The sequence below is a fragment of the Styela clava genome, chromosome 1 (assembly GCF_964204865.1).
Source record: "Styela clava chromosome 1, kaStyClav1.hap1.2, whole genome shotgun sequence".
Classification (NCBI taxonomy): Eukaryota; Metazoa; Chordata; class Ascidiacea; order Stolidobranchia; family Styelidae; genus Styela; species Styela clava.
This window is the reverse complement of record NC_135250.1, coordinates 25,604,970-25,665,427: the sequence shown is the minus strand read 5'-3', so window position 1 is coordinate 25,665,427 and position 60,458 is coordinate 25,604,970. Positions and strand designations below refer to the sequence as shown.

At 34.4% G+C, this 60,458-nt stretch overlaps 1 protein-coding gene and 1 long non-coding RNA gene across 4 annotated transcripts; both read left to right on the top strand.

The window, feature by feature from the left end:
- Positions 1-28,240: 28,240 nt before the first annotated feature.
- Positions 28,241-58,666, top strand: LOC120335095 (uncharacterized). 3 transcript variants are annotated; one of them, XM_078112696.1, is made up of 15 exons: positions 28,241-28,395; positions 28,618-28,774; positions 29,902-30,021; positions 51,384-51,499; positions 52,235-52,501; positions 52,575-52,677; positions 52,974-53,088; positions 53,266-53,448; positions 53,774-53,978; positions 54,221-54,332; positions 54,613-54,741; positions 55,264-55,422; positions 55,659-55,768; positions 56,017-56,187; positions 56,690-58,666. In XM_078112696.1, exons 1-15 carry the CDS (start codon positions 28,329-28,331, stop codon positions 57,016-57,018), a joined length of 2,343 nt encoding a protein of 780 aa, XP_077968822.1. In that variant the 5' UTR covers positions 28,241-28,328; the 3' UTR covers positions 57,019-58,666. The 3 variants fall into 3 exon arrangements, with proteins under 3 accessions (XP_077968822.1, XP_077968831.1, XP_077968826.1); XM_078112705.1 differs by lacking the exons at positions 51,384-51,499; positions 52,235-52,501; positions 52,575-52,677; ... (1 more) ...; positions 53,266-53,448; positions 53,774-53,978 and adding exons at positions 30,444-30,559; positions 31,295-31,561; positions 31,635-31,737; ... (1 more) ...; positions 32,330-32,512; positions 32,838-33,042; XM_078112700.1 differs by lacking the exons at positions 51,384-51,499; positions 52,235-52,501; positions 52,575-52,677; ... (7 more) ...; positions 56,017-56,187; positions 56,690-58,666 and adding exons at positions 30,444-30,559; positions 31,295-31,561; positions 31,635-31,737; ... (7 more) ...; positions 37,905-38,075; positions 38,580-40,472.
- On the top strand, positions 49,530-51,021 carry LOC144422858 (uncharacterized). Its single transcript, XR_013475405.1, has 3 exons — positions 49,530-49,681; positions 49,946-50,102; positions 50,843-51,021. It is a non-coding gene; the product is annotated as an uncharacterized LOC144422858 (long non-coding RNA).
- Positions 58,667-60,458: the final 1,792 nt, after the last annotated feature.

Here is a 60,458-nt window from a genome sequence, read left to right as displayed (position 1 = left end):
AACAATGTGAATTGCACAGCTTTTCAGCCAAACTGTGAAATCTCAAAAGACAATTTGATGCGAGCATTGCAGAAAGGGATATGCATCGAAACTTGAGAGAGATCCCAAGAATTCATTAGTTAGGTCGAGGACAAGGACAATAACATCGACACGAATATTCAATTTAGTTACAGCAGGTGGTCAATAAATTGCCGTTGCAACAAATTGTCAGTTAATATATCACAACTTTGTTTGGTGTCTGATTACTGGGGGTTCGCGTTGATTGTTTCGTGACTCGGGGGGTACAAAAAAAAGATTGAGAACCCCTATATCGGAATCGATAAGAACTAATCACAAGTCAAGCTTCCAAAATTTCGCACAACTTATCAATATAATATTGTTTTCTTTCGTTTATCCGTGGAAGATATTCTGCAAGCTTGTCCCGAAGACCAGCATATTTTGTCTTGTCTCTCAAAGCCCAATATAGTAAGTGCTCAGCGACATATCGTCCATTTTTAATGTCATTATAATTTGATATTGCCGTTCTAACATATATCCGCCGTATCCGTCGGTTTTGAATTTTTGTCTTCAAGCGTTTTTCGCAATCAAAGCAGCAATTATCTGTAGGTTGCATTTCTTTGTCGAACTCAAATACCGCTTGATGAACGTCCAGGTATGTTATGTAATTTTCTCTATCCTGTTTTGAGAGAAAATTGTTGTTCACTCGAAGTGTTTTCCATGCATATTTTATTCCATTCAAACATTCGTCAAATCTCGCGTATTGGCTAATATAGACGCATAATCCAAGTCTCCGGAGATTTTTTCTCATGTTTTCTGTCACCTCTCTCTGGTCAGTTACTCTTTCCAGTATTGCTATCGAAGCTTCATTGAGTTTGCAAGAGGATTTGTTAAATTCTAGTACGAATGTACTATTATCATCATTTTTAAGTTTTGTAGCAAAATAAATTCCGTATAGAGAAATACCGATGGAAACGCCCAAAAGCAACAAGAAGATTATTGCAAAGGGATAGATTTTAATATGCAGGTCTGCAGAGCACAGAAATAAGCTGGTTCCAACAACCGTAGCTTCTCTTTCGGAAAGAATGCATTCAAATGCATTGGATGTGTATGGGCAGTAAAAAATTACGAAAAGTAAGTCAAGAATAAATGCAATGAGCGATACAATACCAGCCAGAGTGCATCTTCTCAGATAATACGTCTTGATATTATCTCTCGCTCTTTGCGGCCTATCAAAGTTTCTAAAGGTTACTAGATAGCAGATATTCCGTAACATCTCCACCCTGTTATCGACCTTGTTGGTGACTTGAGGGATAGTAACAGCTTTTTCAACTTCGTCTTTGCTCACATTTTGCTTACCTAATTCGTTGTCAATTCGTTTTACGTCTGAAAACATCGTTGTTATTTCAGAGGACAGCATCCAGATGGCAAAGCAAAGGTATAAAATAACAGAGGTCGCCAATGACAAGACTCCAAAAAGATCTATCATGACACCTCGTTGCGATTGACAAAACTCATTGGATAAAGTAGATTGTTCGAAAGTCAAATTTGCAAATGCATTTTTCGGCGCACACTTTGTCGAGGATGCCGTTGTCTCGATAAACACCAGAAGGAATGAAGTAATCAACATGCCTCGCATATTATATTCCTTTATTTTTTCCCACCATGGCTTGAAAGGAGACTCATCCAATAGTTCAGGTTCCACAATATCGGCTGGACCGATGGCTGACATTTTTCTAAAGCAAGCGTAGACTATGAACCACGTTTCACCTCAGAAGCAGTCCCAAGTACCGATATTGGGCGGCGCCCGATGCACCCCTCTGTGCTGATAAGAAAGTTGTGTGTAGAAATATTTAATCCGTTTTTAAAAAGACATGCAAAGTTTTATGCTAGATATCTGTATAATATAGACACCAGAGGTATATTTATTGTGATATTTTTAATTTCTTTTAAAAAACTGCCAAGAGGCAAACACTAACATTGTCTACTCTTGTATCCTGGACTGAACATTAATACTTAGTTCATTTTGCCAATATATATTTTTTATGTGTGTGTTCTCGTTTATATTGGGGTGACCATATCTGAAAAACAAAATCACTGACAAAATTTTAATGATCCACGTGGAACAATTTTCAACCAAAACACTTATACTTTGGTATAAATTTGCAAGGTATCCAAAGGCACAAACTGTCGTCGCTTTCTCGTGCAGAATAGAATAAATACAGAACAAACCAAAAAGAGCAAAATTGTTGCATTTTACTAAATCAAATGTAGGTTGTTTCTGTGAACAATAACATTTATAAAATACAAATAGCAAATACAAACAAGAACAATACAAATAGAGTTATTACACGATAAACTACAACGTAAATACAAGAATTAAAGGCAGAGCGATTTACAAACAATACTTGTAGGATTACGCACATTTTCCCGAAGATCTTATCTTCTTCAACAAGCTCTTCCTCGACTTTGAAACACACAAAGAATTACCCTTCAGAAGTTTTGTTATCTTTTACGTTATATTACAAGGAACAATGTGAAATATCTCTCTCTCGAAAAATCAATTTCATGGATGCGCAATATTGATTGTAGTAGGGATTCACTGTATTCAAAAATTCTTGACTTAAAAGGACTTTTTAATATTTCTCTCTAACGCAAACTTGATCATAGAATCCCTGACATGTCCGGGAAAATCTGACGTATGGCAATCCTAATTTATATCGCATTCACGTTATTTTCAGATGAATATAAAATTTATTTTAGGAGTTTAAGTTAAGCAAATGTAACAATGTGAGCAATATCGGTAGTATTCACCGATTTTTTAAAATGTCAAAAATTAAAATTCTTCGCTTACAGTTTATTTTGATAATAGTTTTAGTAATCAATTCAGTTGAATTTCTCATTATGTAAGAATTCTGCTGTAGGGTATATTACTGTATTTTTATGTATATATATATAAGGTTTACTTCATGGGATCTATCTATATCTATCTTTCAATACCGTCGTGTTTCGTTCATCTTTTGTATCGTTCGTAATAGCGAAAAAAGATTTGGCAACTGTAATTGTGTGTTGTTATCTATCTATTGCTTGGGTAGACTCTGATATACTCAAAAATATGCCCGTTTTCTGAGTTGAGTTCTATTTAGGACTCCCATCTCGATACTTCATTTTACAGGGTGGTCATACAATTACGCACGAAGGTAATTGTCACAATCTATTATGACGCTGATGTACGCTAGTAGGTGAATAATTTTAATACGGAAATGTTATAATGATGAATTAGAGGAGACTGTATATCAAGCAGAGTCGAGGTCGAATGAATCCAAGGTTTTTATTTCAGTGCAAACGGGGATTCGCCGATTTTTCACTGGTCTTATGGCAAAATTCATATGGTGTTTATCATTAAAATCAGTAATTTTAAAACGCTCCTCCCCAATCGGTCGAATTAGATGTTAGAACCTTGGGTGTTGCTGCTCGAAAACCAGTTTTAGTTCCCCTTGGCTTCCCTTCCCCAGTAATGTAAATATCATTTTTCCCTAGTTTTTAGCATGAATTTTTCTATGTACTGATTGAAAAAAAACTTGATTTGAATTGTATTTTTGAAAGTATAATATTCACCTTGGTGTACGACTTTATGGCCTGTATATAGAATGAAATTATTTGTATTTGAGTAGAATGAGGAATAACTGTTGAGAAGTTAGATGAATGGATAGATTTGATTTTATACTTCTTTATAATAACGAGATGTTAGTTTAAAAAAAAAAAAAAAAAAATAGGATATTAATATCAGTCAGTTTTGTCAAAAACTAGATAAACTATTTCAAATTCACTGAATCAGAAGTGTGATATTACGTTTTGCTACAGGCGGTACGGCCGTCGAAGAGATCGAGTTTTTTTTATAATTTATGTTTGACAACACCTAAAACGTACTACTGTGGTGCTGTCTTATGAAAAACCTAAAAATGGGACTTTTCTTTTCACTGATAATATTATTTTCCGCTTTGAAGACATGGAGCATTTTTTACAACTTTCATGCGGTTTATTAGTGCGTTGATCTATTTTTTATTCGCAATTAAAAGACACATTTGCTGCTTTGACTGGCGTACCGCCAGAACAATATGACTCTTGAACTAAAAGTTACTATTTCAGCCATTACTTCTTGGGATATCGCAATTAAGACTGAAGCGGCAGTCACGAAGAGTTATAAAAATAGGCAAGTACGTCAACGACACCTAGAAGTCATCTAACTCCGTGTAAATAATTAGTAATGGCGCCATGGTTATTCTTGTATTTTGCAGCTAACACATACACCGGCACGGCGATGTTTTATATTTGACGACCGATTCGTGGCTTTCGTGCACATCTTTTCTAAATATTTTGGACTTGCACTCACAAAAATATATTGGGGAAATAATTTATCTTCATATATAAATGTTTGAAAATGGGATAGATTAATTGTTGGTAGTAACAAAAATACTCAAAAGACTTATATTATAGACTTAAAAGAAAGGTGTTATTCTACTGATGGTGAACATTTATTGTCGCTCGCTATGTCATAAGATATCAGTAGTGAAAAATATCAATTATCAAAAAAAATTGAGCAAATCCCAATATATTGCCACCCCGTGCAAATGATAGCACACTTTTCTACGCTTAAAACTTTTGGAGCCGTTTTCAATTTCACAAGTCTGTTTTTGCAAATCACGATATTTTCATCATATTGTGTCTCCTAACCTAACTCCAAACAGATTTCGACACTATCAACCTCTTCGACACAATTAACTTTCATATCTGGGGTTGGCTATTTTTTATCTACTACTTTGAAATATACAGTAGGTAATTAAAAAAATACATTTCGTAATAAAGGCCACAATATGAACAACGGGTTCAAAAACAATCTATACGTCTACTTCGTCCTAAATAACCTGATGCAACTGAGCAATGTTATTGGAAACTCATATATCTCGAAACTAGCCGAATGTGATTCATGGTTATCTGGTAGTCTTACGTACATTCATTATTGATATTTGAAGAACAAGGAAATACTCATGCATATTACATATTGCAACTGTGAAGAAAATGCTTTTTTATTTGCATAAACCAGTAGGAGGTAGTATTGTCAAGCATTGCTCAAGCTCATCAACAGTGTCATGGCATATGACCGTTTATCTATTGAATTCAATCAGAAAATCCTATTCCGACAGTTTGTGTTTAAAAAAGAGCTCACGTGAGTAAAAATACATAATGTTTTCTGTCGTTTCGCTGCGTTTCATCTTTTGCCGATTTGACCAGTGCTGTTCTTATTTTAGCCAAGCTACAGCCACGTTCTCTTTTCTTGTTCGCTGACTGATGAACATATGACCAGTCAGTTTTAGGGGTTGCTACGACAGCTGTCAAAACTGATGTTAACAAACTAGGCAGGAATTATGGATTTATTGGGGCCCAATAAAATGTGAAATAAATAAAAATTTTGCATTGTGAGAATTTTTAATTCGTTGCGTACACGAAAACACTAAATTTCTGTGTGATCCAGCTAAAATAGAATTTACATATTTATATATCCGGAGAAGAGGAGAACCGATAAGGCGTTATTAAGATGTATGTTTTTTTAATTAACTACTGTATATTTTCAAAGCAGTAGATAATCAATTACCCCGCTCCAGACACAAAACTTACTTGGAGTTAGGTTATGAGACACAATATGAAGAAAATACCGTTATTTGGAAAAACAGACTTTAGAAATGGAAAGCGGCTCAAAAAATATTAAGCGCAGAAAAAGGTGCTATCATTTGCGCTGGTTGGCATTATGTTGGGGATTGCTCAATATTTTTTGATAATTTATATTTTTCACAACTGATATCTTATGACATAGCGAGCGACAGGAAATGTTCACCATCAGTAGAATAACATATTTCTTTTAACTAAAAGTTGTTTGAGAATATTTTGCTACTACCAACAATTAATCTATCTCATTTTCAAACATTTATATATATATATATATATATATATATATATAAATTATGTCATCTGTATATTTTTGTGAGTGCAAGTCCAAAATATTTAGAAAAGATGTGCACGAATCTCGGTCGTCAAAAATAAAATATCGCCGTGCCGGTGTATGTGTTAGCTGCAGTTCTAGGTGTCGTTGACGTGCTTGCCTATTTTTATAACTCTTTGTGACTTCCACTTTTGTCGTAATTGCGATATCAAAAGAAGTATTGTGTGCACCAGGTGCCACCAAATCTCAGTACTTGAGACTGCTTCTGATCCAAATGGCAAAGCACAAGTATAAAATAATTAAGGTCGCTAATGACAAGACTCCCAAAAGATCTATTATGACACCTCGTTGCGATTGACAGAACTCATTCGATAAAGTAGATTGTTCGATAGTCAAATTTGCAAGTGCGTACTTCGGTGCACACTTTTCAACTTCATCTCTTTAGGCTTCACGGCGGAGACACCGCCCTGAACACACTATAAAAAGACTTTTGCAGAAATAGACGTCATGTTGTTGTTGAAATGTTGTTCAAATTTTGATTTCATGTACCAGCCCTGGCTTGTTAATGAGTTGTAAAACATCAATTTATAAACTTTTGTAAAAAATGGAAGATGACATGATATATTTAGTTATGGGATATCAGGGCGCAGTGTTTAATGTACAAGTTCGCTCAGAGAAAGTTTGAAACCTTATTAAATGTCGTAAGAATATCGGATTTGCAAGTGAAATTGTGACTAGAAAATTCAATTATTTCGAATATTAAGCGTCCACATACGCCAGATTTCGTTCTGAATCGCTGTTTGTGTTGACTTTGTTTGAATCAAAATTCGATTTCGGTCTCAGGATATTTTGATAATATTAGCTCCAGTTCTCATTTCTTTACGACCGATACAAAATTTTCCAAGCTATTATTGAAATATAGGATAAGTTTCTTTTCGTTGATGTCCACTGCAATATCTCCATTCTCTACTACTCAAACTCTATAAGATAAGAAAGTTATACTAACTCTAACAAGTTTTGAAGTAATATCTAGTAAATTGATAATTTAAGTGTTGCAGTTCTTTTGAGTTATGAATTTAAAAATTACGAACAACCTAACTTTTCTGTATCTTTTGCAGAAATGTATCCAATAAATAACGATTCCCTTACTATTCTATTATGTTTATATTCTATAAAATATTTTGGTAATATTTCTAAAAAATTTACCGCGCAATAGAATTTCAATTCCTAATGTCACCAACACGTTTTTTTTTCACTTATTCCTAAATTACCTCTGTCTTACAATTATCATTTTTATAGGTATCGTTTCTGATTGGTGGTATGTCGCCATTCTGAAAACTTCACTTTTCGAGGCATTTGCCAATTGTCTTTTCTTAAATAGAATGTAGAACTTACCTTCCGTGTGGTTCTCGGTCAAGGTTATGGAAATAGTAGCTACCAACTTGCGAGGAAAATTTCGCACCTTCGCCTTTTTTTAAAGAAGTTTGCTGAAAACAAAGTCATGCTCTCATAAATTGATGAGCTTTATGTCTAAGTGGAGTTACAGACGACCACTGAAATGCTAAGAGCCGTTTCATATTAAAGTCTATTTTGGCAAATATCCTTTTATAGTGTGTTCAGGGTGGCGTCTCCGTTTCGAAGCCTAAAGAGGTGAAGTTTTTGAATTCCGATACGCATTCGAAATGAACTGAATTTTATGAAAAATCATCACCTGGATGTGCACTCGTCTATTTTACAGCGTTTATTTTTGTACCAGATTTGATTTATTCTATTGGAAATTTCTATTTACATGTGCCATATTTGTATCATAGATTAACTGCTCGATTTATACAAGAATCATTCTCGTCAAATAAATACCTGAATTAACCGCCAACATTTACGGAGTCAAAATGTTTGTGCCATGGATAAACTGCTTGATTTATCCTAGATTCATGCTTGTTCAGGTTAATTTAATCTCATTTGATGATTTTCTTTATGAGCCGCAGATCTCATTTCCTGGTATGGAGGTTGCTTCTTGCGTTTGGTATTTTGATAGCGGCTTATTGAAACTAAATATCAGTGGGAGGTTTGATCAAAGTATTTTTCTAAAAACTAGGCAAACAATAACAGTCTCTATTTGATAAATTGTAAAAAAGTTGTATATATTTGAAATTATTTAAAAAATTTTGATATTGTATTGACTGTAGCCGAAGAAACCTCATATGTAATGTTGAATTATATTAAAATATCTCCCCTCAGACGTAGAGGATAGCTGATCGGCGTTAGGTATAGGCAGAGTTATTGGTCATCCGAGTCTAAAGTCAAATTCAAGCAAATTTCAAAGTTCGTGTCCACCATTGGGTCAATGCATTACCGATTCTATTTCGAGTTACCAGTCGATTCAGAGTATTGACACAAATATTTCAATTTTATATTTTGTGTTAGTTCAACGTAATTTTAAAAATCAATTAGATTTAATCAGGTATTGACAACATTTATCTTGGCACCAGCGTGAACTATTATGTGGGCCAAAACACGCTTTTAGTGACCCGGGGCTTGTTATTGGTCAATCAGCTGCCAATCAAGTCACGCTAGTATGATTTTGGGGTTCAGAAGCCTTTGAGTTTCCAGGGCCAGAAAGCGTTTGGCCGAGCTCTAGGAATTTTTCCAAGTACTTTTGGCGGTGTGGGCTACGCCCCCACGCCCTCTGTGGTGAGAAAACTCGTGCAAAGCCACGCCCACTTAGGTTGCGCACCTAAAAATAAAGCTATTGAGAAATAAAATACGAGGTAAGGCTAAAAAGAAACGGGACGACGTCACAGATTGCGCAACACGATTAACCATCGGTAATCAACACTTTTGCAGTGTGGCGTATTATGTGTTCTTTGTTTAACAGCTGTTTTGATACAATATCGCAATTATTTTTGCTTTTCAGGATCCATAAGGGAATGTGATAAACTTCTTGTTGAAAAAAAATGCTGTGCGAGGTCTGATTGAGTTTTTTGGCGATAGGGGGTTCAATTAAAGAATGACGACCAAGCAAAGAATTAACATTAAATTTTGTGTCAAACTTGGAAAAACGGCGACTGAGACTTTGCGTATGTTGCGTGATGTTTATGGAGATTCTTCCATGTCCAGAACAAGAGTTTTTGAATGGCACAAGCGATTTGTGGAAGGCTGGGAAGATGTGGAGGATGATCCGAGGTCAGGGAGGCCTCGCACTTCCACTACTGATACCAACATCGAAAAGGTTTGGCAGTTGGTTCGCAGTGACCGTCGCTTAACAATTCGCGTCATTGCCAACGAAACAGGGATGGACAAAGGACCGGTCCGCACCATTTTGGTTGACACTTTGGGAATGCGAAAGGTGTGTGCCAAAATGATGCCAAGGCTCTTGAGTTGACTGAGGAGCAGAAAGCTCAACGATTGAATGTGCCGAGTTGACATGCATTTTTCCAAGTTCGACACAAAATTTAATGTTAATTCTTATGGTTGGAAAAATTAGTTTAATGCGTTTTTCAAGATTTTTTTCTCCTACCCCCCAGTCATGGTCAAGTGATTTTGGCTTATTGCAGGCCTCTGAGAGGTCTTATCAATATTCTAAAGGCATGGGTATGATTAGAAAAATCATTCGAATCAGTTTTGGGTGGAATTTTTTTCTCCCACCCCTTAGTCATGGTCTAGTGATTTTGGCTTATTCTGGGCCTCTGAAAGGACTTAAAAAGAATCTGAAGGCATGGGCATGACTAGAAAAATTATTTGAATCAGTTTTAGGTGGATTTTTTTTCTCTCACATCTCAGTCACGCTTCAGTGATTTTAGGTCATATCACGAGAACGATTATAGATAGGGGTGTTATATTTGGGCTATACAAGATAAATGAAGTGAAGTTCATGACGAAAATGACAATTCATGACAATTTCGTCACGGTTGAGTGAACACGGACCCTAAAGTTGATAGAAATCGACTTCCATTGAGAATGATCAGTTTATGACGTGGTATTTAAACTGATTAATGAATTAAAATGGCTGGGGCCAGCGCGCCGGACGCATTTCCGCCATTTGTCTGGCTCAACGACCCTGGTGCATCTATCAAACTCATTATAAAACATTTGCTTTTTTATACTCAAATCTTTTTTTTACATTTCCCATCGCGGGTAGCGTAGCGACCGTCCCCTGGATGTAAATAGGCAAACAAAATTAGTAATCTCCATATTCAGATATGGTACATATACTTATAGAGCGCCCTTTTTTGAGCTAATATTGCAACAAGCAAGTGAATTTTGACCTTATTATATTAATCGACGTATTGAATCGTATTTCTCCGACATTTTTCAAATACTCGCTTAAATTCATCTTCGAGTTAGCTAACAAGCCAGCCAATTTTGTTTAGACGTTAGAGTATTTAGAGTTGTTGAAAAAAGAGTGACTTTTTATTCTCTACTAGAATTTTCCCTATCTAAATATGATTTGACTTCAAGACTTCAAAAAAATGAGAATATTTAATATCAATCAATATAAAAAGAGTCTAATATAAGCATCTTGAACATCGTCACGGCTCCACGAGTTCGTGTATTAGCAATATTTTCCGGAGTCGGTCGGTTGTCGATACCGCAGTCGAAAATTTACATGTACCAAAATGGAATCAACCAATAATTTAACTCAGTCATTGTCTATTGCGATATACACGTCGCATTTGCTTAGCAATAGGCGCGGATGCGTGGTAATTTCCGCTTTATAGATTTTATAAAGAGAATACACATACATCTATTGGAAAACACTAAGTCATCATGGGCAATTTTCAGTTTTAATCACTTTAAAATTGTAGATGAACTAACTGGTGTTGTTTTTCTCTTCGCATCATAAATTATGCTGCTTCAGATGAGTTATCTCACTGCGCTTGTTGTCGCTACTTAGTGGGGCTGCTGACGAATAGCTGATTTACTTAACAAATAGCCTGCTGGTTGAAGCGGACTATAAAGCAAAGCCTACAAATTAGTTGTGGGTCCGGAAATTCCTGCTGTCAGTTACTTAGAATATAACACCTTAAGAAAACAACGAAGACTTGAAAAAATGTCTGTGGGTCTGTCAGATATTTTTGGTTCAGATATTCTGGATGAGTCTCGATTTAAACCTTGGTGGGAGAAGATCAGAGAATACGCAATGAGGGGATTGATGATGACGTCATTCCTCGCGCTATCTGTGGAGTTGACTGCAAAGCAAACCCAATGTTCGCCGAGATATCCGACGCCAAACTATACGATGAGTTCAACACAGTCAAAGGTTGCAAATGAAGTGTGTTACCATCAACAAGATCCCAAGATGAGATTTGCAGGAATCATTGCAATTTCTACTGCTACATTTTTATACATGTGTTTTTCGCTTTGGCTTTTATCTCCAAATGTAATATCAACATTCTCAACGGTAAAACGCATTGACGACACACTGACCAATGAAAACTTCGCATCCAAAGAGGTAGAGGAAATAATCTCAACACCCATAATAGCCGAAAAAGGTTTGAGGAAATTGATCATGGACGCTCTGCAGAATCGAAGAGATGAGCTTGAGGGAAAATATCCAAATTCAATTTTAAGAAAGCCAGACACCGTACCGGAAGTATCTTCAACTGATGCTATAAAGCGTAAACACATTATCCATGGTTTATTTAGCGATAAATACCAGGCATTCACAAATCAGACACCAATTTGTTGTTGGTATTTGATGAGAAATATTGTCTCTACAGTGGTTGGAATTACTCTTATTGTTTTAGACGTGTTCGCAATTTTACTTTATGAAAATTCATCAAGCTTGTTTTATTGTCACCTCACAGGTCAAGGGGCCGTTGTTATAGGAACGACAGATTTTGTTTGCTCGACCGATCTACCGACAAGGCTGTATCCCTATGCCATCACATACGCGATATTCACAGCTGTGCTATGCATTGTGGGAATATTTGCCTCTATTTGGACTTTATATTTGCGGCGGACCATTGTATTGTTGAAGGAATGCGCTAATCGAAACACAGCTATGGACAATTACATTATTCAAAATTTCAGCTACTATTCTCGTTATCTTCATATGTCCACACATACTTTGTTAAAACTGGGTCAAAAAGGAAGTTTACTCGACAAAATGAATGATGATTATATCGCGGCTATTGTATTTGGCGACAGCGATTTTGTTGATAGATATTTAATGGTTTACGAAAAGGGGAAAGAAAATGTTGATATTAAGCTTGAATCACTGAATGCCCTCGTGAAATTGTGGATTGAAAAATATGTTTGGGATACATCTGTACTAGGTTTAATTAAACGGGGAATAAAGCGTATACAGGATGAGTTGAAAGTCAAGTCAAATCAATTTTCAGCCAATGCCTACTTGAAATATGAACTTAAACTTCTAAATCAAAACGTTGAATCTACTCTGAAAGGTATTAAAAACGGCGAGGGAGTTTCTTTGAAATCAATCAGTTCAATCCGACAACTTGTGGAAACTTTAAACAAAAGAATTGAAAAATTGAAATACCCGAAAAACAACAATGCCATTTGCGATGGAAAGGCGATGTTAGAAAGAGCTCTGATTCATATCAGCGATAACGAAGGTCAAAGTCCAAATGGAGATTCTTCCAACATAACACAGGATGAGGAGATTCAAAAAGTTGCCAATGTTGTCCAAAATTGTCGTCGTACGACGGGAGTTAAAAACGTTTCTTCCAAATCAAATTTCCAAAATCCTGTTCCTACGAGTGGCAATAGTCTGGGTCCGAATGAAGGACGCCCAGCTATAATACCGGTTCAGGAAATTGCCAATAATTTAGTGAAAACTCTTGTAACGAATTCAAGTAATCAGGATTCCAGCTTGCTGAAAATCTTGGAGAAATATCATAAATAACGACCCTAATATTTAGAAAGCGGTTGCTTACTTTGTACAGGTAGTTTTAATTAATGAAATATCCCCGTTTATATGCTGCGTGTATAATCCATTGTCAGAGCAATTTGAGCAGAACAATGATTTTCAATTTTATTCGTTTGCATTCCTTTTTCAGCTCTTTTTGGAGAAATATCTATACTCGAGATATTGTATGTATACTCCATTTTACATATTCGAAAACTTAGCCAACGCAATTTATATATTTTTCATGTGTCATATTCACTGTTTCATTTCTAGCAAGTCAATATAATTTGCCACTACTTTTTGAACGTTTGGGCCGAGATCTTTTATCTTGTGACGCCAACAATGTTAGGTCCTAGGTTTCAACAACTAGGCATGGTCAAATTCCTAGGCTTCAATTGCATGGTCAAATATGAGGCCTCACGGCCTCACTTACACGGTGTCGCTGACACGATGACTCTGGTAGTCTTTCGCGGCCCCGCGTCAATTGCGGAAATATTGTGTGCCTTTCTATTTCAATTGATCTTTTTGTTAGCATTTTTTTTTTCTTATTACTTGTGTCGCTACAATATTTCATGCACGACGGAAATAAAATATCTGAATCTATCTGAATCTGAATCCAATAGTCTTCGACGTTTTGCGTAGACCGAAGTTACTTTTTCACTCATTTTTAAATTAACCCAATAATTTTTATATATACGGCATTTTGAAATATTGTTATAATCTTAAAATCTTCAACAATATGCTTCACTCTCTGACATTATCGTTGTATATACGGAATACAGTTAGTTTGGTATTGCATGTCTATTGTACAAATTGATCAACGTAATTGCGGGTGTGAAAGCAGGATATTATATTGGTGTGGATTCGTAGTTAATTTATGAAGAGTCCAGGCAGTTGACTCGGAATTTTGTACTGGAGAAATCAAATTTTAATAAAAACATAATGCGATGTCAGTCCGTGGTACCGGTACTGAGCTGGGCGCTGGGGTGCGGTAAAAACTTTTTTTTGGATACCCTACAGTGACTTTTGGGGGTTGTGAAATGTTGTTAGCCTTTTATTATCTTTCTTCTGATCTCAACCATTATCAAATCTGAATACCTCACGTCGCAGGACCTGGGTTACGGGCACACTTCATCAACCAATTCTGCATGAACATGAATTGCTAAGTAAATTATGTCAAAAATGTAAACGGGTATCACGTGATGTTGGTCAAGATGTGATTTTGGTTTATTTATTATACAACTACATATTTTCTGAATTCCTTTTTTTTTAATCTTATACTTTATGCATATCGAAGTTAGAGTCCTGCTTCAGATAACAATTAAACAATCAGGCAATCATTCATTAAACCAATTATTGGCAATTCAACACAAGAGTCCTGCTTTAGAAAACTAATCGATAAAGTATGTTTCGAACTTGCCGTAAACGACGACCAAAATCCGCACATTTCCTCCCAAAAATGTTTTTTTTGTATTCAATATATGTTTCCCACATTAGAAATTTTTTAAATCTCGATATGTTTGTATTTTAACGCTAGAATCCTGATAAAGAAAAATACTCCTGCTCTAATAGAATATTCGAAAAAGTATGTTTTAAACTTGACGTAAACGACGACCAAAATACGCACATTCCACCCCAAAATCATTCTTGTTTATTTATAACATTTTTCAAACGTTGAAATTCGTTTATATTTTAATGTACTTTTTTTTTATTTTAACGCAAATTTTGCCAAAAACAAGGTCAAACACACTGTTAGGAAGCGATCTCTGGTAACAGATTACGGCGACTAAGATGCTAAGAGCTGTTTCATATTAAAGGTCAAAAAAGTACATTCGTGGAAGGTATTTTCGTAAAAGGTTTTTGAGTAAATGTCATCAATCAGTCTTAATCAGACTCGACAAGCAATTTGATGGTGAAGTCGTAGATGTAAATGGGCAAATATGCTAATATAAAAATTTTAATCGGAAATAATAAGCTCTTTGTGGTCTAGGGTAGCGTTATTATTTTCGATTTTCAATAGACCAAGTATGTACATGCCATTTGCCATGAACGAGTCTATGCACAAACAGCCACCGCTATATGTATTGCTACCATATATTATGTCCGATTCCATCATGGTTGAGTCGGACGCTTTAACCACAAGCTAGGTCGCATAGAATTCTAAATGAACAATCCCACTAACCATGGATTTGGCAATGGGTCCATATATAGTTTATGCCTTCCGACATTATTCACTAAACCAGGGGTCGGCAACCTTTTGTCGCTCGCGGTCCAAAATTAAGGTTGCAAGTCATTGGCGGGCCGCACATATTTTTCGAAAGTTGTAAAACCGAACGGATCATACTTTTTATAATAAAAACAAGCAGTGAAACATCTCTCAAATAGAATATAAATTTATTTCCTCATTGCATCTCATAAAATTATATTTGAATATTTTCAGCGCCATTGAACCCTTTGCACTTTGCATCAACTTTTCTGCGTTTTGTTGCCATTTGCTCAAATGTAATTAAATTATATGCTCATTACACGAGTAATTGTGAATTATACAATTGTTAGGTTATAATATAATTTAGTCTAATAAATGTATTCGTCTAAACGGATGTTTTGTTACTATGATTTAGTGGAGCGTCGCGGGCCGGATTATAGTGCTCCGCGGGCCGGATCCAGCCCGCGGGCCGTAGGTTGCCTACCCCTGCACTACACAATGTCAATTACCCGCTAAATACTACACGTGGCATTCATCGGATAGTTTATTAAATGGGCTTCGAGAAAACTGTTTGTTCTCATACTTATTCGCTTTGATTTTAATTAGACACTGAAATTGATTTTTGTAAAAAAAAACATCAAAATGGATATACACTCGCCTACTAGATAAACTGCTCGATTCATCCTAGATCCATGCTTGTTCGGGTTAACTTAATCTCAAGTGATGATTGCCATTATAATCCGCTAACTTCTGATATGAAGGTTTCTCCCTGAGTTTGGTATTTTGACAGCGGCCTATTGAAACCAAACTTCCGTGAGAAGTTTCGATCAAACTATTTTCTTGAACTCAAACAAACAATAACTGTCACTTTTTGATAATTTGTAATAAAGTTGCATTTGAAATGATTCAAAAAATTTTGATATAGTTTTGACTGTTGAAGCCGAAAAAACTTCATATGTAATGTTGAATTATAATAAAAATATCTCCCCTAAGACGTAGAGAATATCTCGTCGGCGTTAGGTATAGGCCAAGACAGTTCATTCGAGTCTCAAGTCAAATTCAAGCAAATTTTAAAGTTCAATTTCAAGGTTGATTAACTGCATTGCCGAGTTTGTTTCGGGGTACAAGTCGATTCTGAGTCAAGGTCGTATTGACACAACGACTTGAAATTTCAATTTTGCATTATTTCAACGCAATTCTGAAAATCACATAAAGATTTATTCGTCTATTGACAACACTCACCTAGCACCAGCCTGGATTATCTCGAGCCAATGCTGCAACAGGAAATGAATTTTCGACCCTATTATATTTATCGACATAATGAATCCGCCCGATTTCGAGTAATTTAGGTTAGTCTTCTATAATTATACTTATTTAAATATGATTTGATAATTTTTAAGGCTTTCAAAAATGAAGTTACTCTAATATATAGACATTGTCAGGGCTCTGAAGTTGGATACCGGTGTACTAGAAATATTTTACGGAGTCTGCTGTCGACGCCGGAGTCGAGACTTACGAGTTGAAGGCACATAGATATATAATAATGTGTATATTGTATTTCTAGTTCAGTGGTTGGGAGTCGCAATTTATGTTAACCGTTAAAGATTAAGTAAAGTAATGATCTCAGAAGAGGGAGAGAGAGAGAGAGAGAGAGAGAGAGAGAGGGAGAGAAACAATGTTAAAAAGGACAATAGTACATATTTTCATGAAAACACAGTGCAGTGGATATTTAAACATTGGATCGTGATGGAGGCCCTCGACCATTTTATTTACTAAGAGTTGTCTATCACACTACCACGCCGTTTAGCAATGCCTGTGGTTGCGTGGTTACCTCCCTATTTTTATACTCTAGACTAGATAATACACATTAATCTATTAGGTAACACTGAGTAATCTTTGGCCATTTTCAGTTTTAATCATTTGAAAAGCGTAAAAAACTAAATGGTGCTATTTGTCTCCTTGCATCATGAATTAAGCTCCTTCAGATGAGTTATCTCAGTGCGCTTGTTGTTGCTACTTAGTGGGGCTGCTGAAGAATAGCTGATTTACTGAACGAATAGCCTACTGGTTGAAGCGGACTATAAAGCAAAGCAAACAAATTAGTTGTGGGTCTAGAAATTTCCACTGTCAGTTACTTTGAATATAACACCCTGAGAAAACAACGAAGACTTGAAAAAATGTCTGTGGGTTTGTCAGATATTTTTGGTTCAGATATTCTGGATGAGTCTCGATTTGAACCTTGGTGGGAGAAGATCAGAGAATACGCAATGAGGGGATTGATGGTGTCGTCATTCCTCGCGCTATCTGTGGAGTTGACTGCAAAGCAAACCCAATGTTCGCCGAGATATCCGACGCCAAACGATGAGTTCAACACAGTCACAGGTTGCAAATGAAGTGTGTTACCATCAACAAGATTCCAAGATGAGATTTGCAGGAATCATTCGAATTTCGACTGCTACATTTTTATACATGTGTTTTTTGCTTTGGCTTTTATCTCTAAATGTAATATCAATATTTTCAACGGTAAAACGCATTGACGACACACTGACCAATGAAAACTTCGCATCCAAAGAGGTAGAAGAAATAATCTCAACACCCATAATCGCCGAAAAAGGTTTGAGGAAATTGATCATGGACGCTCTGCAGAATCGCAGAGATGAGCTTGAGGGAAAATATCCAAATTCAATTTTAAGAAAGCCAGACACCGTATCGGAAGTATCTTCAATTGATGCTATAAAGCGTAAACACATCATCCATGGTTTATTTAGCGATAAATACCAGGCATTCACCAATCAGACACCAATTTGTTGTTGGTATTTGATGAGAAATATTGTCTCTACAGTGGTTGGAATTACTCCTATTGTTTTAGACGTGTTCATAACTTTACTTTATGAAAATTCATCAAGCTTGTTTTATTATCACCTCACAGGTCAAGAGACCGTTGTTATAGGAACAACAGAATTGGTTTGCTCGACCGATCTACCGACAAGACTGTATGCCTATGCCATCACATATGCGATATTCAATGCTGTGCTATGCATCGTGGGAATATTCGACTCTATTTGGACTTTGTATTTGCGGTTGACCATTGTATTGTTGAAGGAATGCGCAAATCGAAACACAGCTATGGACAATTACATTATTCAAAATTTCAGCTACTATTCTCGTTATCTTTATAAGTCCACATATACTTTGTTAAAACTGAATCGAAAGAAAAGGTTTCTCGACAAAATGAATGAAAACTATATTACAGCTAATGTATTTGGCGACTTCGATTTTGTTGATAGATATTCAATGGTTTACCAAAATGGCAGCGAAAATGTCAGAAACTGGTTGAAATCAGAAAATGACAAGGTCAATCGATGGATTGGTTATCTCCGAGGTAATTCTTTACTGCCAAATGCGCAAGTAAATGGGGTACAAATTGCTCCTGTCATGCAAGCTCCTAATCAGGTTCCGAATTCAAATTTAACATCGGCTCAAAAACTGCCAATAGTTTAGTAACAACTCTTGCAACAAATGCCAGTAATTTGGATTCCAGCTTGCTGAAAATCCTAAAACAACTATGATGAAAAAAAAAAAACTTTAACAATTAGAAAGCGATCGTTTACTTTCCGTAAATATTTACCATTTATCTATCGCGTATGTGGGCACAGTTAAAAATTAGTTTTTAAAACAACCAAGATTCATAATAGCTTTTGTTTTTTTATGCAACGATGATCTTCATCGTCCGGAAATTTAGCAGCACAATGTTTACTATTTTATTCTCTTTCTGCGGAGGATCCTGCTATAGCCTGCATATGAAGTATGGCTACTATAGCCTTACGCATTTAGAGTATTTTCTTTCAATCAATCAGCCTACTTATCTTTCATTCAATTTCAATATCTTGATGCATCGTAAGACACAACCGAAAACGTCATTTTTGAAAAAACCTCTGCTCGGAATTTGTCGTTTGTGTCGATTTCGTAATTTGACCCATTCTTTAATTTCCATTTTTTTATTAAATGTTTTTTTTCGGATTTGAATATCAAATATATATTACTTAATACAATTCAATCCCGTAAATTATTTGGATTCCATCCCATTTTGAACCATAAATCTGTTGCCTGAAACATTTTGAATCTGGTAGTTACAGGAATTATGGCCGAATTAATTTCATCACTCTGTATTAATTCTTACATTTTGTTTTTAAATTTTATATACATACATTTCCTTTTTGTGCCATTATTTTTTAATGTCTCATCTGGAAAATCTTTGTTACAATACCTGTGTTTCCTGACCAAATATATCATTCCGTTAGGGTGCAATTATGTTCTATCAACGAAAAAGTGTTTTGAGGATGTATTAGGAAATATATATTTTGTTTTCATGATAAATGATATTTTTCTGATTTATTTATAAATGCTTCAATTGTTTCATTCATGATATTTGTAATTATTCGGATTATTAAAACTCTGTATATACCAATGGAGTGGAGTACAAATATATTTTGTTACATAAAATTGTTAGCGGAACCCCTTATAGCTCTGTCGCCGATTCCATATTCCGGCTTCACAAAGATTTTGACTCCGCCTCTTGGATAACACCATTTTAGCCTGGATTTTAGAAAACTGGCGTTTTTGAGCCTTTTTTCGAAACTGATTCAAAGTTCATTAGCTTCAGAATATCTGATACTCCAGCAAATGTCTCACTTGTCGAAGTTATATAAAAGCATAATTTCATCTATCTCGGTTGGGGTACTCCCGAAGTACGTGATCAAAGATGGCGGACACCGGAACGTAGTATGTGTATCAGGATATGGTTAGGCCATAGTTCCAGGTACAAATACTACGGAAGTCACTTGGCTAGTCCTTAAACTCGTAATATAAATAAGATACGGATAATTGGAATAAAATTACGGCCCAACCCCTAACCTGGCACACATACTACATTCCAGTGTCCGTCATCTTGATTCACATACTTCGGGAGTAACTCGGTTGGTTTGTTTAGAACGGTGGTTACATTATTACGAGACCGGGAGGGTGGGATCGTGTGAAGATATTTAGGGTCGTTGAACTTCCGCTGAATTTGCAATACTGCTCACGCAAGTCGCTGGGATTTGAAATCTCAAAAGTGAAATTCATGACTAAAACCTGAAGTCCATGTTAAACTTCCACTCGTTACACACTATAAGTTAAGTGAAGAATATTCATATTCTACGGTTCAAACTCTTTCAAATGAACAACTCAACTCTATCTAACACATTAACAAGACGTAAAAGATTTGAAAATTTTAGTCACGCACACAGTTTGCAAAATTTTCACAAAAATGTTGGCCTGATTAAAGTAGACTCAATTACGCTGTACCCTTTGCAGGAAGCGAATCAATAAATACTCGTTCTCATAATGTTTGCGCCAAAGTTGGTGCAGCAAGCAGTTGTTCAAATATCTTTTTGAGTTAACTCATAATATAAGAGCAAACCAAATGACTTGTTTTTAAAATAATGATATTCCAGACTTAGAGTAAACGTTTTGTTATGGTTAAAATTACTTAATTACTTACGCGGTCGATTTCATATTTTTCTGATTTTTTTTATATTTCCTCACGGGAGCCACAGAATTGTAGAATCAAACAACGACCCTATTTCTGAAGGCTAAACGTTGTATGAACTTAAAATCATCTATTGAGAAATGTCAGCTAACTTCAATTTAACCCTTACTTGCTCCCTGGTTTTGAACGGTTAAAAAATTCAGTGTATCAAATATGTAAGCCCTTGTATAGAACAAATTTGGACTGCAGTGTTAGCTGAAGGGCATCATACTATAACACCAAGAACACAGATAAAATTTCCGATTCTTACATTGTTACCCGAGTGTTATTGAGACAGGGAAGGTGAGATGACTGTTAAAAATGATCCTTTAAGTTGAATGGTTTACACGGTAAGTCAAATTTGTCAGTCTATTTGAATAAGCTATATTAAGGGATTTCAAGGTATTTGGAAGTAGATATAAGGTCATAAATGCTAAGATTTGGGACACCTTCATGGAAAGATGTAATATATTCTATCAAAGCAATCCAAATTGATAAAACGATGATTATGTGTTTTTATTAAAATAGTCAACTTTTTTATAGTATAGGCAAACGATTTTGGCTTCGCGATAAAATTGAATCAAGTATTTGTGTTCTGTTAGTTGAACGTTCGGATGCAAAATGAAGAATTTAGTTGGATTTATCATTTTACTCTACATATTTGTAACACCGCCTTCGTTCGTCGTTGCGGACCAACAACAACAAGAACAAGTTTGTCAAAAGATATGTTCATTGTTTTGACGACAGAAAGCTCAGTGACGTCACCATTTAACCAATCAACTCAAGGAAGACCAGGAAAGCGGGGTCCACCAGGGGTCAAAGGTGACAGGGGAGTAATTGGACCAAAAGGAACCGTGGATTACAATCTAGTCAATGATATGCTGGAAGCAAAAGTTGTGAATGGTAAAGTCAAATCATGACTTTTGTGAAATGAACAAAATTTTTACAAAGTTTTTACTATGAAATATCAATAGCATTTCTCGATCAGTAACCTCGATCATTTGATTTGAAATGCGTCCAATTAGCCATCGTCTTTCACATATGCGTTTTTTGTTTCATTTCTCTTCCAACAAATTATCAAAACATCAGAGCTAACTTATTCGAAAATATATCCATGTTGCAAAAAATAACCTATTAATCCCGAGGGCGAGTTGATTGTTCAATGTCGGGTATGGGATTAGTTAGTCAGTATTTGTTTCAGATGCATGGACTTGATTATGTTTACAGAGTTGTATTACATTTGGTGCATTACAATATAATGTGGAAAAAAAATAATAAAAATTTATTTTTATATTATAGCAACTACAACGCTCAGTGCCAGGATCGATAAAATGGAACAAAAATTTGAAAGTGCGTTGGCAAGATTGAGCGACACAATTATGAAAATAGAACAAAAGACTTTAGGTTTGTTGGTTTTCAGTTTCGACCAAAAACGAGAGAGCCGAAAGACACGAAAATTAGACACGAAATTCAAAACAAAGTACTTTTTGTACAATAAATACTGTTACCGATAGCCAATAAAATCTGATAAATAAAAGTGATAACCTTCTAGCGAAATATACAACCTTTGGGCGCTGGAAATTTTCAAAGCAATTTGTCCAGTAGCGGATGAGAAAAGCGATTTTCCCATAGGGTAACAACATGAAGTAAATGACTAAAACCAACACAATATTAACAACACATTCCATATGACCATTTCGTGTCCAATTTGTTAATAATTGATAACATTTCTATAATTATAGTTGACATCAATATTAGGGATCCTTGAGTCATTGACTCGACTTGGACACGAGTCAACCAGACTCGCAGTGACTCGGGGCATCTAAAATTTCAAATTCTGGTCGACACAAAGTCCATTTTGCCCATTGAAATAGACAATGTGTCGACCAGGTTTCCAATTTTTCAGATGAGTTATTTTTCGCGAACACGCTCCAAAAGTATGTGGATCAATATGGAAGTAACTGATTTTGTTCACCTTCTTTACATCAAACTATGTTAACAGATGAAAGCCTTTGAGCTGGGGGTATATTCACTTAACTAATATAAACAGTCTCCGAACTTGTGATATAAATAAAATAAGGAAAATCGGAATAAAATCATGGTCTAATCCTAACCTGGTACACATAGTACGGGAGTACCCAAAAGCTTGTGCAGGTGTGACTATAACAAGACTGTGTTTGTGCGAGAATGTAGTTTGGCAAAAATAATTCATTTTTAAAAGATATCTTGCTAGAATAAATCTTTAATTTGACAAAAACTACTTTATAACCAGCAAAATTTCTTTCGGCTACATAAATACGACACTACACTTTTTTGGAAAATATTTACTGCGCCAAAATTTATTACATACTAATTTATCCAGGTCTAATATCGTCACTAACATGTGATTCATTGCCTGTTCCCATCACGTAATCACTATTTTATTTCGCGCTGCCCAAATCACCGAAGATTTATTTATGAGGTCTTAGATTTATTATAACTTTATCTGTACCTTGCAAGCGGGTGATTTTAAGATAAGAGCATAATGTTTCCTAATGACAGTAGAGTCGTGCTTTAGATTCAGCTCTTCTGGCCTAATTGGTTAAATCTTAGATGCCGTAGACTTGAGTTACCCACTGAATTCTATTGGTACCAACCCTACAATACCAATGTAGTTAGATTACATTCAAAATTGCATTGAAAATCAAAAATATTTTCTACCTTTTGCATCGTTTAAAGCACAAATGTAGGAACATATGGTCTAAAACAGTTACTATTATTTTTTTTTCAGAACACTGTCCAACGCTCTTATACAACGGGAAATGCTTTCAAGCCATTTTGCATAAAATTCGAGATGTGGAATACCCAGACGCTAAAAAATGGTGAAACTCCAAACGTTGGGAGCTAGCAAATATCTACTCAATGGAACACTACAACTTAGTACTTGAATACTTACGCAAAGAATCGAGAACTGTTGTTGTATGGCTTGGAATGACCTACAACACAAGAGTAAGTATGACTAACAAATTTCGTTACTTCTTGTCTATAGTGTTTAAATCCAGAACAGGGCTACTCAACTATTTTTACCAAAGATCCACATACTAAACTTCAAAATTATTTGGGTCCGGTATTTTCAGAAATTATATTCGGCATCCGTAAACGCGCACTTTCTCGACCAGATAATGATACCAGATAATCAAGATTGTTTACTATGGTGTTATCGTTCTTTTCACATATATATATAAAAAACAATAAAAGTCATTTTGTAAAATGAAACTTTAAATGTGGGGCTAATGATTCAAAATGAAGAATTAAGTGCGGTCCGAATCAAATACTCGAAAGGTCCGGATTCGGACCGCGTTCCGCTAGTTGAGTAGCCCTGGTCTAAAACAAACCCAATATCTTAGTAAAACATTTTTATTTTTCAGACTAAAAAAGTGATGCTCTCCAACGGAGCCAGAGCACCCACTTTACCTTGGCACTTCGATTTTCCTCGTACTATCCTACAAAACACCTTGATAGCGTTAGCCTCCCAATTGGACCAAAAGTCAAGAATGCAAGGTTTGCACAATGCTGGTCTAGTATGGAAAAGAAATGGACCTTTGTGTGAATATTAGGTAACTTATGGAAACACAAGTATAGGCAACTTGTTACACAAACTTATATTATACAGACTGAGTTTATTCAAATATATTTTAATCTATATATATACGCAAGATTAAACCCATTAGGCTAATTATAAAAATTCTTCACTATTAAGATATATATGTGTGTGTGTAAAACTATTTTTATTATCAACTGCGATCAGAAAATTTGCGATATTAGCACCCACTTTATCATGCATTGGACACAAAGTAGACTTCAGATGGGTTTGTTATTGTGTTGTTGTTGTTGTTGTTAGAATTTATTTTACTGTTGTTACGAATAAAATCTTTTTTTTCTTCAACTACTAGGCCAATTGCATTGAAATATTCAGTGGTTTCCAGTGGTTCGCTAAAAGTTTATAACTTTTATTTATTTTAAAAATTTCTGTGGGCTTTGAGGGATTCGTTTTTGTGTGCGATGACGTCGTCAAAATAAACAATCGTGCAACCTTGTGGTGGTTTCGCGATCTGGTGGTCAGGCGGTCCCGGTAGTATAATGTGACAGAGTGCATACTCATACTACTTCGTTTTGGTCTTCGTTCCCATATATTTGATCATCGCATTCTGATTTTAATTATTGCGTTTAATGTGAACGCTTCAAAAAGGGACATTTCACCTGTAATGATACTTATACTAATGATAGGTGAAATATGAATAGGGTGAAACATCCCTGTTGTGAAATCGTAATATATATATATTACGAACTAATGGAGTACATATTGGAAGTTTTTTATTCGAACGTTTTGTGGATCGATGACTCCCATAATCAATTATGAAACCAAAAAAACTTTTATTCAAATGTCAGAATGATATTTCTTTCTTATATTGCTCAATAGAATGTTTCATTATCTAATATTATATATCATACACATTTATACAAATTAAAATACTGTGGGTTTGGTATTGCGTGCTATTGTGTAAATTCCTGGTCATTTTGTAAGATACCAATATAGGTCGGCACTTCGAATCAAATATTCGAGTTGAATCGAACAGTGAATTATTCGAATCAATTCGAACCAAAACCTCGCATTGCCGCCATCTTGATTTTGTTCTGTTCGCCATAGTTTGAGACAAAAACACACCAATTTTTTTTTATTGAAGCTACATTTTTAAAATTTAATCTTGACATCGGAATCTTTTCGTCCCAGTGAGTTATTGATAAACCTGCCGGTGGCGATAGCGATGTCTAAATTTTTATTTTTGAGGTAGTTTACGAGATAATTGGAATAAATTGTGAAAAAACTAGAAATTCCTCAACGATCAGCGCGTTTTTTATTGCCGTCATGAAAACGAAACATCAATCTGGGCTTTTGGCAAAACGCACAATACTAGGGTGACAGTATAAACCACGTGAGAAATTTTGACTAGACTGGCCCAGTAGTTTAGACGCTACAGAAAAACAGACAGAACGACCCTTTATAAGGGTCTCCTAGAGCGGAAATCTAAGACAATGTTTCTTATTGTGTGTGAGTACTTAGCGAACTGTACGAGTGATGGATTTTGTGTTTCCAGGAATTCATGTGTTAAGAGGAACCATTTCATAAAATAGTCACATACAATCTCCTAAGTATTCGCGATCCGATTCGGAAAAAAATATTCAATTCGATTCTGGAAACCAGGTATTCGAAAATATCTAGCCCTAGATGTCACTCTCGTTTGTTCCAAATAAAAATCTTGACATAAATTAGAGCTCGTCATTAAAAGCGCATCCCACACAGAAAAACTGTCAATATTAGTCATAAAGTTGTATGTTTTGTATTTTTATTCAACTTACGTCTTTGTTTGCAGTCAGAAACCCTGCGATGTCGGCACCCATTTCACACTTTGTTTTAATTAGACGTTGAATGTAAGCGGTTTCATTGGGGACATTGTACAATGGGGTGAAAAATCGTATTGTGGATAAACGAAGCACATATTTGTAAAAATTTCATTCGGACGTTGCGTGGATCTATGACTACTGCAAAAATAAGTTTCATGCTCACCAAAACCACAAAGAATGCGAATGGTGGCCAAATTCCACTCAATACCTAAATAAATAAAAAAAACTTTTGCGCATTGTGCGCTTAGGTTGAAATATTAAAACCTAATACGCGGTGTCGTGTAAATATTACAATTGAATTATAATATTATATTAAATATTATGAAAGCGTTACAACAGTCGAAGTCTCAACGTTGTTATTTTTTTTTACGAATGAACGATTTAACCTCCGAGCCTAAGTGACCGATTGTAAAGAGATTTTTGGAGATAAAAAGCGCAAAAAAATTACATAATTTGAATACGAACCAAGCAAAAGCTAATTCTTTACTAGCTTGCTCAATGACTATTGTTTCCGCAATAGAGTTCAATTAGGTGTTCAATTACGTGCAATAAAGCAAGGTCGTCTGGCAGTTGGTTAAATGCGGCATCGTTTTTTAGAACAATATGCTGTATTTTATCAAATATTCAAACACAATAACCTAATGAAGATATGTTCGATCTGTTTCTACATTCTTCTATTCAAACTTCCGAGAGGTTTAGATAAAAGGAATTACTTAGATGAGGAGTGTACAACCTTTATTACAGGAGGGCTAGGTAAAAGTAACTGGGTGAAGCCGCGGGCCGCATTTTTATTGAACATAGTCTTTCTGGTAGCTTCCGACACCAAGAATTGTTTCTTTTTGTTATTGATCGTACGGCAGTGTTAGGTGGTCCTTGCAGAAATGGTGAGTTAAAACGCATTAATTTTTAATAAACTGCTATCCAAATTTATTATCACACCGACTTTAAACGAATTCAGTGAGAAATACGTTTTTATAACATTGTGTAGTTCGCAACAGGATATTACTCGCTAGTTTTGCTAAGATGACTGCTATAGGCTACTACGCAATGAGATTGAAATTGCTCGCACTTTCCAGATTACCTAAACCAAAAACTCGTTTTTTTTGGGCGGAACATTGGCACTTCTCCGCGGGCCGCACATTTTTTCTTGCGGGCCGCATTTGGCCCGCGGGCCGTAGTTTGCACACCCCTGACTTAGGGGCCAATATTGCAAACTTTTTTATCTTAAAAAAATGTAAGATAAACTTAATTGTGGATAGTACGTTATCAGACATTTACGTTTTGAAATTAACGTTATCATGAATTGTTGAACATGTCGAAGATAAGTGTGATGCGATGTAGGATGTGTGCAAGCTGATGAAAGACGGAAGAAAACAGTTTCTACTTGGTTATGTTACTTGGTTTCATAACATCCGCGTATGATAACGATGACGAGCACATTCCCAGTGCTGTATTGGCTTTGATATAGAGGCAATGCTTTCGTATGGCATTGTGCTATCCCATAAGCTATAACTAATGAATACACACACAATCCATTATGACCGAGGAACGGTTTCCAGAAGTCAATTATATGCGAAAGTGATAGACTGACTCAGAGTATAGTTGAACCACTCATAAGAAAGACGTAATAATTTACGTGTATTTTTTATGATTGTATGTAGAGCAGGTTTCGAGAAAAGTTGGTAATTTAATAATAGTAACAGTTTGTAGTAGTGGAATTATTTTGAAATGCGAATGAAAGAACTTACGTATAAGTTGGGTAGTTATCACTGTATCAAAGTATTCTCGTGAAAAGATGTTTCAATGCTTTCGCTTCACACCATGTACATGCCCTGCAGACTCATAGATATTGGGGAAGAAGTATATTAAGGACAGTGCAGTCTTTAGCCAACAACTATCTATGATCAACATGAAAACCGAATATAGGATTGGGCGCATTGATGTAGTTGGGCATACTGGTGAAAAGACCTATCTACTGCTTCATAAAAAATTTATTCTTTCCACGTCTTTCGCCGTTATTCAAAATATTGCTTTAAGAATTGGAACTGTGATGTTTATCACGTCCATGTACTTGATTTGATTTGCCAATAACTAAGAAGATATATTATCCATTTTCATAGCTATATGTTTATTTTTTATACTAACATTAAATAACTAATATTTTGATCAGAAAGAGTTGAAAAATTGGAATTAGGGTGTAATATTTAAGTTGACCACAAATGTCAAAAACTGTGTCTTTCGAATAATGAAGATGAATCCTACTGTTTTGGTGATAATTGTCTCGATTATCATCACAAGTGCTTCAGCCCAAGGTTAGTTGAATATTGTATGAATAAACCCATTTGCTTTTTTCCTGTCCAATATTTTGTTTATGAATAGGTTTCTTTCTCTCGGACAAATGCAAATGTTCCTATAATATATGAGAAAACCTCAGCTCATATTCTTCAAATTTCATGTTAATAAATGAGAATTGTTATTTATTCAATTGTTCAAATCTGAATCTGATTACAATTCCAGATACCGTTGTGTTTCAGATCCCTGGAAGAAAGAATGTGTTGATGGGTTTGAACTGCTTTTCTTCAAACGACATAAAACTTACAACAGCGCCAAATATTCCTGTGAGGGATTGGGAGGCTACTTAGCTAAAGTTGATAATGAGAGAATGACGACAGTCATTAATTCAGCATTCGAGTGAGTTAAAAAGAAACTAATTTTTGATATCTTGGTGTTATTTAATATGTGAATTGTTCTATGTGTTGAATGAAACTTTAGCACTAAATAGATGAAATTAATTATCTCACTGTTATTTGTACCATCTCAATGTAGATTAAACACTTATTATATGCGTGAGTTGAAATAGGATATTGTTTGTACAGTGATGTACGAGAGCTAAAGATTTATTTTACTTATAGGAATTATGTTGAAGGATCGGGATAATTCCAAATATGTACTTCATTATTTTCACAATATAATCGTAAAATCAGCCTCACTATTTTGTTAATTTCTACACAGCAATTTATTTACCTTGGATATGCTGTATTGAAGCTAGTAGTTATTCGTAAAAAGAATGAAAGCAAGAATCAATGAAATTTTCATAGCTTACAAGTTCGTATATTTGAATAAACTTGAACGAAAACTGTCATACGCAATGAGTTTTTCACTAATTACTAATTAAACATATACATTCAAATTTGCAAATCTCACCTAAACACCAGAAATAACTGTGGATTAGGGCTGGGCATTTTCGAATACCTTGTGATTTCAGAATCGAATCGAATAATTTTTTTCGAATCGAATCTCGAATACTTGAAAATATATAATTGTAAGCGACTTTAATATATATAGTAATTGGTCCTCTCAACAAATGAATTACTGAAGACATAGAATAAATCACGCAGATAGATTACTGAGCGTTCACACAGAATAACAAACACGTTTTATCAATACCTCACTACAGAAAATAGTCATATGTTAGAATTTCGTTAAAAAAATATGACTCTAATGAGAAAAAAATTGGGGAATTCACCTCGACCATTAGCGGAAAGATAAAAACAAGATGGCGGCGATTCGGAATTTAGCTCTGAACCGATTCGAATAATTTACTATTCGATTCGATTCGAATATTCGATTCGAAATGCCCAGCCCTACTGTGGATTCAGCATTTTTTAATACTATTTTGCTTCCTCACACAAAGGCTATTTAGGTATCTTGGCGCGTCCATGGTATGTTTCAGCTCTTCTCTCAGTCGTTTTCTCAATTTTTAATCTATGGTTCCGTTATTTTCTTTAAAAAAACTGATAAGGTTTTTAAATTCTCAGCATACGAGGTGGTGATGACACTTTCTATATCGGTGGAAACGACATAGCTAACGAAGGAGATTGGAGGTGGCAGGATGGTACTGATGTGATCATGAAAGAAGAAACAGGATATCAAAACTGGTGTGTTTCTCAACATTATTTAAAAAAGTTACAAAAGAATTTAATAAACAATATATTTTCTGCGTGAAATAGTTTTCAGAACTTGTATACCACGCAGTATTCATTATTATCAATATTATAGTAAAGAGAAATACCACGGCAAAACTCCAATAATGCTATTTATTATCCGTCGTAGTCAAATTCATTTTGTCGGAGGTGAAATCCTGACAAACCTCACTAGCTATATGTTAGGGGCAATTGAATAAACTATGCCAAGCAAAAACTTAGTCTAATTTCATATGTAGTATATCAATACTTCCCCTGTTCGAAAAATATTTAGGAGCTATATCAGCGTAACAACTTGTCACTAACTATTTCTTAAATTAAATGCTTAGAGCCTGCATAATTTTTAGAATAATTAATTCGGCTTCTAAATTTATCAGGAAATGGAATCAACCAAACAATGTTGGCAATGAAGATTGTTTGGTAGTTGGAAGACAAACGTATGAGTGGGTTGATACATCTTGTGATGGAAACTTCTACTACATTTGCCAGAAAGGTAATATTCATTGATTTTTCTCCATTCGCTGATGACATTCCTTAACATAGATGGCTTTGGTTTGAGAATGGACTTGTATAAATCGTCCTCATAATCACCTTTACATGGGTTTTCTAGCTATGTAATAAATTAGTCTAATATTCTACAAGTGGTCTGCATATGCAAGCTTGCTCAATCGGAGATAATGGGAGCGTAACAAGTTGCATAGGTTCTATCTAAAGAAACAATAGAGCAAAACTCAAATAAATGCACACGAAGTTCAAACATAATATTTTGAAAACAATTCCACAAAACTCATACGATATTATGAAGGAAGCTTGGACTGTGGAAAAGCTATAGTACCCAGAACACTACAGTAACTACCGCACTGTCCCAGCAAAACTCAAATATATCAACTTCCTGACCAATAAGCTAGCACTTAAAATTAATGATCGTAAATTAAATATGAATTGAAATAGATTGTCAAATTAGGAATATACAATTGGAACTGATCAATACATATCACATGTACAAGTATACGATACAAGTATTGTTTTTCGGTGCCACTGAATGCTCATAATAGAATTATTGGGCTTCAATCACTTAATTCAAATTGTGTTACAAACAGAGTTGCGCTAACTACTTTCAATGTTCAGTGTTTCTGCTTGCATGAACCAAAGTAATCAACCTAGTTTTTTCTTATTCTAAACCAATTTGTGTTATTTACAGCTTCAAATTTCACACATTCTGCTTCAGTATTTCCAGGCCCGTTCGTTAGAATACAAACCATCAACGTACACCAGAAAAGGTGTTCTGCAACAAACTGCAGCGCTGCAATACAAGTTGAATGGCGCAAAGCATCTAACAAAGTATCAACCGAAAATACAAGTAGAGTTTATCAAACGATACAAAATGGATCAGCAACATTAAATCTTCAACACGCAAATATTGCAGATGCGGGATCCTATAGTTGTCGTTATCAAATTGGCCAAACCTGGAAAGCTACGACTGAATCATATGGAGGTGAATAAAAATACCGAACTCTGCTTAATTTTGTAATCTCTGTCAGCTAATCTAACTTTATTTACTTTGTCAGTGGATGGAAATCCCACAATCCATCAAATATCCAATAACGTCTGCAACTCTAACTTGATCATCTCATGGCAACCACATTTAAATGCTGTTGGATTCCCACACAAGTATGTTTATCTTTATGAATAATTTGATATATCCACAAGATTTAGTTTATGAGCCATCTTTTACACGGAACAGGCCTATAGACAAATCTGATTGAATACTCGCTTTGACAACTATGTTATAAAGTCATTTGAGAAAACGGCTAAAGCTGCTCGATTTACATTGTTAAATTTACTAAAGGTATTACTAAAAGTCAAAACGTAAATCTGTCATGCTGGTCACGACCCAATTCCATTACGCATATTGCTACCCGTTGTTACTTGCATTAATGCCAGCGTAAACTAACATCTGTTTTACAGGATAGAAGTAAGTCCGACCTCAGGCGGATCAACAAGATGGGTGGATTCACCAACATCTGAGAAACAGTCAACCACAATAACCAGTTTCTCGCCAATCACAACCTATACAATCAAAGTAAGCATTTACGATTCATTATATTGTTCACATCGATTGTTCCGCACTTATTTTATGCGAATATTTGTGGACGAAGGTCTCTCTTCTCAAGATCGCCTTTACCTGTAAAGCTAAATTAGTTTTCTGCCCCTTTTTTTATACTTTTGTTATTAAAATGCCTATATAAATTACTTTTGTCAGATAACTGCATGTGTAACAAAAGATAACTGTCCAACCAAATATTCTACTTTCCGAAACGTAACAACAGGGGGAGCAAAGTTATCTGCAGAATCGTCGTCTATTATACAATACAAGAATACACAAACTTGCGTCATCTCTTGGATCTTATCCAACAAGACAGAGACTAGTGATTCATATACTGTGGTGGGATTATATTTTTATTTTGACTCAAATTATTCGAAACACACAGCTTTGGTTGAAGATATGTCAATTGAATTTAGAATCCATACGTGTATCATGACGTCCACATTGAGTCGTGAAGTTTAATTGTTTATACCCACGATCGTAGATCTGCTTTGGTCCGCTGATATAAATTGCACATTTTCTTTTGTTTATTAGTAATTTATATTCAATTCATATTCCACTCAGCTGGAAGGTTTTACGTTATCTTCAACATCCTTATTTGGCATCAATTTTCAGAGCATTTTTAGTGACTTTCGGATGTAATTACTTATCTCATGATTAATAGGAACTGAATCTAACTTCAACCCTGGCTTCCTCACGAGATTCAAACTTGAAGACAGACATGAAACTTATAAACGTGACGTCATCATCTGTGTATTCGTTTCAACCAGAATCAAATCGTAACTATTCCGCTTCAATCAAAATATTCAGTTGTGCTGGATTTGGTCAAGTTTTATCTGTTACTGGCAGTTGTCTCGGAAAACCTAGAGGTATATTCAGAATTCAATGTTTGTGAATTCAATTTTGTAATCACTAATCTACTCAACAACTCTAATTGAACCAAGATATGCGAAGTTGTGTAAGTCATTGCGTTCTAAATATGTATCAATTTTCAAATTGAAACGATAATTTGACAATTTGCAGAACGCAGTTTGCAGCAAAAGCGTAAATAATAATGCAAAAATCAAGGATATCGTAAGGCCTTTGACTAAATACTGTCTTGTATTTTAGCTCCCACAAAGGTTTTTCCACCTGATAGTTTTGAAGATAACCTAGTTAGCAGCGTATGTGGATTTGAAAAACTCGGAATACAAGCACCAGATGAGACTAATGGCCTTGTCAGGTAAGCTAAATGCAACAGAGTAGAAAATAATATATCGACAATATAGATAGTACATTCATCTTCCTATTAGCCTGAAAAAAAAAATCAACTGAGCCTGCTCATATATCATATTGGGTATATTATTCCTCTCCTGTACCAATATAATCACTCGGCCTATTAGACACGAAAGTTCTGATTAATTTTGATTAGTATCATTTTACAATATGAACTTTATTACTCAACAAAACAAGATGTCGGTACAATTTCTGGTATTGTATAATCTATAATCTATTGATTTACAGTTGCATATTCGTACTTGTACGCACAAATTTGAAGGAACACGACGTGGCCTTCTCCTTGACTGACATGATAAATATTAACAACACAGTGAGCGGTGATAAGTACATTGCTAAAGCAATACCTGTTTCAAGGTTGTAAATAGTTTTTATTTCTAGAAAATTATATTACGTGATTATTTAATTCGGCGTTTTAGTTAAACATGATTTGTAGAATTTGCCTGAAATATGAAACATAAGAAAATTATTGAAAGTTTATTGGCGATATTAAGATTAACTAATCGGATAAAAGATTTATTCGCAATCGGTACCAGGACAATGTAGGTATTACGTAATATATCAGGACAACGGCGATATTTCGGTATAAATTTATAAGATTTTTGACGTTGATTTTTTCTAAAAACTATAACGAAACGCATTGTACTACAAATACTTTACTCCAATACTTTTCGGCTATAGTATGGGCATACAACACACATGCAAGAAGATACTTTGATACTGCATATGTTCGTACCCCCATAGATGTATTTTGAAGAGTTTCAATGTGTATATTCCTGTATGCGTCGTTGCAACGCGATTTTTCTATTGTCTCGAGCAGCAGCGGTATTTCCTGCATAACATATCATATTCTATTTTACATTGAATAAAATATTTTAGCATGAACGGTAAGCGAATGAATATTACACTCGGTGATGAATCAATGACAACATGTACCGTAATAAATACCGAAAAAGCAGGGATACAAAATGAAGAAAGTTCTGGAAAAGAAATTTTATTCACAGGAAGGAACAAAAAATTAGATAAAAAGATGTTCAGGTATTCTATATATATCTTATAGTCCGGCAGAATCGGGCCTTAACATTGTTTTGGGACATAAAGTTTTTTTTATTGTTTAGATATATTGTATATGACTATATAATGATACCCAGGTGGGTGTGGAGTATATAATGTTGAGCAATTTTTTTTAAGTGGATTTAAAGTATTCGGTCCAAGATGACGCACATCCTGAATCTTAACCTGGTAAACATAAAATGTTCAGGTTGTGCCCATCTTGGTATGAATACTTCAGGAGCGCCTTTTTGTTAAAAACAATTTACATGGTTTACATGGTTTAGTTTTGCATACATAGTAACATTGAATCTCCTTACAATGTCAGAAATTCAATTTTAGTAGAATAAATGGTAGTTTATTCCACTAATACAAGCCAAGATCCATCGACAGCATCTAGCCACTTTCTATTGCGTTGCCGCGCGCATTTCGTTTTCCGAGTTTAAGCTTAGGGACTCGGAAAATATTTTATTAGTTGAATTGAATTGGGATATTTGACCTCGTCTTTCACTCCGAACAAGGCCATGTAAAACCATCCACCTGTATCTAAAGGTGTGTAACGTGTTTTCTTTTGGAAGAACCGCAACCTTTCAGTGCTGCATTGACTTCGGCAAAATTAATATATCCTTGTGGAGATAGAAGGTATGCGTATGCGAAACCGAGATAAGCACCTGTTATGCCAACATAGTTGAGTCAAACGTTTTGAATACTAGTACATCACACACATTTTCTTGCGTGCTTCGGTTGTACGTAGTAACGCGCACATTTTTGCGCACATGCATCAAATTCCACTTGATTATTGAGCTATAGGTTTTTGACGAGCTTTTGTGTATGATTTCATTCCATAGAATTTGTATGCTGTTTTAAAGAATACCAGTTTCAGCTTTTTCATTCATTTAAACCGCGTGTTGGAAGTAAGTAAACACAGTAAGTAAGAAAGTAAGTAAACACAATTGGTTTCCAACATCCTTAAATCGGTGATGCCAGTAAATCTTTAATACAAAAAGATCAGTAACATCTGCAATAAAAACAGCAGTACCCACTCAAATGACAGCTGGGGAATGGATACTCTTAGTATCTGCTCCATCGCGTGCCTCTTACAGCCTTACCAGTTTACATGAGTGAGTGCCAATTGGTATCTAGGCTCAGCCAGAGACAAAAAGTTTCGGACTGCAGTTGGCGTGACGAAATATTTTTGAATATATATATCAACCATAAAGATTATTAGATTGCATAAAACTGAAAATTCCGCCTTATATGTCTTTTCCTATTGCACTATTCCTTTACTGATATTCGATGATATGACGCTCATCTGACATAGTTCCTAAAGTGTGTAGATGGGAATGCGAGAATATATTATATATAAGAATTGCTAAGATTGGTTTGCAATGCGATGAAATCCCATCTTGCCCTTTCTGCCTCTCGCAATTGCTGCGTATACTTATCGGGGAAGTTCTGTGTCGTGGTTATCAAATGAAAAAAAAACATGGGAGTATTTTTTCTAATTCTCTACTACTATCAAACCTTGACATTTTGTGAAAACTTTTTTCCATGTAACCTTTTTTTAAAACATCCCCAACAACCACAATTAATTCTGTTAAACTTCCGACACAAACACATAAAATCATCAACAGATGCATATCACCAAGTAAATATTGCTGAATTGATCATTATTCTACCATTTTTCATGTAATTCTTCTTGGTAAACCTGTTATCTATCGTAAATACAGCACATTTGACAATGTTGTAGTGTGACTTTTTGGGCCTCTTATTTTTGATATTTGTAGTTAGAGCTCTTGGGGCTCTGTCAAACAAAGTTACATACAAAATATTGGTTGTAAATTGCAAAACATGATCATGTTGTTGGAATAACTTGGCATTTTACCACCCGTATATCATTCATTGTTGAGAATAATAATGAAATCATAAAATTTAAAAATCCGTTTCCGTGAAATTTTTGTTGTAGCTGAATTCCAGGGACAGCATGACAACAGGCAAGACAAGAGAAGCACGGTCGCCTCTTTTAGTTCATGACAGGGTTTCTCAAAAAGGGACCCCGTCCTCCTTGGAGGCCGCTGATCGGTTATCTGGGAGCACGAACAAACAGATGGAAATGCGAATATATAATAACAATGTCTTTTTATAGAAGAGAAGAAGCAAAAGTGTTGAGAGTCTTTGGTAGTTTCAAAATCATTGGCATGGAACATAAGAATGAACTACATTCTTTCCCAGGGATATACTATAAAATGTAGCAATTTTCTCATTCTTGTTCTAGTGATATCATTATCTTTCACTGCGTCGACGTGATCATCCCGCTGCATAACAATTATTGCTAACAAATAATTGACTGTTATCCACCGGGTGTATATCTACTTGAACCACCGGCGACTGCATTAGCAGGCTTGTATTGTTAATTGCAACAAAAAATAGTACTCTTTATTTTACGCGTATGTTTTGACAGTATTTCCATATACTGCATATGGGTCGCGACCCAAGCTGGGCTCAACAAATACCTAAAAGTTATTGATTTTATTTCCTCGTAAATTTGGTGCTTGCGTAGTTTGTGCACCAAGATTGCGCACAACCTGAACATAGTATTGTAACAGGTTATGCTCCAGGTTGTGCGTCATTATGATGCTTAGGTTTGACGAAAAACACTAATACAAATATCGAGCCGTAAAAAAAATTGCTCGAGGCTGCAAACTCCACACCCATGTAGAAATGATGGGCAATGATGAATGACCCCAAAATGAATAATCACAAATAAAAAAAAACTTTATGTCTGAAATCAAACTTGGGCCAAAAAGGTCCCCTTATCTGCCGGACTATTTGGGTTATATAGATCATCATAGACTTTTAATTTTTTAATTGGAAGTTTTGGTAATAATATAATGCTATTTCAAAACCGACAGACAGTAAAGATATATGTTAACGTCAAATTAGATTGATTTACTTATTTAATGGTGCTATCAAATCAAATATAATATATACGTATTTCATTTGAGAAATTTATTTTTGCAATGCATAATATAACTTATTTTACTTCAGTGTCTCAATAGTTTATTCCACGCCCTCTGGTGACCAAATACATGTCAGTCGAAGCCCCTCTCTAACGTTGAAACAAGGTGAACAAGAAACAACTGCTAAGAACAATACCGGTAAGAATAACAAATATTCAGATTTGGTTAATTCAAAGCCAGATTATGAAAAAAATTAGTAAACTTCAAACAACACAACATAACAGGCAAACAGTTTTGAGAATTAAAAGAAGAATAAAGTGTTCTTTTATCGTGAACGTTATATACTATCTTTGTAATTCTAGAGATGATGTTGCTAATTTTAATAAAACTCTAATCCCAAAATCTTTAAATATCAACGGGAAATCAGAGTGACGTATTTGTTTTAGAAAAAGGAGCGTTCGAGTTCAACATCATCAGTTTTGTGATTGGTTTTCTCATTCCTTTCGTCTTCTTGGTCGTCTCTGTCTGGATCATATACAAAATGAAGAAAGAAATAAAGAATTTGGAGGAAAAGGCAGAAGTAAAAGAACACAATTACGAAACTATAAAAGAAAAAGGTAGTGAGAAATAATCAGAACTGATGTATAAAATAATATTCCCATAAAATCAAATTCGAAGTGTCATTCAAAGTGTATAAACACAACAGAATACGGTCACAATAAAAGTTGTAACTCCACTTCAATGATAAACACATGCCATCAATGTTGATGGGATAGAAAACGTTTATCAATCAATACAGGTTCTAATAGTGGGGCAATACAATTTGTATATCTCGAGTTCATACAAAATTGGAATGCCATCGCAAACAAAAAATGAATAAAATTAACGCCCTACTAGGAGTCACGCCCATACGATTACTGAAAATCTGAAAGAGATTGTCTGTGAACAAACCTTCTATGAACTGAAGGAAAAAAACTGTGATATTTTATTTCAAAAATTATTATTTCAACACACTGTCTACCACAGGTTTACATAGATCTGATTTCTTTCTATCAAGATAAGCATTTTAAATCTATTTTTTTTGTTCTGTTGTTGATAATTTCCTTCTTTCAATTAATTAGCAACTCCTTCCAACAATCCAGCTTCACAACCATCATATTCAAATGTCTTGCAAGAAACTGCCGGATACGAACAACCACTTCCTGCAAAAACTAAGCAAACACAAGTGGAGTCAGCTTACGAACAACTATCATCATCAAATGTCCTGCAAGAAACTGCCGGTTACGAACAAGGTTTGCCTGCGACAACTAAGAAAACACAAGTGGAGTCAGCTTACGAACAACCATCTTCATCAAATGTCCTGCAAGAAACTGCCGGTTACGAACAAGCTCTGCCTGCGACAACTAAGCAAACACAAGTGGAAACAGCTTACGAATCTTACAACGCCTGATGAATTTCAGCTGAGCAGTAACTATCAGCAAATTACAAAATGTAAAAAATTCAAAATAGTTGTTCATTGACGAAACACTAGGTATACTTGTTACATATAATCTCGTTATTATTGAAGTAGTCAGTCAAGTTGGTATCGATTGTCATCTCTATCTCATAGCCGGAACAGAGCAATCAGCAGTATCTATTCACTTTTTCACCCAGAGTGTAATCAGCTCTGTAGGTCATGTCGCGAACATGTATATTCCAGCATGCATTCTTGTAAACGACTTGTAGTTCGGGTTAAGTCTGTGTAATATAATACAGCAATAAAAATCCGAAACCTTTCTTGAGAAGTTCACTCATTTTTTCTTGCTCGTTATAATTTCCATGCCCGACAACTAATACGCATATACAATAAAATAGGAAAGTTTTATAGTGTCATTTCCAAGAATGAATAAATTCTTCTTGTTGACTAAAAATAGAAAACAAAAATGAAAGAATGCTTCTTTCGACTAAAAATAGTCCGTTATTCTTATAGTAGTAATTGGATGTTATGTCTGAAATGCACGCATTTCATCGGACATGGGATTTCCCCTGGTACGTAATGCGCCTGTCTGTAATTTTGCAAATCGTCACCAGTTGAGGCTAGAGATTTTTATTTACCAGGTCCTGCAAATGCCTCAAGCTAAACCATGTGGTGTTTAATTCTATTGTTTTTTGCATTTTCACTAGACATTTTTGTTTCGCATTTTAATTAATTATGAGTATCGCTGACTCGATGATGATCTATCCGTCTATCGTAAGTTTCTAAATTTTTATTGTATTTTCTCAGAAAAGGAAATTCTGACTTTAAAGAGTGTTTCACATTACTGCGACATTTTGTTTACTTTGTTGATTTCTTTATTTTTATTTGTAAATGTTGCTGCTTTATTTGTACAGACCTATTATTATAATCGTATTAGATCGAGCAAAAGTTAATATCACTTGAACATCCAGCACCGATACCTCTAATTTCCATTGACGAACAATATTGTGCTTGGAAATACTTGTGACTGAGACATATATATACGTTTTCAAGAAGTATAAATAGAGTAAGCAGTTGAAAAGATCGCAAATTCAGATTTGAGTTTGTTACTTATTTTAAATTTCCGGGAAGTTGACCATGTGTAATTAAATAAAGGTAAAAACTTACATATTGCAAACGTTTCTCACGAACGTACTCAGAGAAGTTTATATGGAAATTAAGTCTTGATATATTAAAAAATCTCCTCTATTCAGATGTATAGATGTTGGTGCGTTTAAATGTGAAAATATTTTTACTGTCTACTGCAATCAGGAAACATGTGACATGCACAAGCATTTTGCTATTCATAAGTTACACCAAATGAAAACTGTTTTAAGATATATAGCAAAATTTGAGCAGGGTCGTGTAAAACCTCTATGTGCTCTATATGTGATCTTTCACATTTTGTAAATATACGTGGAAAAGGTAAAATAACAGATAAACAATATTTGACAAACTCGTTTTACAACAATCTTAAAAATCTCACACATTATCTTTTATGAAACTAAAATATATTTTATTTCTGCTCTGCATTAAATTTTTATTTGTTCATTATATTGCTCAACAATATGATTTTGACATCTAATATTAAATGTGTATATACAGATTAAATACGGTTGGTTTAGCAATGCATGTCTTATGTACAAAAGTGACTCAATGAATTGTGGGTGTGAACTTATAATCATTTTACGAGGTGTCACTACTGTTCGTACAGTTTCGACATGCAGTAACCAAAATACATAAGAAGCTTGTAGTTTCGTGAATAACAGTAATTTTCGGTTTGACACAAATAACTAGCAACGTTGTAAATAATATATAAATGTTGCTTCACCTGGTAGTAATAGACAAGATAGCGTTGAGATTTGATGCTGGTATCAGACTGAGCTTTTCATTTCCGATGATATAGATGGCGGGACTGGTCCAATTCTTGGTAGCTTGATCAAGTCACTAACAAAAAACACAAACTTTGTTAAACGAGGAATGGGCCAGAAATAAACACGCAAAAAATACGCGAATGTATTGAACGTTCAGGCTGTTGTAGGCTACTTTTAAAATACTTAAGCTGATAATGATCTATTCAATCTGATACAAATACAATTTGACAAAGTAACGACTAACGAGAATAGTCGGAAGCCACGAATAACTTAACTGATTTGGCATTGGTTTAAAAGAAGCAAAATACAAACTTTAATCGAAGCTATGTTGGTAAATTATGTGCACAGACACTTATAAAAGCAATTCACAGGAAACACACCAATCACGCGTGTACAGGTCTGTAATTGATGAGGCCAATACCGATATTCTTAAAACGCACACAGAACAAAACAATACCACGCCATTAAAAAAATGTTAAAAACGTTGCGAATTGGCATGGTCAAATTATAAGACCATAAAACTGTTTATGCATATATAATACCAAAGATATTGTTTGAGTTGTCATTCAATATATAGGTAGATTTTGCAGTACCGATAAAAACTTTTACTGTAGGCCTATCTGCTGTTAGTTGAATTTCAATTACTTTTCTTCATAAACCTGATTCATTATATTTCGATTCTGTCATGCTGCCTTAACGTCCTTTTCATCTTTACATCATCTGTAGGCTCCTTATTGCTATTCATTCAATGCCAGCGAATTGTTTCATTATGCACTCGGCGATTTTTCGGCGTACTTATCCACAGTTTAACTTTATGCTTTTGGAATGAATTACTACCTATCTTGCTAAGTATTACAACGGCGATTGCTAAGCTTGCACTGCACCACAGGTTAAAACGTGAACAAGCCAGTACAGCAGTACCGTTGTCACTCCTCAACACCAGTTCCGACTAGAATGCAACTCAGCAAAAAATCAATTCTTGATCATTGGCGGAACGAAAGTTAGAATTGAGCATATTGAACCCATTCCATTATTGATCGGCAAACAATTTTCTCGTATTTATAAATTTGAATTTTAAATGATGAGAGGTGAAGTAAGATATCAAAACTGATTTGGTCCTCAACTATATTTAAAAAAATTGAAAAAAAAAAAATTTCTCCGTAAATTATTTTTCATAACTTTTATGTCGTGTGTAGCAAAGTGTAGCGAAGTCAACGGCTAGCGAGACTTCAATAATGCCATTGTCTGTCGTAGGGGAATTCCTTCTTTTGGTTTACTGGTTAATACTAGTCACCAATTGGACCAACTATCTTAAGCTAAAATCTACTTCATTTTTACATATGCAGTATGTAAATACTTTGACTGTTTAGAGAATAATTTGGTTGGTTGGTGTTGGTATATATTAATATCCAACTTCACCTATCATGATCACATCAGTACCATCCTGCCATTTCCAATTCCAGTTATGTCGTTTCACTAATATGAATGGTGTTTTCATCACCTTATAGGCTTAGAATATATAAACCATATAATTTTATTTTTATTTTGAAGTAAAGACCACAGCTTTCAATTTACCTCGTAAAGAGTACTGACTAAAAAGTTGAGACTATAGACGTATTAAGATAACATAATAGCCTTTGCGTGATAAAGCAAAGTACTATTGAAAAATGTTGATAAAGCCAGATAGCCTATAAAGAATATAATCCGCAGGCAGGTTACTAATAATAACTAATAATTACTATAAAATCAATTATGTATAAAACAGTTTTTGTATATTTAGGCTATATATTTGTTTGAATATATAAACTTGTGAGCTTTGAAAATTCCTTTGATTTTTGACTCATTATATAGGGTGTCCATAAAGTCTTAACATTTTTCAAATTGCAAGAGGGAATTCATCGATGCCCCACTTTATTTTGGCCCTCACAGATGTATTAAATGAAGTAAAAATACTTAAGATATAAACTGGCTTCATAACAAAAATTGAAATTGTAAAGGTACTTTATGGACACTCTGTATATATTGGCGACACACTAATAAGGTAAAGTAATAATCCAAGGTAATAACATCAACGTAATAAGACACATTTGCTTTTTCCAGTAAAAGTACGAGAATGATTTACATAATAGGGATATTTGCAGCGTCAGCGAAGGTTCAGAATTGAATGATGATTTTTCATATTAAGAATCAGAATTAATGGATCTATTACACAAAAAATCACGAATTGACGAAGTTGTTACGATAAATATATAAATATTAAGAGTTGCGAATGACGGATTGTTTAGCTATGGAGCTAACAACACCCTTAGATGTAATAAAAACTAAAATAAAATAAAAAAGAAATAACAAAGGCGAATGAATATGCAATAAACAATAAAAATAAGTATCACGTGGTTTCGCTAAATACTCACTTACATAACCAAGTGATTTGAAAACGTCTAGTAAAGATTTGTAAGATTAAGGAAGGATGTGAACCAAGATGGCGGTCACCGGAACTTAGTATATGTACCAGGTTAGAGTTAAGCCTTAATTTTAGATACAAATACTACGGGAGTCACTTGGCTAGTCCTTGAACTCGCAATAGAACTAAAATATGGAAAATTGGAATAAAATTACACATGCGGCACACATACTACGTTCCGGTGTCCGCCATCTTAGTACGCAAACTTCGAGAGAACCAGATTAAGACATCTATATCAGGAGAAAAACCCTGGCCGACGAAATATGGGCATTTTGGGCATATCATCGAATTACTACGTGACTGTTTTCTAAGTCAATTTTCTTCATATTCGAAAATGAGAATACGTGCCGTATGATATTAGTATATTCATATCAGCTTCAGAGAAATTGGATGGAAATTGATAATTGAGTCGACTTGTAAGAATTTTAATCCATTGACACCATCACGATTTAAATATATTCTAACCAACAGCTAAGACATTGTTTGTTACAAATTCACCAAGTGTTTTATGAAGACCAACTTTTTTTCTTTCTATAATATGCGAATAGATATTGAGTTTATTAGGCGTTATAAGTTTCGTAAGCTGATTCCCCTTGTGCTTGGATAGTTGTGGCACGAAAAGCTTGTTCGTTTTCGGTAGTTTTTTGCAGTACATTCAAATACAACTGGTTGTTGGAAGGAGTTGCTAATTGGTTGAGAAACAAATTTAAATAAAAATTTCAATAAGATTTATAATATTGGTGTAATGGGCTAATATTAGACCAATCCATTTTAAATTTCAGTAATTCAAGATGAACATGTCTCTCAGAAATACATTTATATTTGTTTTATTATGCAAATTTTTTGGGGGCTTTTCAAAATTGCATATCTCCGGGTATAATATTTGTACATCAATATCTTCCTAAACTTTTACATCTTACTAAAATTCATTCTATGTAATTATAAATAAATTGGAGATAAAAATTTGATCCCGAACATATTCTGTTGTGTTTACAATATGAGTAAATATTATTTTTTGTTTTGAATACCCATAAAACTATTTGGGTATATAGGAACAATATTTTATCCAGGGAATAATGCTTTTCTGATCAACATTAATTCTAAGAGTACCTTTTCATTTTATAGTTTCGTAATTGTGTTCTTTTGCTTTAACATCTTCCTCCAGATTCTTTATTTTCTCCTTCAATTTGTATATGACCCCGACAGAGACGACCAAGAAGAAAAATGGAATAAGACAACCGATCACGAAACTGACGATGTTGAACTCGAATGAATTTTATTATAAAAAAAAAAAAAATATTACTAATAATTCCAAATGATCTTAAAGGGCTTTTGGTTCAATAAATATTGATAGAATGGACAAAAATCACAATCTTCAAAGATAATCGCACGATCTTTATTTCCAAAACATCAAAAATAGCGAAAGATGCTTTCGATAAAATAACGCTTGATCTTCAAGCCAATGTTTTGCCAAGTTATATTTTCCTGGAAAATTCTCAGAACTATTCCCTCGCAATAGTTTGACCTAAACCGCGTTCAGCTTACATTCTCAATATTTTCTTGTGACCTGAGTCAGCTAACTTTTTTTTTATCTCAATCTATTGACCTAGACCAAACTTCTCTATTACACTTGGCTGAAGTATAGAATAGTCTTCCTTACCCTCATCGTCTATAGCAGCGCTGTTCAGAATAATTGAGGGACTTTGTTTGAAAAATATTTGGTCGCCAGATGACGTCGAACAAACGATTGAGATGCTGAAGCAAGATAAGTTATCTTATACATTATAACAAAATGATAAAGTATATATTAAAGAATATATACTTATATACATTTATACATTAAATAAGGAATTAAGTAAAAAATTTAATTTTGCGTCAAGAAATATCTTTACATTCTTAATGTTTTTTTACTAAGAGTTATTGATTGCATTTATGCTAAAACTTTCAATTGAAGCATGTGTTTGAAGAAGTATAGATTATAAATATCTACCTGAATATCTCTTTATCTAGTTTTTTATTTTTTCCCGTAAATAAAATTTCTTTTCCAGAAGATTTTTCCTTTTGTATCCCTGACTTTTCGGTGTTTATCACATCACACGTTGTCATTGATTCTTCACCGAGTGTAATATTCATTCGTTTCCCATTCATGCTAAAATATCCAATGGCGATTACACAATAATCTGTTATACAGAATTACCGATGCTACTCAAAATATTGTAAGCATTGAATATTAATAACGCATAGCAGTTCACACGGACAAAAAATGTGATTTTCAAGCGAACGGCGTAAATATGCGTAGCATAAAAAAGTCAAATTCATTTAGTTCCGATGATATATTTCGGTATGACCTTTAAACAAAATCTCATATCATAATATATAACATCCGTCACCTGAATTTGACAAATATCATTTACATGAAATCACATAATCAACTCAAATAACAATGTAGAATATTTGAAAAAATAAATACTTCTAACCTTTTCACAGATATTGCTTTAGCAATATATTCATCTCCATCCACTGTATTGTTAAGTTTTATCATGTCAGTCGAAGAAAGTACGTCATCAGATGTCTTCAAAGTTTTGTGAACGAGTACAAATATGCAACTGTAAACAAATAAATTAAGCACAAATAGTAAAAGTGGAATATCTGCTGAAGATGTCGAAATTGTGACAATATACGTGTTATGACTGTCTGTAGTTTTGCAAATCGTCACTAGTTGACGCTAGAGGTTTTTATTCGCCAGGTTCTGCAAATGCTTTAAGCGATACTGTGTGGTGTTTTAATATATTGTTTGTCGAATTTTCACCTGCCCTCTTTATTTCGCTTTTTAAATATCATAGGGAATTGATAATGAGCAATCCGTCCTTCGTGAGTTTCTATATTTTTAATGCTTTTTTACAGAAAAGGGAATTTTGACATCAAAGAGTGTTTCACATTACCACGACACTTTGTTTTCTTTGTTGATTTCTCTTTTTTAATATTTCTAAATGTTGCTGATATATTTGTACAGATATAAGTAATATAAACTTATTATGAAGAGCAATAAGTTAATATCACTTGAACATCCAGCACCGATACCTCTAATTTCTAGTGAAGAACAATATTGTGCTTGGAATTACTTGTATCTGAGACATATACGTTTTCAAAAAGTATAAATAGAGTGATTAGTTGAAATGATCGCAAATGCAGTTTTGGTCTCGTCAGTTATTTCAAATCTTCGGGAAGCCGGCCATGTATAATAACAGAATGCCAAAAACTTTCGCATTGCAAACTTTTCTCTCGAACGTACCCAGATTGTAATTGATGTAAAAATTAACCATCGTTTGATTAAAATTTTTTTTTTATATTTAGATGTATAAATATTGGTGAGTTTGAATGTGAAATTATTTTTACTGACTACTGCAATCAGGAAACTTATGGTGTTTTTGTTTTTTATAATTTAAATTTTTTATCATTTTACCAAATTAAAACAGTTTAAGTGATGTTGCAAAAATTAAACTATGGAAAAATGACGGAGAAACAAGATTTGACAAAATTGTTCTCCAACAAACTCAAAATCCCACACATTGCCATCTTTGAAACGATATTATATATACATTATATTAATATATTCTATTTCTGCTCCACATTAAATTTATATATGTTCATTAAATTGCCCAGCAATATGAATTTACTTTCATATATTAACATTGTATATACAGAATAAAATACTGTCACTTTAGCAATACATACCTCATATACTAACATGACTCAATGATTTGAGGTTGTGAATTTTTAGTAATTATACGAGACGTCAATACTGTTCTTTCCGTTTTGCAGTCACCCAAAGACATACAAAGCCTTGGTTTCGGTAAAAACAATAGTTTCAATAAATTGTGGGTGTGAATTTTTAGCATTTCTACGAGGCGTCATTACTGTTTGTTCTGTTTTGCAGTCACCCAAAGACATACACAACTTTGGTTTCGTTAAGAACAATAGCTTCCTGTTCGGCGTTAATAACTTGCAAAGTTGTGAATCCCTTGTGACTCCTAATCCAAAAAATGGCTATTGTGCCAAAATGCCGAACGGTCGTCCTTAAAGTGCTGTATTGGGCTGTTGCGACGATGGTGTTGAGATGTGATGTCGATATTGGACTGATCATGTTTCCCGGTGGCATAGATGGCGGGGCCGGTGCAATTACTGGGAGCTTGATCAAGCCACATAAGGCGGTGGAGTTTAGTGTGTTTTAAAAGTAATGCGATAACGTCAGTCTCCGTACCGACACTGTGGCTTAGTACCGGTCTAGTGTCGAGCTGCTTTAGAGTTTTAGTTTATCCAAACTGGTTTGTTCGAACACTCGACCCAAGCTGTCCGACCAACATAGCGTATTCTGGAATAAACTACAAGAAAATGCGAATTCATGCTCTAGTGACCAGATTCCGCGTAAGACATATTGTTGAAGCGTTTATTAACGATAGTTTGTTTTCGTATGTGTTGGATTCGAAATGACCAAGTTGTGCCGTCACGTCGTGCCGCGGACGAATATAACTGGTATTAAAGTCAAATGTTAACTTTTTGGGAATTAGAACTCAATTCATCCAATTCAAAAAAAATAATATAAACATATTGAAATATTCAGAAAACAAATTATATTTGTAAGATTTTATATGTTGTTAAAACGGGAGCATGGATACAGAGGTTTTCGTGGCCTATATTTGGCAAATTAAACTTTACACTTTATAATACTGCATTTTCATTACCTAGTCGCGTAATCGGTCCATTTTTGCAAAAAATAATTTCATTAAAAAAGTATTCTCTCGAAAGTGTGAGAAATGAAATGGGTTATTTTGAAACAATGAACGATCCTAAAAGTTGTGACAAAGCATGAAAAGATTATGTAAGCGACGTATAAAGTTATTGCCTAATAGCTTTCTCGGGAAATATCGTTTCCTCAATAGAATTCACTAAAGCAATGTCGTCTTGCAGTTAGTTCAATGCGTCATTCCTTATTCAGAACTCGATGTATTTTCAATATGGAAGAAAACAACATAATAATAAAATATGTTCCTACATTATTTTCAAGCAAACCTCTAGCATAAAGGCATAGATGACGAGAGGGAGTTAGTCTCGCGCAACTCACCTCAAACCTCGTCTAGCTGGTAAGAAGTACTTGTCTTAGATCACAATAATTCGAATTTCTTAAGTGTGAGAAAAAAAAATGTTAAGTTAACATATTTGTTTGAGACGTTACGTTTTGTAATTAACGTATTCTGATTTGTTATCGAACCTGTCGAGGATCTGTGTGATACAGTGTATTGTGGGTGTGTTGAGATTAGATCTCAATTGCTTTTGGGGGGATGATGCTATAGGTACATACTAATGAAAGACAGAGGAAAGCAATTTCCACTTGGTTATATTATTTGGTTTTCATAACATCCACTCGTGACAACGATGCTAAGCATAATCACAATGCAGTGTTTGCTTAACGAATATACTGGCAATACTTCCTTATGAATTTGTGCTATTACATCAGGTATAACTGATGCATGAACACACAATCCATTGCGATTTAGGAACGGTTATTGGAAGTTAATGTTTCCGTGCGTTTGCAACTCTTTTGTTAGTATGGTGGGAAGTGGTAGACTGACTCAGTGAACCATCTCAGTTTAACATCCATACGTGACAATTTACGTTCACTTTTCCTGATTGTATGTAGAGCGGGTTTCGAGAAATGTTGGTACGGTAATATTAGTAGCAGTTTGTAGGAGTGGAATTATTTCAAATTGTGAATGAAGAAACTTACGCATAAGTTATGTAGTTATTATCACTGTATCAAAGTATTCTCGTGAAAAAGTGTTCCAATGCTTTCGCTTCATAGCAGGTACAGCCACTTCTGCTGCTTGTAATTTACCACAAGAAAGACTCATGGATATTGCCACAATGTCGAAATATATTAATAACCAGTTCAGTCTTAAGCGAACAACGATCTATGATCAACTAAAATCTGAATATAAGAGAAGGGACGAATTTATGTAGCTGGGCATACTGGTGAAAAGGTCGATCTTCTACGTCACAAAGGTTCAAATCAGTCGACGTGATTCGCCGTTATTCATAATATTGCTTCAACAATAGGAACTGTGATGTTTTTCACGTCCATTTACTTGAGTTGCTTGATTTATATTTCAATAAATTATAATTTTATTTATTTAAGTGGCATTTATTAATTTTATTTTTTCATTGCAGTTATGATAATTGAAACCCGAAACGACCTGATCAAAAAGAAATAAAATTAGGTTGTAATATTTAAGTTGACGACAAATGTCAAAAACTGTGTCTTTCGAATAATAAAGATGAATCTTACAATTTTGGTGATATTGTTTTCGATCCTTATCACCAGTGTTTCAGCTCAAGGTAGTCAAATTTTATGAATAAAAATTTTTGGTCATATCTCGATGAAAACCTTTTGTTTATGAATAGGTTGCATTCTCACGGACAAATACAAAGTTTCCTTGTAATAAATTAAAAAATCTCAGCTTTTAAAGTATTGTATACTTATTCAATCTATCATTCCAATTTTATCTTTTGTCAAATTTTATGTTAATAAATGAGAATTGTTATTTATTCAATTGTTCAAATTTGAAACTGAATACAATTCCAGATACCGTTGTGTTTTAGATCCCTGGAAGAAAGAATGTGTTGATGGGTTTGAACTGCTTTTCTTCAAACAACGTAAAACTTACAACGAGGCAATATCTTCCTGTAAAGGATTAAGAGGTTACTTGGCTAAAGTTGATAATGAGAGAATAACGAGAGTCATTAATTCGTCATTCCCGTGAGTTAAGAATAATTTTATTTTTGATATCTTGGTGTTATTTACTATGGTAGTTACTCAATGTATTGAATGAAACTTTAGCACTAAATAGGTGGAATTGATTATCTCACTGTTGTTTGTACCATCTCAATGTAGATTAAACACTTATTATATACGTGAGTTGAAATAGGATATTGTTTGTACAATGATGTACGAGATTTATTTTACTTTTAGAAAGCATATAGTAGTACTGCAATAATCCCAACTATGTACTTCTTTATTTTTACATAATATCTTATATCCAATCCCAGCCTGATGTATCCAGAAATCGTTTTAGTTTTAACATTTACATAGCGATTTATTTTCCTTGGGTGTGTTGCACTGAAGCTAGTATTTTATCCTGAATAGGATAAAATCACAAATCAATTTCCATGGCTCATAAGTTTATAAATTTGAATAAATTGAAGCAAAAACTGTTCTTTACGCAATGGGTTTTTCAGTAATTAGTTTTTGGACAAATCAATTCAAGTTTGCAAATCACATGTAAACACCTGAACCAACTGTTTTTATTTATTTATTGCGGACTTCCCGGCATAATCAACGCTTTTTAATACTACTTTGCTTCAACAAATAAAGGCTATTTAGGTATCTTAGCGCGTCCGTGGTCTATTTCAGCTCTTCTTCCAGTCGTTTTCTTAATTTGTAATCGATGTTTTCGGTAATTTCTTTAAAAAGAAAAGATAAGGTTTTTATATTCTTAGCATACAAGATACTGTTAACACTTTTTACATTGGAGGAAATTACATAGCTAAAAAAAAAGATTGAAAATGGCAGGATGGTACTCATGTGATCATGAGGGGAGAAGTGGGATATCAAAACTGGTTTGTTTTTCAATTTTATTTATAAAAGTTGCAAAAGAATTTAATAAACAATATATTTTCTGCGTGAAATAGTTTTCAGAACTTGTATACCACGCGGTATTCATATTATCAATATTATAGTGAAGAGAAATACCACGGCATAACTCCAATAATGATATTTATTATCCGTCGTAGTCAAATTCCTTTTATCCGAGGTGAATTCCTGACAAACCTCACTAGATACCTGTTAGGGGCAATTGAATAAATTATGCCAAGCAAAAACTTAGTCTAATTTCATATGTAGTTTATCAATACTTCCTCTGTTCGGAAAATATTTAGGAGCTATATCAGCGTAACAACTTGTCACTAACTATTTCTTAAATTAAATGCTTAGAGCCTGCATAATTTTTAGAATATTTTATTCGGCTTCTAAATTTATCAGGAAATCGAATCAACCAAACAATGTTGGCAATGAAGATTGTTTGGTAGTTGGAAGACAAACGTATGAGTGGGTTGATACATCTTGTGATGGAAACTTCTACTACATTTGCCAGAAAGGTAATATTTATTGATTTTTCTCCATTCGCTGATGACATTCCTTAACATAGATGGCTTTGGTTTGAGAATGGACTTATATAAATCGTCCTCATAATCACCTTTACATGGGTTTTCTAGCTATGCAATAAATTAGTCTAATATTCTACAAGTGGTCAGCATATGCAAGCTTGCTCAATCGGAGATAATGGGAACGTAACAAGTTGCATAGATTCTATCTAAAGAAACAATAGAGCAAAACTCAAATAAATGCACACGAGGTTCAAACATAATATTTTAAAAACAATTCCACAAAAATCATACGATATTATGAAGGAAGCTTGAACTGTGCAAAAGCTATAGTACCCAGAACACTACAGTAACTACCGCACTGTCCCAGCAAAACTCAAATATATCAACTTCCTAACCAATAAGCTAGCACTTAAAATTAATGATCGTAAATTAAATATGAATTGAAATAGATTGTCAAATTAGGAATATACAATTGGAACTGATCAATACATATCACATGTACAAGTATACGATACAAGTATTGTTTTTCGGTGCCACTGAATGCTCATAATAGAATTATTGGGCTTCAATCACTTAATTCAAATTGTGTTACAAACAGAGTTGCGCTAACTACTTTCAATGTTCAGTGTTTCTGCTTGCATGAACCAAAGTAATCAACCTAGTTTTTTCTTATTCTAAACCAATTTGTGTTATTTACAGCTTCAAATTTCACACATTCTGCTTCAGTATTTCCAGGCCCGTTCGTTAGAATACAAACCATCAACGTAAACCAGAAAAGGTGTTCTGCAACAAACTGCAGCGCTGCAATACAAATTGAATGGCGCAAAGCATCTAACAAAGTATCAACCGAAAATACAAGTAGAGTTTATCAAACGATACAAAATGGATCAGCAACATTAAATCTTCAAAACGCAAATATTGCAGATGCGGGATCCTATAGTTGTCGTTATCAAATTGGCCAAACCTGGAAAGCTACGACTGAATCATATGGAGGTGAATAAAAATAACGATCTCTGCTTGATTTTGTAATCTCTGTCAGCTAATCTAACTTTATTTACTTTGTCAGTGGATGGAAATCCCACAATCCATCAAATATCCAATAACGTCTGCAATTCTAACTTGATCATCTCATGGCAACCACATTTAAATGCTGTTGGATTGCCACACAAGTATGTTCATCTTTATGAATAATTTGATATATCCACAAGATTTAGTTATGTGCCATCTTTTACACGGAACAGGCCTATAGACAAATCTGATTGAATACTCGCTTTGACAACAATGTTATAAAGTCATTTGAGAAAACGGCTAAAGCTGCTCGATTTACATTGTTAAATTTACTAAAGGTATTACTAAAAGTCAAAACGTAAATCTGTCATGCTGGTCACGACCCAATTCCATTACGCATATTGCTACCCGTTGTTACTTGCATTAATGCCAGCGTAAACTAACATCTGTTTTACAGGATAGAAGTAAGTCCGACCTCAGGCGGATCAACAAGATGGGTGGATTTACCAACATCTGAAAAACAGTCAACAACAATAATCAGTTTGTCGCCAACCACAGCCTATACAATCAAAGTAAGCAATAACGATTTATTATATTGTTCACATCGATTGTTCCGCACTTATTTTATGCGAATATTTGTGGACGAAGGTCTCTCTTTTCAAGATCGCCTTTACCTGTAAGGCTAAATTAGTTTTCTGCCCCATTTATACTTTCGTTATTAAAATGCCTATATAAATAACTTTTGTCAGATTACTGCATGTGCAACAAAAGATAACTGTCCAACCAAATATTCTACTTTCCGAAACGCAACAACAGGGGGAGCAATGTTATCTGCAGAATCGTCGTCTATTATACAATACAAAAATACACAAACTTGCGTCATCTCTTGGATCTTATCTAACAAGACAGAGACTGGTGATTCATATACTGTGGTAAGCAATATTTTTATTTTGACTCAAATTATTCGAAACACACAGCTTTGGTTGAATATATGTCAATTGAATTTAGAATCCCAACGTGTATCATGAAGTCCACATTAAGTCGTGAAGTTTGACTGTTTATACTTACGATCGTAGATCTGTTTTGGTCCGCTCATATAAATTGCACATTGGTTTTTTGTTTAATAGTAATTTATATCCAATTCCTATTCCACTCAGCTGGAAGGTTTTACGTTATCTTCAACATCCTTATTTGGTATCAATTTTCAGAGCATTTTTAGTGACTTTCGGATGTAATTACTTATCTCATGATTAATAGGAACTGAATCTAACTTCAACCCTGGCTTCCTCACGAGATTCAAACTTGAAGACAGACATGAAACTTATAAACGTGACGTCATCATCTGTGTATTCGTTTCAACCAGAATCAAATCGTAACTATTCCGCTTCAATCAAAATATTCAGTTGTGCTGGATTTGGTCAAATTTTATCTGTTACTGGCAGTTGTCTTGGAAAACCTAGAGGTATATTCAGAATTCAATGTTTGTGTATTCAATTTTGTAATCACTAATCTACTCAACAACTCTGATTAACCCAAGATATGCGAAGTTGCGTAAGTCATTGCGTTCTAAATATGTATCAATTTTCAAATTGAAACGATAATTAGACACGTTTGCAGAACGCTGTTTGCAGCAAAAATGTGAATCCTGAAGAAAAAATCAAGAATATCGTAATGCCTTTGACTAAACACTGTCTTGTATTTTAGCTCCCACAAAGGTTTTTCCGCCTGATAGTTTTGAAGATAACCTAGTTAGCAGCGTATGTGGATTCAAAAAACTCGGAATACAAGCACCAGATGAGACTAATGGCCTTGTCAGGTAAGCTAAATGCAACAGAGTAGAAAATAATATATCGACAATAAAGGTAGTACATTCATCTTCCTATTAGCCTGAAAAAAAAATCAATTGTGCCTGTTCATATATCGTATTAGGTATATTATTCCTCTCCTGTACCAATATAATCACTCGGCTTAAAAGACACGAAAGTTCTGATTAATTTTGATTAGTATCATTTTTCAATATGAACTTTATTCTTCAACAAAACAAGATGTCGGTACAATTTCTGTTATTGTATAATCTATAATCTATTAATTTACAGTTGCATATTCGTACTTGTACGCACAAATTTGAAGGAACACGACGCGGCCTTCTCCTTGACTGACATGATAAATATTAACAACACAGAGAGCGGTGATAAGTACATTGCTAAAGCAATACCTGTTTCAAGGTTGTAAATAGTTTTTATTTATAGAAAATTATATTACGTGATTATTTAATTAAGCGTTTTAGTTAAACATGATTTGTAAACTTTGCCTGAAATATGTAACATAAGAAAATGATTGAAAGTTTATTGGCGATATTAAGATTAACTAATCGAATAAAAGATTTATTCGCAATCGGTACCAGGGCAATGTAGGTATTACGTAATATATCAGGACAACGGCGATATTTCGGTATAAATTTATAAGATTTTTGACGTTGATTTTTTCTAAAAACTATAACGAAACGCATTGTACTACGAATACTTTACTCCAATACTTTTGGGCTATTGTATGGGCATACAACGCACATGCAAGAAGATACATTGATACTGCATATGTTCGTACCACCATAGATGTATTTTGAAAAGTTTCAAGGTGTAAATACCTGTATGCGTCGTTGCAACGCGGTTTTTCTATTGTCTCGAGCAGCAGCGATATTTCCTGCATAACATATCATATTCTATTCTACATTGAATAAAATATTTTAGCATGAACGATAAGCGAATGAATATTACACTCGGTGATGAATCAATGACAACATGTGACGTAATAAATACCGGAAAAGCAGGGATACAAAATGAAGAAAGTTCTGGAAAAGAAATTTTATTCACAGGAAGGAACAAAAAATTAGATAAAAAGATGTTCAGGTATTCTATATATATCTTAGAGTTATATAGATCATCATAGACTTTTAATTTTTTAATTGAAAGTTTTGGTATTAATATAATGCTATTTCAAAACCGACAGACAGTAAAGATATATGTTAACGTCAAATTAGATTGATTTACTTATTTAATGGTGCTATCAAATCAAATATAATATATACCTATTTCATTTGAGAAATTTATTTTCGCAATGCATAATATAACTTATTTTACTTCAGTGTCTCGATAGTTTATTCCACGCCCTCTGGTGACCAAATAAATTTCAGTCAAAGCCCCTCTATAACGTTGAAACAAGGTGAACAAGAAACTACTGCTAAGAACGATACCGGTAAGAATAACAAATATTCAGATTTGGTTAATTCAAAGCCAGATTATGAAAAAAATTAGCAAATTTCAAACAACACAAGATAACAAGCAAATAGTTTTGAGAATTAAAAGAAGAATAAAGTGTTCTTTTATTGTGAACGTTATATACTATCTTTGTAATTCTAGAGATGATGTTGCTAATTTTAATAAAACTATAATCTCAAAACCTTTAAATATCAACGGGAAATCAGAGTAACGTATTTGTTTTAGAAAAAGAAGCGTTCGAGTTCAACATCATCAGTTTTGTGATTGGTTTTCTCATTCCTTTCGTCTTCTTGGTCGTCTCTGTCTGGATCATATACAAATCGAAGAAAAAAATAAAGAATTTGAAGGAAAAGGCAGAAGTAAAAGAACATAATTACGAAACTATAGAAGAAAAAGGTAGTGAGAAATAATCAGAACTGATGTATAAAATATTATTCCCATAAAATCAAATTCGAAGTGTCATTCAAAGTGTATAAACACAACAGCATACGGTCACAATAAAAGTTGTAACTCCACTTCAATGATAAACCCATGCCATCAATGTTGATGGGATAGAAAACGTTTATCAATCAATACAGGTTCTAATAGTGGGGCAATACAATTTGAATATCTCGAGTTTATACAAAATTGGAATGCCACCGCAAATAAAAAGTGAATAAAATTGAAGCCCTACTAGGAGTCACGCCCATTAAATTACTAAAAATTTGAAAGAGCTAGGTCTGTGAACATACCTTCTATGAAGTGATGGAAAAAAACTGAGATATTTTATTTAAAAAATTATTATTTTAACACACTGTCTACCACAGGTTCACTTAGATCTGATTTCTAACAAGATAAGTATTTTAAATCGATTTTTGTTTGTTCTGTGGTTGCTAATTACATTCTTTAAATTAATTAGCAACTCCTCCCAACAATCCAGCTTCACAACCATCATATTCAAATGTCTTGCAAGAAACTGCCGGTTACGAACAAGTTCTGCCTGCGACAACTAAGCAAACACAAGTGGAATCAGCTTACGAACAACCATCATCATCAAATGTCCTGCAAGAAACTGCCGGTTACGAACAAGCTCTGCCTGCGACAACTAAGCAAACACAAGTGGAATCAGCTTACGAACAACCATCATCATCAAATGTCCTGCAAGAAACTGCCGGTTACGAACAAGCTCTGCCTGCGACAACTAAGCAAACACAAGTGGAAACAGCTTACGAATCTTACAACGCCTGATGAATTTCAGCTAAGCAGTAACTATCAGCAAATTACAAAATGTAAAAAATTCAAAATAGTTGTTTATTGACAAAACACTAGGTATACTTGTTACATACAATGTCGTTATTATTGAAGTAGTCAGTCAAGTTGGTGTCGATCGACTTCTCTATCTCATAGCCGGGACAGAGCAATCATCAGTATCGATTCACTTTTTCACCCAGAGTGTAATCAGCTCTGTAGGTCATGTCGCAAACATATATATTCCAGCATGCATTCTTGTAAACGACTTGTAGTTCCGGTTAAGTCTGTGTATTATAATACAGCAATAAAAATCAAAAACCTCACTTGAGAAGTTCACTCATTTTGTCTTGCTCGTTATAATTTCCATGCTCGACAACTAATACGCATATACTATAAAATAGGAAAGTTTTATAGTGTCATTTTCAAAGAATGAAAGAATTCTTCTTGTTGACTAAAAATAGAAGAGAAAAATGAAAGATTGCTTCTTATGACTAAAAATAGTCCGTTATTTTTATAGCAATTGGATGTTATGTATGAAATGCAGCCATTTCATCGGACATGGGATTACCCCTGGTACGTGATGCGCCTGTCTGTAATTTTGCAAATCGTCACCAGTTGAGTCTAGAGATTTTTATTTACCAGGTCCTGCAAATGCATCAAGCTAGAACCATGTGGTGTTTAATTCTATTGTTTTATGCATTTTCACTTGACATTTTTGTTTCGCATTTTAATTAATTGGAGTATCGCTGACTCGATGATGATCTATCAGACCTTCTTAAGTTTCTAAATTTTTATTGTATTTTCTCAGAAAAGGAAATTTTGACTTTAAAGAGTGTTTCACATTACTGCGACATTTTGTTTACTTTGTTAATTTTTCTTTATTGGTATTTGTAAATATTGCTGCTTTATTTGTACAGACCTATTATTATAATCTTATTAAGACGAGCAAAAGTTAATATCATTTGAACATCCAGCAACGATACCTCTAATTTCTAGTGAAGAACAATAATGTGCTTGGAAATACTTGTGACTGAGACATATATATACGTTAAGCAGTTGAAAAGATCGCAAATGCAGATTTGAGTTTGTTACCTATTCCAAATTTTTAGGAAATTGGCCATGTGTAATTAAATAAGGGTAGAAACTTTGATATTGCAAACTTTTCTCACGAACTTACTCAGAGAAGTTTATATAAAAATTAAGTCTCGATATATAAAAAGTCTCCCCTATTCAAATGGATAAATGTTGGTGCGTTTAAATGTGAAAATATTTTTACTGTCCACTGCAAACAGGAAACATGAGACGTTCACAAGCATTTCGCTATTTATAAGTTACACCGAATGAAAACTATTTTGAGGGATATAGCAAAATTTGAACAATGAGCAGGGTCGTGTAAAACTTTCCTGTGCTGTATATGTGATCTTTCAAATCTTTGTAAATATACGTGGAAAAGGAAAAATGACAGATAAATAATATTTGACAAAGTCGTTTCACAACAATCTTAAATATATCACACATTATCATCTATGAAACTAACATATATTTTATTTCTGCTTTGCATTAAATTTATATTTGTTCGTTATATTGCTCAACAATATGTTTTTAGTATCTAATATTAATCTAGTATATACAAATAAAAAAACAGTTGGTTTGGCATTGCATGTCTTATGTGCAAAAGTGACTCAATGAATTGTGTGTGTGAATTTTTAAATCATTTTACGAAGTGGGACTGATGGTCGTACCGTTTCGACAGGCAGTCACCCAAAGACATACAAAATATTATGGTTTCTTGCGGAACAATGATTTCCTGTTCGACGCAAATAACTAGCAAAGTTGTGAATCGTTCACGTTGCTTCACCTAGTAAGTAGCAGGCGTTATGGAGCAATATTTGCGCGTGGAGTCCTAATCCAAAATATGACAATTATGCCAACATGTGAAACTTCCATTCTTAAAGTGCTGTTTTGGACTTTTGTGAAGACGGTGCCGAGATTTGATGCTGATATTAACTGAGTTGTTTTTTCCTTCTGTGGCATAAATGGTGAGGTCGGTCATAATTCTGGTAGCTCAATCGATTCACATAGGGCGGTGGAGTAGTTGTGTTTTGAATGTAATGCGAAAACGGCGGATCTAATAATGACAGTCTCCGTACCCGCATCGGGGCTTAGCACCTGTTTACTGTCGAGATTCAGTTTCATCAAACTAGTTTGTTTGCACACTCGACACAATACTGCCTACCAGGCGTCAGACCGCGGTTTGCCATAGGTTTGGGTTATTATCATCCGGCTCGTGGTCTTTTTGTAAAAAATCCTACATTTCGCTGGGTGGTTCACACAACTTCTTTTCTCCCTTTACTATCATTCTTATGGACCGATTATCTTAGTAGCAATTTCTACACTAAGAGTGGACTTGAATATGAAAATAAAAAACGTTTCACTTTCGCCAAGCACCAGATCCAAAGACGTTCGCTGAGCACAGGATTGGCGGATATGCGGAACAACCACAAGATGGCAACTTTTGGTGACGTCATAGCACACAAAATACAAATCCCATTGAGCTCACAGAAATATATGGATTAAATGAAAGAAATTTCAAGGCAATTGTTCCAGTAGTTGAAGAGAAAGGCGATTTTTTCATAACGATACGAAGGAGAATACTAGGAACAACAACAACAAAACGATTCATAGGTCCACTACGTATCCAACAAGAACAACCCGGTAGTGTTATGACATTATAACACAGCGCGCAGCAGACCACGATGTACATCGGCGTCATAATAGATTGAGGTTATCCTCGTGCGCGATTTTATGGCTACTCTGTAAAATGAAGTTTCGAGATAGGAGTCCTGAATAGAACTCAACTCAGATCACGAGCTCGTTTTTGAGTATATCAAAGTCTACCAAGCAAATAATAGATAACAACGGATAGATTACAGTTGACACAAATCTTCTTATTGTATGTGAAAGATACAAAAGATGAACAAAATACCACGGTAGTTAAATGGATAGATGGATAGATATCCCCAACAAATCATACACTTTATATATATATATATATATAAAATACAATAAATTTTGTTCTACAGCAGGATTCTTACACAATGAGAAATATGAAGAACTGTATAAGATTTGAATCAATAAATCCATATTCAGTAGATTGGAATGGCGTTTACCAATCAATTAGCTTTAGTGAATGGGGCCTGATCATTATCAGTGTTATTAAATTGAACAGTGGGCCGGTAAGTTTTTTTTTAATTTTTGACATTTCTAAAAATCGGTGAAAACTACCGATATGCTTTGGTACATTTGCGGTGTCAGCCAACCCAACTTAGACTCTTTATACGTCTGAAACTGAAAATACCGTGAATGCGATATAAATGAGAACACACAAGTATACACACACACACACAAACACACATGTATACAGGGTGTATCAAAAG

Coding starts and splice junctions, on each gene's coding strand:
- LOC120335095 (XM_078112696.1), top strand. CDS start 28,329: ATGAAGATGAATCCTACTGTTTTGGTGATAATTGTCTCGATTATCATC. Junction 28,396..28,617: donor CACAAGTGCTTCAGCCCAAG/GTTAGTTGAATA, acceptor GTTGTGTTTCAG/ATCCCTGGAAGAAAGAATGT. Junction 55,423..55,658: donor TTAGATAAAAAGATGTTCAG/GTATTCTATATA, acceptor ATTTTACTTCAG/TGTCTCGATAGTTTATTCCA.